Genomic DNA, 72,089 nt, shown 5'->3' on the forward strand with positions numbered 1-72,089 from the left:
GTGACCCCAGAGGAGACAATCTGGCTATTTAATCTCATGTCGTAAATGAGATCTCTTCTGACCAAGCCACTTTTATCTTTCTTTGAAACTTTGAAGCAGAGTCATCTAGAGATTGGGTTATTTTCAGAGTTTATGGCCAAATTCTCTAGAGGTATCTGAAGTCAGCCTTTAGTTGTGTGCAGCTAGTGACATGATCTCAAAAAAAAACCAAACCAACCCTGTAAGATATCAGCATGGCTTTTCTATATTCTAGGCAGACAGGATGGAATATTTAAGTTTGAGGACTAGACTCCAAACTATCTGACTCCCATCCCTTATCCTCTGCTGCCCCCAAGGGCATTTAGGGAAGTATCATCCACTTTCTCTTCCCCCGACTCAAGAAAGAGCCAAGCCCTTGGAGCCTCACAGACCCAAATAAAGCAGCAGCCAAATTTCACTAGGTACATCCTACCCGGTGACCACAATCTACTTGGTGACTCACATGTTCAGTGCTCATTTCATGGGTGGAGTTCAGAAGAGTATCACCACTACTTTTTTCCCCAGATCTACCTAGGACCTCACCCACCCACTGTTTTTTTTCTGCCAGATGGTGGCACTACAGAGGAACCTGAGGCATGTCAACAGCAAGTGTCCCATGAACCACCAATGGATCATAGCCCATAGTTTGGTTAACTGTTGTATCAACCTATTTTTTGTTTGGTTTTCTGGTTGTTATTTGCAGCATTCAACCAGCTTCTGTCATGAGCACCAACCTAAGGAGCAATGAAACAGTTGCCTTGATTACAAACATGTGATCTTTCATAGCAGGAAAACCAAGATGTGGGCAGCTCAAAAAGGCACAATTAAGAGATGTTATGGTTATGGTGCTAATTGCACCTCCAACCACCGTGTGGTCTCTCCGAGTGCACTGGCTCACGTGTTGGTCTCTTGCCCATGGAATCTTATGATCCTTCTACTCTTGGACCAGGACCCGGGTACAACCCCTCATCTAATGCCAACCTCTTATTACTGAATAAGTTCAACTGGACACATGTGTTTCCTCCCTTTGGGGGCCTATGACCACTGATATGGTGATAAACAGTCTTCTGAAAACAAGTTCAGTTATTAGCAAACAGAACAAAGCTTTAGATGAAATCATTTCAAAACAACAACCAGACCACATGCATGTTTTGACTCCTCTAATCTTACATTTCACTAAAGCTAAGTCTAATGGTCTTTCCACTTAAGTTACAGGAATAGAACAGAACCAATTTACCTTCTCTTAGTAAGTCAAGGAGCTTTTGGTCCTATTTTGTCTTCCAGAGCATGACTCCCCTAGTCTGTCTTTCAGAAAAGCTCTGTTTTTTAAAAAGAAACCACCCTCACTACGTCTCTCTGGCCATCAATTACAATATTGTTCAGCAATCTGTGCTACAGGCCTGAGGTGTGAAATCTTCTTTCTTCTCTCTCAGACCTGTTTCTCACAGTCAGCCAGCCAACCATGCTAAGATGCTGCTCCCAGATGGTTGCTCAGTTGTTTGATGATTAGACTCATTCAGCCGTAATGGCTCACAATCATCGCTCTTGCAACTGGTGGGGGGAGATGTGCTGTAACTGTGTCCTCCCCCTTACATTTCAATATGACATCTGTGAAATCTAGTACATAAACCATATTTTGGGGTAGAGATCAAGGTTCACCACTGAGTGCCCCACTTTTGTCATAACAGGTTTTACGCATTTTGATTTATTTTCTATGTAAACCATGGTTTATTTTTTCATATTTGTCTGAAATACCAGATCATAGAATCAGAGAAATGTTGGGCTGGAAGGTACCTTGAGAAGTCATCAAGTCCAGCCCATGTGCTGAGGCCGAACTGAGTAAACATAGACCATCCCTGACAGGTGTTTGCCCAATCTGTTCTTAAAATCCTCCAATGATGGGGATTCCACAACCTCCCTTGGGAGCTTGTTCCAGAGCTCAGCTACCCTGAGACTTAAAAAGTTTTTCCTAATACCTAACCTAAATCTCCCTGGCTGCAGATTAAGCCCATTCTTGTCCTCCCTACAGTGGACATCGAGAACAATTGATCACCTTCCTCTTTATAACAACCGTTAACATATGTGTAGACTGTTATCAGGTCTCCCCTCAGTCTTATTTCCTCAATATTAAACATGCCCACTTGTTTTATCCTTTCCTTTCTAAACCTTTGATCTCTCCTCTAGACTTGCTCCAATTTGTCCAATCTGGCACACAGAACTGGATACAGCACTCCAACTGTTTATGTAGACATTGCTAAAGCTGCTTCTTTCAATGAAAATAGGAGGTCAGAATAAATGATCATAATGGTCCCTTCTGATCTTAAAGTCTAAAGTCTATGAGGTGATTGTGCTCTAATAATTTAGTGAATGCTTGGGGCTGGGGTAAATTTACCCTTGTAAAGATGACCAGAATCACACAAAGCCCATGTACTTAAGTCCCTCTTAAATCTTCAAAATATGAAACTGCAGAAAAACCTGAGAGTCTCTGGATAAAGTTGAGAAGTGTGAGCAACAAGGGTGATGTCGTGGTTGGAGTCTGCTATAGACCACCAGGGAGATGAGGTGGACGAGGCTTTCTTCTGGCAACTAGCAGAAGTTGCTAGATCGCAGGCCCTGGTTCTCATGGGAGACTTTAATCACCCTGATATCTGCTGGGAGAGCAATACAGTGGTGCACAGACAATCCAGGAAGTTTTTGGAACGTGTAGGGGACAATTTCCTGGTGCAAGTGCTGGAGGAACCAACTAGGGGCAGAGCTTTTCTTGACCTGCTGCTCACAAATAGGGAAGAATTAGTAGGGGAAGCAAAAGTGGATGGGAACCTGGGAGGCAGTGACCATGAGATGGTCGAGTTCAGGATCCTGACACAAGGAAGAAAGGAGAGCAGCAGAATACGGACCCTGGACTTCAGAAAAGCAGACTTTTACTCCCTCAGGGAACAGATGGGCAGGATCCCCTGGGAGAAGAACATGAAGGGCAAAGGGGTCCAGGAGAGCTGTCTGTATTTTAAAGAATCCTTATTGAGGTTGCAGGAACAAACCATCCCGATGTGTAGAAAGAATAGTAAATATGACAGGCGACCAGCTTGGCTAAATAGTGAAATCCTTGCTGATCTTAAACGCAAAAAAGAAGCTTACAAGAAGTGGAAGATTGGACAAATGACGAGGGAGGAGTATAAAAATATTGCTCAGGCATGCAAGAGTAAAATCAGGAAGGCCAAATCACACTTGGAGTTACAGTTAGCAAGAGATGTTAAGAGTAACAAGAAGGGTTTTTTCAGGTATGTTAGCAAGAAGAAGAAAATCAAGGAAAGTGTGGGCCCCTTACTGAATGAGGGAGGCAACCTAGTGACCGAGGATGTGGAAAAAGTTAATGTACTCAATGATTTTTTTGCCTCTGTCTTCACGAACAAGGTCAGCTCCCAGATTGCTGCACTGGGCAATACAGTATGGGGAGAAGGTGGCCAGCCCTCTGTGGAGAAAGAAGTGGTTTGGGACTATTTAGAAAAACTGGACGTGCATAAGTCCATGGGGCCGCATGCGCTGCATCCGAGGGTGCTAAAGGAGTTGGCGGGTGAGATTGCAGAGCCATTAGCCATTGTTTTTGAAAACTCATGGTGATCGGGGGAGGTCCCAGATGACTGGAAAAAGGCTAATGTAGTGCCCATCTTTAAAAAAGGGAAGAAGGAGGATCCGGGGAACTACAAGCCAGTCAGCCTCACCTCAGTCCCTGGAAAAATCATGGAGCATGTCCTCAAGGAATCAATTATGAAACATTTAGAGGAGAGGAAAGTGATCAGGAACAGTCAGCATGGATTCACGAAGGGGAAGTCGTGCCTGAATAACCTAATTGCCTTCTATGAGGAGATAACTGGCTCTGTGGATGAGGGGAAAGCAGTGGATGTGTTATTCCTTGACTTTAGCAAAGCTTTTGATACGGTCTCCCACAGTATTCTTGCTGCCAAGTTAAAGAAGTATGGGCTGGATGAATGGACTGTAAGGTGGATAGAAAGCTGGCTAGATCGTCGGGCTCAACGGGTAGTGATCAATGGCTCCATGTCTAGTTGTCAGCCGGTTTCAAGCGGAGTGCCCCAAGGGTCGGTCCTGGGGCCGGTTTTGTTTAATATCTTTATTAATGATCTGGAGGATGGTGTGGACTGCACTCTCAGCAAGTTTGCAGATGACACTAAACTGGGAGGAGTGGTAGATACACTAGAGGGTAGGGATCGGATACAGAGGGACCTAGACAAATTGGAGGATTGGGCCAAAAAAAACCTGATGAGGTTCAACAAGGACAAGTGCAGAGTCCTGCACTTAGGACGGAAGAATCGCATGCACTGCTACAGACTAGGGACCGAATGGCTAGGTAGCAGTTCTGCAGAAAAGGACCTAGGGGTCACAGTGGACAAGAAGCTGGATATGAGTCAACAGTATGCTCTTGTTGCCAAGAAGGCTAATGGCATTTTGGGCTGTATAAGTAGGGGCATTGCCAGCAGATCGAGGAACGTGATCGTTCCCCTTTATTCGACATTGGTGAGGCCTCATCTGGAATACTGTGTCCAGTTTTGGGCCCCACACTACAAGAAGGATGTGGAAAAATTGGAAAGAGTCCAACGGAGGGCAACAAAAATGATTAGGGGTCTGGAGCACATGACTTATGAGGAGAGGCTGAGGGAACTGGGATTGTTTAGTCTCCAGAAGAGAAGAATGAGGGGGGATTTGATAGCAGCCTTCAACTACCTGAAGGGGGGTTCCAAAGAGGATGGAGCTCGGCTGTTCTCAGTGGTGGCAGATGACAGAACAAGGAGCAATGGTCTCAAGTTGCAGTGGGGGAGGTCCAGGTTGGATATTAGGAAAAACTATTTCACTAGGAGGGTGGTGAAACACTGGAATGCATTACCTAGGGAGGTGGTGGAGTCTCCTTCCTTGGAGGTTTTTAAGGCCCGGCTTGACAAAGCCCTGGCTGGGATGATTTAGTTGGGAATTGGTCCAGCTTTGAGCAGGGTGTTGGACTAGATGACCTCTTGAGGTCCCTTCCAACCCTGATATTCTATGATTCTATGATTCTATGATTCTGAAAATCGCATAATTCAGGGAATCTGTCTATGCACGGCTTATGAATTCTGGTGGATGTTATGAAATTGTTGAATCATGGAATGCCTCAGCGAGAGCAGATGGTTGACAGGACTGTAGCATATCCCTTTTGGACAGGGTACAAGGGTGGGTCATTAAATCGTAATGTTCACCTATTCAGAAGGAACTGGGAAACCAGTTCAGCCAAAGCTGTCTAGACTACATCCTATGTTGGCAAAACTTATGTTGCTTAGGGGTGTGAATATTCCACCCATCCCCTGAGCGACATAAGTTACACCAACATAAGTGCTCGTGTGCACAGCACTATGTCAGAGGGAGAGCTTCTCCTGCCGACACAGCTTATGCCGCTCGCAGAGGTGGGGTTTTATGCCGACCGAAGAGCTCTCTCCCGTCGGCACAGAGCATCTTCACCACATGTGCCCTGCAGTGGGGCAGCTGTACTGGTGCAGTCCTGTACGTATAGACATGGTCCAAGTTTCTCTGCAGGGTTCTCTAGTGTGGAAAATGTCCTGTAGCAGAACAAAGAAACCCAGGCAGAGGTGCGAGCCTTTAGAAACCACGGAGGTTCAGTGAGTCAGTAGGAGACACACAGAAAACATTGGGCAGGAGAGAGGGCAGGCTTGCTTCCCTAGCAGGGGGTTCTTGTTTAACTCTGGGACCACTGAGGGAGAAGGAAGCTAGCTGACTTAGAGAGAGAAAGAAAGACTCCATGATTCAGAGATGCAGACATGTGGACGTGCGGTGGATCCTGGACACCCCAGAGGATTCTGTCATAAGCCCAGAGAATGCTCCAGAATAATGAGGAAATTGAGGCAAGGAAATGCATGTTGGTGTGTTTATTATTTCTGCCTGGATCTACATATTTTCTGTGATACATAAAGAGTTCAAGAACCCTAGGCAGAGCCTGCCTGTGTGTCTGTTTGTGTCACTGTCACATGCTTAATAAGAGCTGTTGTGTGAGAATGATACACTCTTGGTCCAAGATGCTCAGGTTTCTTCATTCAAATTTTTATTTGAACCAAAAGCACACCTTGTGATGACAGTTCCTATTAGAGTGAGAAATAACAGATGTACAGAAAAAGATAGGCATCGGTCACCTTCTCCTGGGGTGTAGGTGGGTCGTAATGACATTCTCCTAACACATGCTCCCAACCCCCTTACATTCTAATACAGATATACCCATCCATGACGTCATGGGGAATCACTCAGACCCATAAGAGGTTCTACCACCACCTGCCATGTAACTTTTCAGAAGTCACATCTTCTAATTTACATATTCATTACTCTTTTCCAATCAACATGAAGTATTGTGTGTCTTGTCCAACTCATACGATGTGCATGCATATGTTTCAGCTTGCATAATGTTTGCTGTCCTCGCTATTTTTGTGTTGTTATTTCTCTTTTCTAATTGGTTTATTGCCACTTTTCGCACTCCAGTCAAATGTACTTGACCAGGCCATTTTACCCTTTACTCCATATAGGGATTTTCCTATTTTTCCTCAGGCAGGTTTTGGCAGTTTGTTCTGGCATCTTCTCTATAGTCTCTTCTCTGTACATATCACCCTTGTCCTACACAGTGGCTTATAAATGTCATTTAAGTAAGTTTACATAAAAACAAGTCAGAAAAGCAACACCTATGCCAAACAAAGGCTCGGCCAAAAGGCAGCCAAGGCAGAATAAGTATCATTGTTGTCTGTCCTAACTTATATAATTAGATATGACCATCAAGGCACTTTCCAGCGGAGTTAAACCATAAACCCAGGATGCCTATACCATGGGGAGTTCTGGAAGAGGATGTACTTAGGCTACTGGGGAGGCTGAAGGGGTTATTTTTGCTCCTGGTGGGGGTCTAGGGCAGTTGGGATATGGATTCCCATTTCTGTAAAGCGGTAACAGCCGGACCACCTATGCCTAGGACATGTGCTTGAGGTCCCCTGGAAGAGACAGTTCTGCAGCCTGCTCAGATTTCAGGAAATGTAAAGCACAGAGGTCCAGTGGATTTGGACCCAACACAGCAGCCTGGAAAATTTCTCCTGGAGGGAGTTTTACTGGGGCTGTATGTACTAGGCATTCTCAGTTAACCAGGTTGTAATTCCTTTGTGTCTCTGAAATCATAAACCTCCATCTGTAGAAACATCCAAGTTACCCTAGATGTGAATTTCGGATAGCTATATCATAGAAGAAAAAAAATAATGAACAAAATATCTCATCATCTCTCTTTTTCTTTCATACCCACCCACATTCACACACTTGCACACTTTTATAACCTTTGAGTTATAAAACCATTTATGAAGCAGAATCATTTGCATTCAAGAACCTAGGACATTGTTGGAGTGTTTGACATTAGAATTTCTCTGCTGAATTTCTTCCCTTGTGATTTCACTTGAAAATACGGGCATGGAACTTTGCTACATCTTGGGAGAAAGCAACATTTTACGGATGACCCTTCCCAAGGCATCTTTCACCTCTTTGTTCCTCAGACTGTAGACAATGGGGTTGAACATGGGAGTCACCACTGTGTAGAGCAGGGAGAACACCTTGTTGAAATCCAGAGACTGGTTTCCTGAGGGCACCACATACATGATGATCAGAGCCCCGTAGAAAGTTGACACAACAATGAGGTGAGAGGAACAGGTGGAAAAGGCCTTTTTCCTCCCAGCAGTGGATGGGATTCCCAGGATGGTTAGGATGACATAGACGTAGGATGTGATGGTCAGGACAAATGGGGCCAAGGTAATGATGGAAGCTAAGATCAGGGATGTTACCTTAATGATGCTTGTGTCTTCACAGGAAAGTCTCAACACTGCTGTTAAATCACAAAAGAAGTGGTTAATTTCACCCTGGCTGAAAAATGCCAGCTTAGACGTCGTAATTACTGTGAAGGAAGGAGCGACAAATCCACATGTCCAAGAAGCAACTGCCAACAGAAGGCAAGTCCTGGGGTTCATCAGAGTTACATAATGTAATGGTCTGCATATTGCCAAGTACCGGTCGTAGGACATCCCAGTCAGGAGGAAACATTCAGTAGTGCCCAAGAAGCTAAAAACATACAATTGGAGGCAACAACCTGGCAGAGAGATGGTCTTGTCCTGCGTCAGAAAACTCACCAACAGTCTGGGGATGACATTGGAAACATAGCCGGTTTCCAGGAAGGACAAGTTGCTGAGGAAGAAGTACATGGGAGTGTGGAGATGATGGTCAGTCCAAACTGTGAGAATGAGGAGAATGTTCCCAGCAACGGTTGACAGGTAGATAATGAAGAACATCACAAAGAGGGTTATCTGCAGCTCGGGACGGGTCTCAAATCCAGCCAGCAGAAATTCTGTGACAGTGGTTTGGTTCACCTTCTCTAGCCCAGCCATTTGTTGTCTAGAGAAAAACAATGTTGTGTTGTAAAAAAATAATGTACTATGGAAAACAGACACAATAACACACACACTGCAGAGAGTAGGATTAGAATCCTGGCCCTTTAGCTCCAAGATTACAGATTTCTACCAATTATACTAAAAGCAACCGTCACTAGTTAGTAATCAGGTAATCCCCCGCCCCAACTCAGTTCTCTTCCCAACATACTACCCCCAATCACCTGTGAAGCGGCTGTCCAACTGGACTTTTAATCTCCATCCATAAAAGATGCCCCCACAATTTTTCTACTATCTCACCTGCTCTTAAACCTTTTTCATTCCAACTTTTCCATAATCGTATGAACACATTGGAAAGCTCAGAAATGCTTTACTGCTTGTGATGCCAATATGATCTAGTGGTTCTGTCTACCTAGGTACTTACATGAAACAACAGTGTAATGAGTGCTTCACAAACACTAATTCCTTTATCTTCACAACACCAACATGAAGTAAGGAAATATTGTCACCTTAATTTCATAAATCAGGAACTGCGGTCCAGAGAGATCAGCAGTCTTACACCTTGTGTCATCATTTACACCTTTGTAAAAGACTACCAGATCAGAACAATCAGGTTAGCTTCTCAGCTGGCAAAACCAGGATATGTCACCTTACCCCAGATAGGAGGATGGGTTGTAATGTTTTGTACAGATGTAAATCAATTACAGAAAGGCAGACGGGGAATTGTTGAGAACTATTTTTGATATTGGGAGAGCCAGGAATTGAACACATATATCCAATGATTAAGCGCTGGGTTATCCTTTCTGAGCAGTGAAAGGCATAAATTTCTGTTGCATTCCTGGCAGTGCTACTGATGCCTTGGCTGAGGAATGCCATACATGAAGCAGAATGGGCACACAAGACACAGCAATATAACTCCCATGAAGCACCATGGTAGCACTTCCAAATCAGATTTCTTCAGTTTTGGACCACAAATGGCTGAAAAATCAAAAGCTTTTCCACTTTCACAGGTTTGTTTTTTGGACAAAGAAGTTGAAATTGGTCATTTTTTGTGGGAGAGAAAAAAGTTTAATAGAAAATCCAACTTTCCATCAAAAACCAGTTTTGGTGGGAAATTTTCAACCTGCCCTCCTCTTAGCCTTGAAGACGTTAGTGCCTGTTTCTTATCTCCCTTATATCAGTGTAAAGTATGACTGACTATTAAATGCAATGGGCCTGATTATCAACTCCCCCGGGTGTAAATGAAAGTCAATGGGGTTGATTATTGCACTGGTATAAATCAGAAGTCAACATTAATGAGAGTAGGATCTTTTAACTCAAGTAAAGTGATCACCAATCAGTCTAGCTACCCCACAAATGTTTGTTACAAGGCATCAATGTTGTCCTAGCCCAAATGTTTGTGAGTGTCTAGACATTTACAACTGTGCATGTTCATCTAGGTTAATTGTTGTTAAAAGTAACACAAACTCTTGTCTTGACAAATCACCTTTGTGTGACGGTGAACCATGTGTCGTTGAATCATTGTCATTGGATATACAATAAATCCATTCCTAATTTTCTCTTGCTTGACTTTTTGAGTGCAGATTGAAAACAGGTGAAAAACAATCAACTTACACTAACAAAAAGAATGAAAATGTTACCTGATGTAAAAGTTTGTATGATATTCCTTCTGACATGAAACCTTCTGTTAGCATCTATCTATCTATCTATCTATCTATCTATCTAGATACATATCTTTTGAGTGGCTGTGCACTCTCATATCCGTTGGGTCTTTTAGGACATTGTCCCAACAGTAATGAGAGAAGCTCATTAATACCATTTATTTATCTTTGGTTTGAGACCAGAAAGGCACAGGCTATTTCTCAGTGTCTCCCAATCTCCTCTCACTTCCCAGTCACCCACTGAATAATGTCTTTTATAGTTTTGTGGATTATAATTTCAAAGGGATCTATTAATGTGTTTGCCTTGTTGAGCTCAAAGTCAATTGGACTATTTTAAATCTGCTCCCTGATGGGATTTTTACTAACTTCCTACCCTGACAAATGGAATAGAAATAATAGGAAATCGACCTCCCCCTGTCCCAAATAGCTTTGAAAATTCCACACTCTATCTTTCCACATAGTTGAACAGATAGGCAGTCAGGGACAGATTTGTAAAGGGGTTTAAGAGCCTATTGTGATTTCCAAAAGCACACAGGAGCCAATGCCCATTGAAATCAATGGGAGTTAGGTGTCTAGATACTTTTGAAAGCTCCACAAGGTCTCTAAGTACCTTTAAAATGTGTCCCCAGGTGACTAACTCCCATTGATTTCAAAATCTGGCCCACGGTTGTTACGTAATATAACTGCCCCTTCTCCACACCTCATCATCTTCTACCCCTAGTGCCCATTAGCTGATCCTTTCGTATCCTTTTCCGTGGGTGGCTATCTTATCTCATTATACCACATCTTTCACATGAGTTATAGTACTCTTTTCATAGGACACATCTACTGCTGTCATTTAAACAAACAACACTTTAAAGACTATTTTCCCCATAGTTCCCAGTTCTCTTTTCTTTCATGTCTTATTAGATAGCTCAGTGGTTTTAATATTAGCTGCTAAGCCCAGGGTTGGGAGTTCAAACCTTGAGGGGGTCATTTAGGGACCTTGGGCAAAAATCTGTTAGGGATGGTACTTGGTCCTGCTGTGAAGGCAGGGGACTGGATTTGATGACCTTTCAAGGTCCCTTCCAGCTCTATAAGATAGGTATATCTCCATATTACATGGAATCTATCTATCTAATGGAACATGGCCATAAATGTCTCATCAGTTGCCCTGGTGATGTAATGGAGACCAGACAGCAGATCTTCAACTGGTGTAAACGGGCACAGCCATTGAACTCAATTAATCTAAACTGATTACCACCAGCTGAGGATCTGGCCCCAGGTTTCTAATGCATCTTGCAGGAAATGGTAGCTGCCATGGAGGACAGAGTGAGTCTCTATGGGATGACAGCAATTTGGTATCTTTCCTTACCCCCAACTCATCCTGCTTCTCCTTTCAAAGACAATACAAAGCCACTAAGTGGCAGCAGAGTATATGAGATTAATGGAAAGTAGGAGGGATGGGTGTGGGATCTCTCATGTCTTTGGTGGAGTTGCTGTAACTGCAATGCCTTTGCTTTTGTGTTCTATGTTATTAGACCTGGAAGTACTTTGCTTTCTCCAGAGATACAAGGATCCATTGCTCAATATGTATTCAGTCTTTGCTCAGCCAAAATACAGGACCCAGCCAAACCCAACTGCCCTTCCTCTGCCTAAACAATAAATATGACCAGGTGGCATTGGTAAACCCTGATCCCCCAAACTGGATCCCTTCCCAATATACTGACTCCAACCACACCAGCCGAGGTTCACGTTCTCTGTGTTTATCTAGGTGTTTTCAAGACACCAGTCACCACAAGACCTAGGTTTAAATCTAAATAACATCCAAAAGAGGGGTATGTTTTGTCCTTGCTATCTATGGTGAAGTGCAGGTATTGTACCAGCATTCACCCATTTTTCATGGAATCTGGAGCCCCTAGTGTAACCCATGCCTGCTGGGTGTAGTGCTCTGTCCCTGTCTAGTGGCAGCTGGATCACATACAGATTGCTAACTCTGCTACAGCCTTGGGTAAGAGCCTTGTGGTTTTTAGCTCATGCAGTAGAGGCTCATGCACTAAATTTAAGAGGTCCCAGGTTCTATCCTGCCCATCGACAACCAGGATCTGTCAGTGTTACACAAGCACACCATATGAGGAGACCAGTGCCATGGGCCCACCCATACTTGCATGGCAGTCTTCGGCTATCCCTCAATGTGAGGATGATGTCTGCCAAGGGGATCATTGGTGAGTTTTTAAGTGGCTGAGGAGCCCAATTTGTGTCCTACAGATTTTACAACAGAAGTGACAGGTGTGATCTTGGAGGAGACATAGTTATTGGCTGGAGTGTTGTGCCCCTTCTTTCCTCCTTTGTTGCTTCTCTGTCTCATGAGCACATCTGTTCTCCTCAAAGTGAGTTGTGGTTTGGTATATGGTGTGGCACCACTGTGTTCTGTTCCACGCCAAGTCCTCACAGTTTGTTGGGTTGATGCCTCCATTTTTAAGGTGTACTTTCAGTATGACTTTGAAGCGCTTTCACTGCCCTCCGTGAGCCCTTCCCTGACTTAACTGAGAGAAAAGTACTTGCTTCTTCCCTGACTTAACTGAGAGCAGAGTACTTGCTTCGGGAGGCAAGTGTCAGGCATACATACACAGTGTCCAGCCCAGTGGAGTTGGTGTTTCATGATCTGTGCTTCTATACTGGTGATGTTGGCTGCACAGGAACGCTGATGTTAATGCATCAGTCTCCCCAGCTGATCCTGAGAATCCTCCTGAGACAGCACTGCTGGAACTACTCCAGCCACTTGAGATGTCATCTGTAGATTACCCAGGTCTCACACCCATAGAGAAGGGTGGGGATGACAACTTCCTTGTAAACCAAGATCTTGGTTCCTGTTTGCAGATGCCTATCATTGAAGACTCGTTTGAGTAGTCTTCCAAAGGATCTGAAGTAACTTGCACTAGGTTACACAGAAAGGCAATGTTAGCACTGGACTAGAACTAGATATCCAAGCTACCAATTCAGAGCCCTAACAATTAGATTATATTACTGCCCCATTGACAAAACCAAAGATTTCACCTTAAAGGGACACATCTGTTAACCTAAAGGATGATCAAAATGAAAGAAAAGTACAGTCTGGATAATCATTAAATACCTGCATTCAGCCCAACTTAAGAGTCTGACTGTGCTGTTGTTAGTCCCACTTTGCACTGGTATAAATGACCACACAAGATGGAAAAGAATAAGGCCCACAACACTGCACATGTGCAATATGAAAATGCAGTTAAGAGTTCCCTGAGACACAGTACAGAGGTTAAAACACACATACTTTATGTCTACACTGCAATGAAACATCCGTGGCTGACCCATGCCAGCTGACTTGGGCTCGTGGGGATCCAGCTATGGGGCTGTTTCATGGTGGTATAGATATTCTGTCTTGGGCTGCAGCCCGAGTTCTGGAGTGCTCCCACCTTGCAGGGTCTTAGAGTCTGGGCTCCAACTTGATTTCAGAAGTATACACTGCAATTAAACAGCCCCACAGCCCGAGTCCTGTTAGCCTGAGTCAGCTGGCATGGGCCAGCTGCAGGTTTTTACTTGCAGTGTAGACATACTCATAAAACTCTTATCCTTAGTCACTTAGGGCCTGATACTAATTTACACTGAGCCACCTTTTCCAATACTCCGGCAGGTTTAAGGAACCTTAAAGTGCTTGTAAATGTAACTGTAGTTAACACGCTCCCACTTTGAGGCCCCCTTCCAATACCATATCAGTCTTAAAGTAGCAGTAAAGCTTATTGAGATCTACCAATGAAAAATGTTATGTAAGAACTAAGTGTTAGCATTAAGGGACCTTAGTGCAAATGAGAATCATGCTCTAAAATTTTATTTCATAGTGTGGAAAAAATATTAGGGATTAAAGTTCCCGCACATTCAACCAAGGTAGATGAGGAAGAATAGATGAATAGATTCCCAGGCCAGAAGGGACTGTTGTGATCATCTAGTCTGATCTCCTGTACAACACAGGCCAGAGAACTTCCCACGAGATGAGCAAAAGTTTATTAAGGGCCCAATTCAGCAGTGTATTTACGCATGTGTCTGACTTTAACCATAGGATTTGTTCAGTAATCTTCAAGTATGGCCTCACTTAAAATGTGCTCATTATCCTAGTCACATCATTTGACCCTGCTCTCAATAGCCCCATGTACTTCTTCCTCCGGAACTTGGCCTCATTAGAGATCTGCTTCAATTTGGTCATCGTCCCGAAGATGCTGGTCAATCTCTTGGTGGAAAATAAAGCCATCTCCTTTGCCGGATGTGCAGCTCAGATGTATTTCTTCTTCTTCTTTGGGGCAGCTGAGTGCTGCCTTTTGGCCGCCATGGCCTACGACCGCTATGTGGCCATATGCAACCTGCTGCACTACCCGGATATTATCACTCGAAGGGCTTGTTTCCAGTTGGCTGGTGCCTCATGGTTCTCTGGATTTCCGGTGGCCACTGTGCAGACGACATGGATATTCAGTCTGCCATTCTGTGGGCCAAATCAAGTCAACCACTTCTTCTGTGACAGCCCCCCTGTGCTGGAGCTGTCCTGTGCCAACACCTCTCTCTTCGAAATCGAGGCCCTCACAGCGACTGTGCTTTTCATCATGTTCCCATTCCTGCTGATTCTGGTCTCCTATGTGCGGATCATCACCACCATCGTGAGGATGCCCTCAGAAGAGGGCAGACACAAAGCCTTTTCCACCTGCTCCTCTCACCTGGTGGTAGTGACTCTCTTCTATGGCACGGCCAGCTCGACCTACTTCCGACCCAAATCCAGCTACTCCCCAGACACCAAGAAGCTCATCTCTCTCTCCTACACGGTGATCACCCCCATGTTAAACCCCATCATGTACAGCCTGAGGAACAAAGAGGTGAAAAGCGCCTTGAGGAGAACATTGGGCAGGAAACTCTTTTCAGAGAAAATGTAATTTCTTCAGGCCTAGAACTCCATTCTGTTCATGGGGCTGGTTCTCCTCTTATTTACCCAAGTGTAAATCAGCAGTAACTGCCGTGGAGTCAACGGGCCGAATCCCTTCTCTGTCATACTGGTAAAAATCAGAACTGGCACCTCCCAAAATAAATTCATCTTTTCTGAAACTAGTGTAGGGCAGAAGAGAATCAGCTTTTGATTCAGGAGGGGTGATTATTACCTGAAATTCTGATGGGCTTGAATGAATCCTGTAAACTGTACGCGGTTTAAGTTCATTAAAATGCAAAGAATATTATTTTGTTCTATTCCTTTTTATGTGTGCTTATTTTGTTTGCTTAGACTCTTCTCTTAAGAGCTTCTCTTCACCAGCAAATTTTACCAGAGCGCAGTACTAGGTCTGCTGTAATTAAGTCTGAGAAGACTTATCTGTTTAATCATTATTCTAAGTACTATAAATCTGTGTGTTCACTTGCATTGATTTTGAGTTGGGTTTGTCTCATGATGATTAAGGTTATTTTTACCTGTAACTCTGATGTATTTTAATGAATCCTGCAGACTGTACCTGGTTTACGTTCAGTAAAATACTGAGAGTATAATTTTGTTCTGTTCATTTTTGTTTTGACTCTCTTCTTGTTTCTTCACTAGAATGTTCTTTTTTTGGGGGGGAGTAAAAAAATGAAGATATAAAATTTCAGATAATAATCAACAAATTAAAATATTTGGAAATGCTGCTAAGGTACCTCATGGGAATATTTAACAGAAACAAATATCTGATAGAATGGACAGCTGCTTCTATAGGCAGTTATTCCAATCATAGAAGGGGTCTGACCCAAAGCTCAAGGGGGTCATTTAATTGACTTCTTTGGACTTTGGAATAGGCCAAGGAAGAAAAATCCCTATTAGTGACACCAAATCAATGTAGTGCTTGTTTCTTCTGAAGTCTTGACCATTCAGAACTGCCATAGGATTCAAGGGGCATGAGGTGATTTGGGACTGTCACTCTTGGATCCCGAACAAATTAGTGATAATTAAAGTCAACATAAAGATTCTAGTCCTGATACTACTTTATTCCGCTGTCGCTCCATTAACTTTAGTAAAGCAATGTTTTGTTCAGATGGGTATGAGTGAGAAAAAAGTCATGGCTCATATGGGGAGTAATGAAAATGAAGGAAATTTATCCTAAATTACCTTAATTTTTCAAGTAAAACTATTAGAAAGGGAAATTCACTACCACATTCACTACCACTATCAGAAACACAGATTTTAAACTCAGATAAGCTGATTATTCTTCTTCTTCCTCCTACCTGGACCTTATGATATCTTTATCGCAGCCTTATAATAGCATTTCCAACTATTTGAATCCCTATATGCAACCCCCAGAGCAAGTGACTACTCCAACTCCTCTTTCCCCAGCATTTAAAATACAACTAGCAAATATGTAGCATTTAAGAGCATTTGAACAAGGACATTTCTCAAGACATAGCTTTCCTGCTCTGCCAGTGGAAACCCTGGTAATTCATGATAGCCAGCTTGAGAGGCTGTTAGGACTTTATTTCAGAATATTTTTTTAATTGCACATATACATGGTTATATAAAAGTTCTATAAATAGGATTGCATCCCTCGCCCTGTACTTATTGTATGTCACTTATCTTCTGAGATTGTAATCTGTGTGGGGAATGGTTTGTACAGCACGTAGGACAAAGAAACTGGTCTCCGGGCACCATAGTAATATAAAACATGATGTAATATTCATGAATTAATATTAAACATCAGATCATTTCTCCTTCCTATTATTTTACTGCTGTTTAGATTTTCTTTCTTTCACAAAAGTATGTGAAGTGATTTAAGTAAACTGAATGTCATGCAGTTGGCATGAAGTGTCAAACAGTGTAGTGTACTTAGACCTAACCCTGCATTTGTATCATTATGAAAAGCATGCCAATGTCCTTATATTTCATAACTCAGGATTTCAACTGGTATCATCATGACAACTGCACAACCAGACATAGGAAAGTAATTCCCACTTCCTTTGTATATCAGTGTATATCACACAACTGTTCTTTTTCCGGCTGGCCTGAAAAGAATCTGAGTGACTGGAACTCTTCCAATGGAAATTAAATATGTAAATGTGATTTTAATCAATACAACTCACCTTACATTAAAATGGGAATGATATTTATTTATCTAGTATTTATTTGTAAATATATTACATATCTAGTTTTGTACTGGTGCACCTACTTATAGGGGTTTGTGGATGAAGATAGATAGATAGATAGATAGATAGATAGATAGATAGATAGATAGATTTGTTGCCTGACCAGAAAGTGTCCAGGAGACTTTCTTCAATAAATTCCATCAATTATAAGTAATGCAGGGAGCCCTGCTTGCTAACGACCCTTATTCTCTCTTATGAAATAGTTCAGTAAAAGTGAGTAGCCCCATAATTTCTTCTTGCACCACATATTGAACCTCACCAAGTTCTGTGAAGTTAAAGAGCATGTCCCTTCCATCAAGAGAAGCTGGTCCAATAAAACATATTACCTCACCCACCTTTGTCTCTCTCAGTTGGACAGACAGACAGAAAAGGAAAATCAGGCACACAGTCGTTTAGAAAAATATAAGAATCTATTGTCAGGAATTCTGAATAATGTAAAAGGCTGAACCTGCTGCATGATTGAGTGCCCACAACCCCATGCAATAACATCTGAAACCAAACCCCAGGTAAGGTGCTGATTCACTATATGGTCTTGGAAAGTCAATGAGGGCTGGAACTTCAGTTAGTGAAAAATTGGCATTTCATATTTTTGGGACTCAGAACTCGTTGGCAACCAAATGGGTCTCTAGACACAATGGCTTCCATTGAGACACCATCTGGGGTCTGCCCTATGGATATCAATGGAGCTGTAGCTTATTTACACAAACTGGGGTCTGGGCCACGGGTATCACTGCAGCTATTGCTGATTTACATCATCTGGGGGTCTGCCCTATGGATATCAATGGAACGTAGACCTACGTGGAGCAAATTTAGATGCTAACTTCCACCCAACAATTATAGAAAACAATATGGGAAAATTGATCTTACGTTCATTTGGTGTGGTACAAGGAATATTAGGCAATAATGGGGAACTGGGCTTCCAAGCTCTTAGAGTAGCTTTGTAAATTGGAGCTTCCATTGGTAAGAAAACTCAATGCTTTTCTGAACCCCATCAACAATCCAACAGAATGTAGAACAGTTTCTTTGTTCACTGACTCATTAAAGAGTTTGTGCCTGAAAGGCAGAGGGAATACATTAATTGCTGGCCATTGACAGGGCCTCAGGCATCGGTACATCTTGGGACCCCTATTCTTTGCCTGTGGCACATAATAGTCTAACCTCTTGGTGGCTGTAATACATTGGTCTAATTTGAGTTGTTGGGTTTACAGTGTGGTTTCTGGGTGGTGTTGGAGGACTAGCACCAGTACCATCACTAGCAGCGCTAGCACATCAGACTAGATGATCTGGTTGTCCCTTCTAGCCTTATACGCTATGACTCTGACATTATGTAACTGAAGTAGTCCTTTTCCTTCAGGGCTGAAAACTATTCAACACGGCAGTAGGACTGAAGCTAGCACGTATTCAAACAAACCAGAATGAACAAGAAAAAAAAAAGACAGATTCTCTGTTTCTTTATTTAACATGTGAGAGAGAAAGTAAGTAAGAAAGGTAAAGAACACTGCAAAAATATTGGGTTAGATATCTTGGAGGTTATTTCATGAGCAGTGAGTAATTTGATGAGCAATGAGCAATTTTTTCTGCAACAAATTTTGGGTGCCCAAATACTAGAATTTTAAAGAGGCTTGTTTTTCAAAGGGTATGTGGGGCCGGAGGGGACGGGGGTAATGAAAATCAGGGGCTTTCAATGGCACCTCAAGTGGGACATTCAAACTTTCGGGCCTCCAAAAGTTAGTTATTTTTTGAAACATAGGCTTATTTTCTAAAATCCACTTATTTCATCACCAAACCAATCTTCTTCACTCTCACTCCAATAGATCCTGATAATACTGTGAAATAAAGAGAGGTGAATGAAAAATGAATTATTCAAAATGGAATTAAAAATAAAAGAAAACACAGACAGATTTTGTTCATCAACTTTCTTTCAAAACATTTTTTAAAATAAATTTACAAGGTAATGCTATTATTGTAAAGGTAATAAGTTTTGGTAAGATATAAAACATTTTCTGGGGTGCTGCACTTTAAGAAATATGTGGACAAATTGGAGATACTCCAGAGGAAAGCAAGAAAAATGAACAAAGGCTTAGAAAACATGACCTCTTTGCCAGAGGATGTTGTGAAGGCCAAGACTATAACTGGGTTGAAAAAAAGGACTAGATAATTTCATGGGCAGGGATGGTGTCCCTAGGCTCTGTTTGCCAGAAGCTGGGAATGGGAAGCAGGGGATGGATCACTTGAGGATTACCTGTTCTGCTCGTTCCCTCTGGCATTGACCACCGTTGAAAGGCAGGAAACTGGACTACATGGACCTTTGTTAGGGCCCAATATGTTGATTCTTATGTTCTTATGTTTTAGGAACAAGATTCACTTCATTTTTGGAAAGCGTAGGGGACAATTTCCTGGTGCAAGTGCTGGAGGAACCAACTAGGGGCAAAGCTTTTCTTGACCTGCTGCTCACAAACAGGGAAGAACTAGTAGGGGAAGCAAAAGTGGATGGGAACCTGGGAGTCAGTGACCATGAGATGGTCGAGTTCAGGATCCTGACACAAGGAAGAAAGGAGAGCAGCAGAATATGGACCCTGGACTTCAGAAAAGCAGACTTTGACTCCCTCAGGGAACAGATGGGCAGGATCCCCTGGGAGAATAACATGAAGGGCAAAGGGGTCCAGGAGAGCTGGCTGTATTTTAAAGAATCCTTATTGAGGTTGCAGGAACAAACCATCCCGATGTGTAGAAAGAATAGTAAATATGGCAGGCGACCAGCTTGGCTAAACAGTGAAATCCTTGCTGATCTTAAACGCAAAAAAGAGGCTTATAAGAAGTGGAAGATTGGACAAATGACCAGGGAGGAGTATAAAAATATTGCTCAGGCGTGCAGGAGTGAAATCAGGAAGGCCAAATCACACTTGGAGTTGCAGTTAGCAAGAGATGTTAAGAGTAACAAGAAGGGTTTCTTCAGGTATGTTAGCAACAAGAAGAAAATCAAGGAAAGTGTGGGCCCCTTACTGAATGAGCGAGGCAACCTAGTGACCGAGGATGTGGAAAAAGCTAATGTACTCAATGATTTTTTTGCCTCTGTCTTCACGCACAAGGTCAGCTCCCAGATTGCTGCACTGGGCAGTACTGCATGGGGAGAAGGTGACCAGCCCTCTGTGGAGAAAGAAGTGGTTCGGGACTATTTAGAAAAACTGGACGTGCACAAGTCCATGGGGCTGGATGCGCTGCATCCGAGGGTGCTAAAGGAGTTGGCGGGTGAGATTGCAGAGCCATTAGCCATTATTTTTGAAAACTCATGGCGATCGGGGGAGGTCCCAGATGACTGGAAAAAGGCTAATGTAGTGCCCATCTTTAAAAAAGGGAAGAAGGAGGATCCGGGGAACTACAGGCCAGTCAGCCTCACCTCAGTCCCTGGAAAAATTATGGAGCAGGTCCTCAAGGAATCAATTATGAAACATTTAGAGGAAAGGAAAGTGATCAGGAACAGTCAGCATGGATTCACGAAGGGGAAGTCGTGCCTGACTAACCTAATTGCCTTCTATGAGGAGATAACTGGCTCTGTGGATGAGGGGAAAGCAGTGGATGTGTTATTTCTTGACTTTAGCAAAGCTTTTGATACTGTCTCCCACAGTATTCTTGCCACCAAGTTAAAGAAGTATGGGCTGGATGAATGGACTGTAAGGTGGATAGAAAGCTGGCTAGATCGTTGGGCTCAACGGGTAGTGATCAATGGCTCCATGTCTAGTTGGCAGCCGGTTTCAAGTGGAGTGCCCCAAGGGTCGGTCCTGGGGCCGGTTTTGTTTAATATCTTTATTAATGATCTGGAGGATGGTGTGGACTGCACTCTCAGCAAGTTTGCAGATGACACTAAACTAGGAGGCGTGGTAGATACACTAGAGGGTAGGGATCGGATACAGAGGGACCTAGACAAATTAGAGGATTGGGCCGAAAAAAGCCTGATGAGGTTCAACAAGGACAAGTGCAGAGTCCTGCACTTAGGACGGAAGAATCCCATGCACTGCTACAGACTAGGGACCGAATGGCTAGGTAGCAGTTCTGCTGAAAAGGACCTAGGGGTCACAGTGGACGAGAAGCTGGATATGAGTCAACAGTGTGCTCTTGTTGACAAGAAGGCTAACGGCATTTTGGGCTGTATAAGTAGGGGCATTGCCAGCAGATCGAGGAACGTGATAGTTCCCCTTTATTCGACATTGGTGAGGCCTCATCTGGAATACTGTGTCCAGTTTTGGGCCCCACACTACAAGAAGGATGTGGAAAAATTGGAAAGAGTCCAGCGGAGGGCAACAAAAATGATTAGGGGTCTGGAGCACATGACTTATGAGGAGAGGCTGAGAGAACTGGGATTGTTTAGTCTCCAGAAGAGAAGAATGAGGGGGGATTTGATAGCAGCCTTCAACTACCTGAAGGGGGGTTCCAAAGAGGATGGAGCTCGGCTGTTCTCAGTGGTGGCAGATGACAGAACAAGGAGCAATGGTCTCAAGTTGCGGTGGGGGAAGTCCAGGTTGGATATTAGGAAAAACTATTTCACTAGGAGGGTGGTGAAACACTGGAATGCATTACCTAGGGAGGTGGTGGAATCTCCTTCCTTGGAGGTTTTTAAGGCCCGGCTTGACAAAGCCCTGGCTGGGATGATTTAGCTGGGAATTGGTCCTGCTTTGAGCAGGGGGTTGGACTAGATGACCTCTTGAGGTCCCTTCCAACTCTGATATTCTATGATTCTATGACTCTTGGGATCCCAAAAGGTAAACATTGTTTTAATGAGTTTGTGTGTCATTTCCACTAATTAACCCCAAAGGTGGCTAGGAGCCAAGTCCCATTGGTCATTAAAGTAAGTTCATATACTCATGTAGAATCCATCCATGAATCCTTTGGAGTCAGCTTCTCTTGGAGGTAAGTGAAGAACTTACTGAGCTCAGATGACCAATATGAGAATTGATATTTCTCTTACACTTATTCTCTTATGCTTCTTGGTCACAACTCTCCTCTGACCTATACTAGTAACTCCTTGGGTTTCAGTGGATTTATTCCTGATTAACACCACTGTACATGAGAGGTGTCTTGGGCCCTTCTTCTGTATATTTCTCTTAATGATACTGAAAATCACTTAGACATATAAGACATATTGCACAGAAACCCAGAGAGAGCATGATTCAGATAGTCTTATTCAAGTACATTAGAAATTGCAAGTAGTCCCCCATGATTTCAAGGAGAGTAAAAATGGAGTAGGTTTCTATTCAGTCTGAGTAATGATGAGGAACCAGAGACAGAATTCAGAATACAGCCATGTGCTGTTCAGTCAGTAGAAGAAGGCTATAGAATTGGATGTTTAAAGGATTTAGACACTTGTAAAGGCATTTATTGGAACTTTCACAATGATCTCAGTGCCTAAAAATCATTAATTTCAACATATGTTAGGCACCTAGATGGTTTTGAAAATCCTAGTAGGCACTTAAATATATTTAAGTACCTGGTCCAAAGTAACTCCCCAAGGCCAGATTCTGGTATCAGTTGCTGTGTGGTATCAGTACGCAGTAACTCAGTAGAAGTCAATGGAGTTTTGAGGATTGATGTGAGCACAACTAAGGGCAGACACTGATTCTAAATTGACTGAGATTTAGGTGAAGTCACTCTCTGAAGTGGGAACAGCAGACAGAGTGTCCTGGGGTATCCAGTCTACAGGTCCAGAATGAATTTGAAAGGCTCACACTGAGGGGGCAAAAACAACTACAACCCCCCCCCCATATTTTACATGTAAACTGATCAAATGTTATCTGAAGTCACTAGATTGGATTCAGATTTCAGTGAGAATGAGAAAAATCAAGAGTGTGGACTCACATGGTCAGTCTTTTCGGTATTGTCTCTATAAATACTGGATCATTTGAAAACCTTTTTTATAAACTACAGGCTGGCAAAAAAGTGCTAGAGAGGTAATTCCATTCTCACTCACCCTGGTGTAAATCATGACGAACTCCACTTCAGGTAATGGGGCTCCTTCTCCTCTCCTTCACACTGGTAGAAATCAGGGATAATTCCAGTGCAGTGAGTGAAGTCACAACAGTCTAAAATTGGCATAAATAAGAGAGAAGGGTAAGGCTGACTATTTTCAAAGAAAACTAAAGTTTATTTAAGTGACTTTGACAAAAAGAAAATAATTCTTAATTTGCCAAGTGATTAATTGAATGGGCATAATTTTTTTATCTATAATTTTATTTACTACCTTTTCTTTTTATTATTATTTTTCCATTGTAATGATTACAAACAATATTACTTAGTGATAAATATCCTGATAACCGACTCTCCAGGTAATAGTGTCAATTTGACTGTAATATACGTTGTGAATGACGTGGCATATGAACCATTGGAAATTAATTTTTAATAAGAATGAAGATAGCGTATGAACAAATAGGGTTTGATCCAAAGCCTATTGTCATCAAAGGACTTTCTATTTGGCCAACAGAGGCAAAAGAATAATTCTACACGGGGGATGATCTTTTAATAGCTATTTCAATTCCAAATTCCTGAGGCAGGATCAAAATCAAGGCCCATCTTTTCGACCTTTGTGACACATAAACCAAGGACTTCATTTTGCTTTTCCAAGTACGTTACTCAAAGCATAAGAACTTCTACTAATGTAATACAATGTCATGTCCTCTCTCTCTCTGTCTCTCTTTATTTATCTAGCTATGTTAGGTAGAATATTGTTCTATGTATGCCTGTAGATTCACCCACTTATTAATTTATCACTAATCTATCTTTCAATTAGGATTGTCAAGTGATTAAAAAAAATAATCGTGATCGATCGTGCAATTTAAACAAAATTATCATGATTAATCGTACTGTTAAACAACAATAGAATACCATTTACTTAAATATTTTTGGATGTAATCTACATTTTCTAATATACTGATTTCAAGTACAATACAGAATACAAAATGTACAGTGCTCACTTTATATTTATTTTATTACAAATATTTGTGCTGTAAAAAGCAAAAGAAATAATAATTTTCAATTCACCTCATTCAAGTACTGTAGTGCAATCTCTTTATCATGGAAGTTTAAATTACAAATGTTGAATTATGTACAAAAAATAACTGTATTCAAAAATAAAACAATGTAAAACTTTACAGCCTACAAGTCCATTCAGTCCTACTTCTTGTTCAGGCAATCGTTCTGAAGAACAAGTTTGTTTACATTTGCAGGAGATAATGCTGCCAGCTTCTTATTACAAAGTCACCTAAAAATGAGAACAGGCATTCTCAAGACACAGTGGTAGCTGGCATCACAAGATATTTATATGACAGATGCGCTAAAGATTCATATGTTACCTCATGCTTCAACCACCATTCCAGAGGCCATGCGTTCAGGCTGATGACAGGTTCTGCTCAATAACGAGCCAAAGCAGTGCGGACCAACATTATTCATTTTCATCATCTGAGTCAGATGCCACCAACAGAAGGTTGATATTCTTTTTTGGTGGTTCAGGTCCTGTAGTTTTTGCATCAGAGTGTTGTTCTTTTAAGATTTCTGAAAGCACGCTCTATACCTTGTCCCTCCCAGATTTTGGAAGGTGCTTCAGATTCTTAAACCTTGGGTCAAGTGCTGTAGCTATCTTTAGAAATCTCATATTTGTACCTTTTTTTGCGTTTTGTCAAAGCTGCAGTGGAAGTGTTCTTCAAACAAACAACATGTGCTGGGTCATCATCTGAGACTTCTGTAACATGAAATATATGGCAGAATGCGGGTTCAACAGAGCAGGAGACATACAATTCTCACCCAAGGAGTTCAGTCACAAATTTAATTCATGCATTATTTTTTTAACTAGCGTCATCAGCATCTCCTCTGGAACAATGGTCAAAGCATGAAGGGACATACGAATGTTTAGCATATCAGGCACGTAAATACCTTGCAATGGCAGCTACAAAAGTGCCATACAAACACCTGTTCTCACTTTCGGGTGACACGGTAAATAAGAAGCAGGCAGCATTATCTCCTGTAAATGTAAAGAAATTTGTTTGTCTTAGCAATTGACTGAACAAGAATTAGGACTGGGTGGACTTGTAGGCTCCAAAGTTTTACTTTGGTTTGTTTTTCAGTGCAATTATTTTACAAAAAAGTCACCATTTGTAAGATTCACTTTAATGATAGAGATTCTACTACAGTACGTGTATGAAGTGAACTGAAATATACTATTTCTTTTTCCATTTTTACAGTGCAAATATTTATAATCAAAATAATAATATAAAGTGAGCAGTGTACACTTTGTATTCTGTGTTGCAATTGAAATCAATGCATTTGAAATTGTACAAAACATCCAAAAATATTTAATAAATTTCAATTGGTATTCTATTGTTTAACAGTGCAATTAAAACTGTGATTAATCGCGACTATTTTTTTTAAATGAGATTACTTTTTTGAATTAATTGTGTGAGTTAACTGTGATTAATCAACAGCCCTACTTTCAATATAATACATCTATAATATCTCTCTCGGCAGATAGATGGATAGATAAATTACAATGATGGTATAATATTTTGTTAAACTTGGGAAGAATATTATCTTTTTATTTATTATTACTGTTACTGATTCATTTCCTTCTTCCTTATTGTATAGCTGGGTGGGGATTGCTTAGAACTATCAGATCCAGACGCAAAAAAACTAGGAAATACTGGATTAAAAGCCACCCCTATGTGCAGAACGAATAGCAAATATGGCAGGCGACCAGCTTGGCTTAACAGTGAAATCTTCGGTGAGCTTAAACGCATAAAGGAAGCCTACAAGAAGTGTAAATTTGGACAGATGACTAGGGAGGAGTATAAAAATATTGCTAGAGCATGCAGGGGTGTAATCAGGAAAGCCAAGGCACAATTGGAGTTGCATCTAGCAAGGGATGTGAAGGGTAACAAGAAGGGTTTCTACAGATATGTTAGCAACAAGAAGAAGGTCAAGGAAAGTGTGGGACCTTTACTGAATGGGGGAGGCAACGTAGTGACAGATGATGTGGAAAAAGCTGAAGTACTCAATATTTTTTTGCCTTGGTCTTCACAGACAAGGTCAGCTCCCAGAGTGCTGCACTGGGTAACACAGTATGGGGAGGAGGTGAGCAGCCCTCAGTGGTGAAAGAACAGATTAAGGACTATTTAGAAAAGCTGAACATGCTCAAGTCCAAGGGTCCAGATCTAATTCATCCAAGGGTGCTAAGGGAGTTGCCTGATGTGATTGCAAAGCCATTGGCCATTATCTTTGAAAATTCATGGTGATCAGGGGAGGCCCTGGATGATTGGAAAAAGGCAAATATAGTGCCCATCTTTTAGAAAAATGGAAGAAAGAGAACCCGGGGAACTAGAAACGGGCCAGCCTCACTTCAGTCCCCAGCAAAATCATGGAGCAAGTCCTCAAGGAATCCATTTTGAGGAGAGGAAGGTGATCAGGAACAGTCAATACACCCCTGATTACACCCCTGCATGCTCTAGCAATATTTTTATACTCCTCCCTAGTCATCTGTCCAGATACACTAGAGGGTAGGGATCGGATACAGAGGGACCTAGACAAATTAGAGGATTGGGCCAAAAAAAACCTGATGAGGTTCAACAAGGACAAGTGCAGAGTCCTGCACTTAGGACGGAAGAATCCCATGCACTGCTACAGACTAGGGACCGAATGGCTAGGTAGCAGTTCTGCAGAAAAGGACCTAGGGGTCACAGTGGATGAGAAGCTGGATGTGAGTCAACAGTGTGCTCTTGTTGACAAGAAGGCTAACGGCATTTTGGGCTGTATAAGTAGGGGCATTGCCAGCAGATCGAGGAACGTGATCGTTCCCCTTTATTCAACATTGGTGAGGCCTCATCTGGAATACTGTGTTCAGTTTTGGTCCCCACACTACAAGAAGGATGTGGAAAAATTGGAAAGAGTCCAGCGGAGGGCAACAAAAATGATTAGGGGTCTGGAGCACATGACTTATGAGGAGAGGCTGAGGGAACTGGGATTGTTTAGTCTCCAGAAGAGAAGAATGAGGGGGATTTGATAGCAGCCTTCAACTACCTGAAGGGGGGTTCCAAATAGGATGGAGCTCGGCTGTTCTCAGTGGTGGCAGATGACAGAACAAGGAGCAATGGTCTCAAGTTGCAGTGGGGGAGGTCCAGGTTGGATATCAGGAAAAACTATTTCACTAGGAGGGTGGTGAAACACTGGAATGCGTTACCTAGGGAGGTGGTGGAGTCTCCTTCCTTGGAGGTTTTTAAGGCCCGGCTTGACAAAGCCCTGGCTGGGATGATTTAGCTGGGAATTGGTCCTGCTTTGAGCAGGGAGTTGGACTAGATGACCTCTTGAGGTCCCTTCCAACTCTGATATTCTATGATTCTATTCTATGATTCTATGAATAATGGATTCACCAAGGGCAAGTCATGCCTGACCAACCTGATTGCCTTCTACGATGAGATAAATGGCTCTGTGGATATGAGGAAAGTGGTGGTTGTGATATATCATGACTTTAGCAAAGCTTTTGATACGTTCTCCCAGAGTATTCTTGCCAGCAAGTTAAAGAAGTATGGATTGGATGAACGGACTATAAGGTGGATAGAAAGCTGGCTAGATTGTCAGGCTCAACAGGTAGTGTTCAACAGCTTGACGTCTAGTTGGCAGACGGTATCAAGTGGAGCACCCCAGGAGTCGGTCCTGGCACCGGCTTGGTTCAACATCTTTATTAATTATCTGGATGACGGGATTTATTGCACCCTCAGCGAGTTCACAGATGACACTAAGCTGGAGGGAGAGATAGATACGCTGGAGGGTAGATAGGGTCCAGAGTGACCTAGACAAATTGGACGATTGGTTCAAAAGAATTTTGATGAGGTTCAACACGAACAAGTGCAGAGTCCTGCACTTAGGCAGGAAGAATCCCATGTACAGCTACAGACTAGGGACCGAGTGACTAGGTAGCAGTTCTGCAGAAAAGGACCTGCGGATTACAGTGGATGAGAAGCTGGATATGAGTCAGCACTGTGCCCTTGTTACCAAGAAGGCCAATGGCATATTGGGATGTATTAGTAGGAGCATTGCCAGCAGATTGAGGGAAGTGATTATTCCGCTCTATTCGGCACTGGTGGGGCCACACCTAGAGTATTGTGTCCAGTTTTGGTACTCCCCCACTACAGAAGGGAAGTGGACAAATTGGAGAGAATCCAGTGGAGGGCAACTAAAATTATTAGGGGGCTGGAGCATATGACTTACGAGGGGAGGCTGAGGGAACTGGGGTTATTTAGTCTGCAGAAGAGGAGAGTGAGATAGCAGTCTTCAACTACCTGAAAGGGGGTTTCAAAGAGGATGAAGTTAGGCTGTTTTCAGTGGTGGCAGATGACAGAAGAAGGAGCAATGGTCTCAATTTGCAGTTGGGGAGGTCTAGCTTGGATATTAGGAAACACTATTTCACTAGGAAGGTGGTGAAGCACTGGAATGGGTTACCTCGGGAGGTGGTGGAAGCTCCATCCTTAGAGGTTTCTAAGGCCTGTCTTGAAAAAGCCCTGGTTGGGATAATTTAGTTGGTATTGGTCCTGCTTTGAGCAGGGGGTTGGACTAGATGACCTCCTGGGGTCTTTTCCAACCCTAATAGTCTATGATTCTATGAAAAGCCAGTAGGGTGGATAGAGAAAAATAGATTCCTGAGGTAACATAAATCCACGTCCATGCAGTTTACTCTCTTTCTGAGGTGCATAGTCTTAATCTGTCACATAAAAGAGTGGGGCTACAGTACTTCTTCATGGGCATTAAAGAATGCAGAGCAATATTTGTAAATGGGCTAGTAGGTGTTTACCATGATATGTCTCACAAAAATTCCCAAAGCACTGCACAGTTGTGCACTGTTCTGTGTGAGATTCTGACAGATCATAGAATCATAGAATCATAGAATCATAGAATATCAGAGTTGGAAGGGACCTCAAGAGGTCATCTAGTCCAACCCCCTGCTCAAAGCAGGACTAATTCCCAGCTAAATCATCCCAGCCAGGGCTTTGTCAAGCCGGGCCTTAAAAACCTCCAAGGAAGGAGATTCCACCACCTCCCTAGGTAATGCATTCCAGTGTTTCACCACCCTCCTAGTGAAATAGTTTTTCCTGATATCCAACCTGGACTTCCCCCACCGCAACTTGAGACCATTGCTCCTTGTTCTGTCATCTGCCACCACTGAGAACAGCCGAGCTCCATCCTCTTTGGAACCCCCCTTCAGGTAGTTGAAGGCTGCTATCAAATCCCCCCTCATTCTTCTCTTCTGGAGACTAAACAATCCCAGTTCTCTCAGCCTCTCCTCATAAGTCATATGCTCCAGACCCCTAATCATTTTTGTTGCCCTCCACTGGACTCTTTCCAATTTTTCCACATCCTTCTTGTAGTGTGGGGCCCAAAACTGGACACAGTATTCCAGATGAGGCCTCACCAATGTCGAATAAAGGGGAACGATCACGTTCCTCGATCTGCTGGCAATGCCCCTACTTATACAGCCCAAAATGCCGTTAACCTTCTTGGCAACAAGAGCACACTGTTGACTCATATCCAGCTTCTCGTCCACTGTGACCCCTAGGTCCTTTTCAGCAGAACTGCTACCTAGCCATTCGGTCCCTAGTCTGTAGCAGTGCATGCGATTCTTCCGTCCTAAGTGCAGGACTCTGCACTTGTCCTTGTTGAACCTCATCAGGTTTTTTTCGGCCCAATCCTCTAATTTGTCTAGGTCCCTCTGTATCCGATCCCTACCCTCTAGTGTATCTACCACGCCTCCTAGTTTAGTGTCATCTGCAAACTTGCTGAGAGTGCAGTCCACACCATCCTCCAGATCATTAATAAAGATATTAAACAAAACCGGCCCCAGGACCGACCCTTGGGGCACTCCACTTGAAACCGGCTGCCAACTAGACATGGAGCCATTGATCACTACCCGTTGAGCCCGACGATCTAGCCAGCTTTCTGTCCACCTTACAGTCCACTCATCCAGCCCATACTTCTTTAACTTTGTGGCAAGAATACTGTGGGAGACAGTATCAAAAGCTTTGCTAAAGTCAAGAAATAACACATCCACTGCTTTCCCCTCATCCACAGAGCCAGTTATCTCCTCATAGAAGGCAATTAGGTTAGTCAGGCACGACTTCCCCTTCGTGAATCCATGCTGACTGTTCCTGATCACTTTCCTTTCCTCTAAATGTTTCATAATTGATTCCTTGAGGACCTGCTCCATAATTTTTCCAGGGACTGAGGTGAGGCTGACTGGCCTGTAGTTCCCCGGATCCTCCTTCTTCCCTTTTTTAAAGATGGGCACTACATTAGCCTTTTTCCAGTCATCTGGGACCTCCCCCGATCGCCATGAGTTTTCAAAAATAATGGCTAATGGCTCTGCAATCTCACCCGCCAACTCCTTTAGCACCCTCGGATGCAGCGCATCCGGCCCCATGGACTTGTGCACGTCCAGTTTTTCTAAATAGTCCCGAACCACTTCTTTCTCCACAGAGGGCTGGTCACCTTCTCCCCATGCTGTACTGCCCAGTGCAGCAATCTGGGAGCTGACCTTGTGCGTGAAGACAGAGGCAAAAAAATCATTGAGTACATTAGCTTTTTCCACATCCTCGGTCACTAGGTTGCCTCGCTCATTCAGTAAGGGGCCCACACTTTCCTTGATTTTCTTCTTGTTGCTAACATACCTGAAGAAACCCTTCTTGTTACTCTTAACATCTCTTGCTAACTGCAACTCCAAGTGTGATTTGGCCTTCCTGATTTCACTCCTGCACGCCTGAGCAATATTTTTATACTCCTCCCTGGTCATTTGTCCAATCTTCCACTTCTTATAAGCCTCTTTTTTGCGTTTAAGATCAGCAAGGATTTCACTGTTTAGCCAAGCTGGTCGCCTGCCATATTTACTATTCTTTCTACACATCGGGATGGTTTGTTCCTGCAACCTCAATAAGGATTCTTTAAAATACAGCCAGCTCTCCTGGACCCCTTTGCCCTTCATGTTATTCTCCCAGGGGATCCTGCCCATCTGTTCCCTGAGGGAGTCAAAGTCTGCTTTTCTGAAGTCCAGGGTCCATATTCTGCTGCTCTCCTTTCTTCCTTGTGTCAGGATCCTGAACTCGACCATCTCATGGTCACTGCCTCCCAGGTTCCCATCCACTTTTGCTTCCCCTACTAGTTCTTCCCTGTCACCTTCTATCCCAAATATCCTCTTCTGGTTGATCACATGTACAGTCCATTTTGTGTCTGACCCTGTTCCTGTGGAAGTCAATGGGAGTTCAGACATTGACTTCAATTTGTGGTAGTTTGTGAAGCCCAGCTGACCACGGCACAATAGAACCATGGAGGAGCCTGCCGAGCCCAGCTGCCCCGGCACTGCCTGGTCAATAGCAATTAGATCCAGAGGCAGGAGACTGGCTATACTGTGCTTGGGAGATGATGTGCATGGGACAGAGCTCTAGCCTGCTGATCAGAATTTTCTCTGGCTCCAGTATGAGTGCCCAGAACTGCTCTTTTCCTCCTTTTCACAGCCACACAGAACAAGCCAGAATCCAGTTTTGTCTCACCCAAAGGTTGACTGCTCAGACCCTCAACTGACATAATGACATCAATAGTGAGGTACCCATTTTCACAAGCTGAGGACCTGGCCCATGGCTCCCATATTTACACTGGCATGCAGGGAACAGTGTCATAACATCCGAAGGGCTATTTACATGAGTAAGGACTACAAAGCTGAAGGGAGGATTTGCAGAATAAGGCACCTAGAGAGTTTTTAAAGAATTAGATGCCCAGTTCCCTTTGTGATATGTACCTCACACTCTTGGGCTCTTTGAAAAGCCCAATCTCAGGGCTAATCTACACTAGGAATGCTGCAGCGATGCAGCTCCACCAATGCAGCTGCACTGCTGTAGCGCATCTGGTGAAGATGCTCTACACCAACGTGAGCGAGTTTTCCCATTGGCATAATATCTGCACCTCTGCAAGAGGCGGTAGCTAAGTTGGCTGGAGAAGCTTTCCCACCAACATAACGCTGTCCACACCTGCACTTAAGTCAGTGTAATTACATCGCTTGGGAATGGTCGCTTATCTGCACTCCTGAGCTATGTAAGATATACTAATATAAGTGGTAGTGCATACAAGCCCCCAGTCTGTAACAGCCGTGGTCATATTAGGTGTAGTTTGGCCCTCAAAATCTAACCAATATCAATAGGAACTTAGGGTTCCAAGTAGCTAATGGATTAAGCCCTAAATAAGGGTGCAGGTCTACCTGTGTTTGTTCTAGATAGAGAAATAAGATTATTAGAGAGAGAGATTCAAATAGTAATATAAAGATATAGATCTAACTATCTATCTATCTATGATCAATTAGAAATATATATTCCCAAATAAATGTGTAGTTGATGGATAAAAATGATCACACACACTCTTTGACAAAAACAACAAGGTGTCTGGGGTCACCTTAAAGACTAACAGATTTATTTGAGCATAAGCTTTCATGGGTAAAAAACCACACTTCAAAAATCCACAAAAGCTTATGCCCAAATAAATCTGTTAGTCTTTAAGGTGCCACCAGACTCCTTATTGTTTTTGTGGATACAGACTAACACGGCTACCCCCTGATACTTGACTCTTTGACAAGACTGGTTTATAAAAATCTCTTCCAGATGAAACACACTGAGGAAATATAATGAGCATGTGGAATCACACGACTGTCACAGAATTCATCCTTGTGGGGTTTTCCAATCACCCCAACTTGCAGGTTCCGTTGTTCCTGATCTTCCTTGGTGTTTATACCATAACCCTGACAGGAAACATGCTCATTATCCTGGTGACATCAATTGACCCCTCTCTCCATAGCCCCATGTACTTCTTCCTCCGGAACTTGGCCACCTTAGAGATCGGCTTCACTTTGGTCATCGTCCCGAAGATGCTTGTCAATCTCTTGGTGGAAAATAAAATCATTTCCTTTGCCGGCTGTGCATCTCAGCTCTATTTCTTTTCCTTCTTTGGGACAGCTGAGTGCTGCCTTTTGACCGATATGGCCTATGACCGCTATGTGGCCATATGCAACCCGCTTCACTACCCAGACATCATGAATAGAAGGGCTTGTTTCCAGTTGGCTGGACTCTCATGCTTCTCTGGATTTCCAGTGGCCACTGTGCAAATGATGTGGATATTCAGTCTGCCATTCTGTGGGCCAAATCAAGTCAACCACTTCTTCTGTGATGCCCCTCCCATACTGGAGCTGGCCTGTTCCAACACCTATCTCTTTGAAATCAAGGCCCTCATAGCTACTGTGCTTTTCATCATCGTCCCATTCCTGCTGATCCTGGTTTCCTACATGCGGATCATCACCACCATCCTGAGGATGCCCTCAGAAGAGGGCAGACACAAAGCCTTCTCCACCTGCTCCTCCCACCTGGTGGTAGTGACTCTCTTCTATGGCACGGCCAGCTCGACCTACTTCCGACCCAAATCCAACTACTCCCCAGACACCAAGAAGCTCATCTCTCTCTCCTACACGGTGATCACTCCCATGTTAAACCCCATCATCTACAGCCTGAGGAACAAAGAGGTGAAAAGCGCCTTGAGGAGAACATTGGGCAGGAAACTCTTTTCAGAGAAAATGTAATTACTTCAGGCCTAGAACTCCATTCTGTTCATGGGGCTGGTTCTCCTCTTATTTACCCAAGTAACTGCCTTGGAGTCAACGGGCCGAATCCCTTCTCTGTCGTACTGGTAAAAATCAGAACTGGCACCTCCCAAAATAAATTCATCTTTTCTGAAACTAGTGTAGGGGAGAAGAGAATCAGCTTTTGATTCAGGAGGGGTGATTGTTACCTGAAATTCTGATGGGCTTGAATGAATCCTGTAAACTGTACGTGGTTTAAGTTCATTAAAATGCCAAGAATATTATTTTGTTCTATTCCTTTTTATGTGTGCTTATTTTGTTTGCTTAGACTCTTCTCTTAAGAGCTTCTCTTCACCAGCAAATTTTACCAGAGCGGAGTACTAGGTCTGCTGTAATTAAGTCTGAGAAGACTTATCTGTTTAATCATTATTCTAAGTACTATAAATCTGTGTTCACTTACATTGATTTTGAGTTAGGTTTGTCTCATGATGATTAAGGTTATTTTTACCTGTAACTCTGATGTATTTTAATGAATCCTGCAGACTGTACCTGGTTTATGTTCAGTAAAATACTGAGAGTATAATTTTGTTCTGTTCATTTTTGTTTTGACTCTCTTCTTCTTGTTTCTTCAATAGAATGTTCTCTTTTTGGAGTAAAAAATTGAAGATATGAAATGTCAGCTAATAATCAATAAATTAAAATATTTGGAAATGCTGCCAAGACGCCTCATGGGAATATTTAACAGAAACAAATATCTGATAGAATGGACAGCTGCTTCTATAGGCTGTTATTCGAATCATAGAAGGGGTCTGACCCAAAGCTCAAGGGGGTCATTTAATTGACTTCTTTGGGGTTTGGAATAAGCCAAGGAAGAAAAATCCCTATTAGTGACACCAAATCAATGTAGTGCTTGTTTCTTCTGAGGTCTTGATCATTCAGAACTGCCATAGGATTCAAGGGGCATGAGGTGATTTGGGACTGTCACTCTTGATCCCAAATAATTAGTGATGATTAAAGTTAACATAAAGATTCTAGTCCTGATACTACTTTATACCGCTGTCACTCCATTAACTTTAATAAAGCAATGCTTCGTTCACATGGGTATGACTGAGAAAAAAGTCATGGCTCATATGGGGAGTAATTAAAATTTATCCTAAATTACCTTTTTTCCCCCGGTAAAACTGTAACAAAGGGAAATTCACTTCCACATAGAAACACAGATTTTAAACTCAGATAAGCCGATTCTCATTTCTTCTTCTTCTTCTTCTTCTTCCCTCCTGGACCTTATGATATCTTTACCTTAAATCATCATTTCCAACCCTTTGCATCCCTATATGCAACCCCCACAGCAAGTGACTACTACAACTCCCCACCCCTCAGCATTTAAAATACAACTGGAAAAATGTAGCATTTAAGAGCATTTGAACCCCTTTCTCAAGAAATAGCTTTTCTGCTGTGCCATTGGAAACCCCGGTAATTCATGATAGCCAGCTTGAGAGGCTGTTAGGACTTTATTTCAGAATATTTTTTTAATTGCACATATACATGGTTATATAAAAGTTCTATAAATAGGATTGCATCCCTCTCCCTGTACTTATTGTATGTCACCTATCTTCTGAGATTGTAACCTGTGTGGGGAATGGTTTGTACAGCATGTAGCACAAAGAACCTGGTCTCTGGGCACCATAGTAATATTCATGAATTAATATTAAACGTCAGATCATTTCTCCTTCCTATTATTTCACTGCGGTTTAGATTTTCTTTCTTTATTTATTTCTTTCACAAAAATATGTGAAGTGATTTAAGTAAACTGAATGTCATGCAGTTGGCATGAAGTGTCAAACAGTGTAGTGCACTTAGACCTAACCCTGTATTTGTATCATTATGAAAAGCATTCCAATGTCCTTATATTTCATAACTCAGGATTTCAGCTGGTATCATCAAGACAGACATGGGAAAGTAATTCCAACTTCCTTTGGACATCAGTGTGTATCACCCAACTCTTCTTTTTCTGGGTGGACTGAAGAGAATCTGAGTGATTGGAACTCTTCCAATGGAGATTAAACTCTCCCAAGAGAGATTAAAGCTGGAAATGTAATTTTAATCAATACCAATCACCTTACATTAAAATGGGAATGATATTTATTTATCTAGTATTTATTTGTAATTATATTACATATCTAAGTTTGTACTGGTGCACCTACCTACAGGGGTTTGTGGATAGATAGATAGATAGATAGATAGATAGATAGATAGATAGATAGATAGATAGATAGATAGATAGATAGATAGATAGATAGATAGATAGATAGATTTGTAGCCTGTCCAGAAAGTGTCCGGGTGACTTTCTTCAATAAATGCCATCAATTAGAAATAATGCAGAGAGCCCTGCTTGGTAACAATGCTTATTCTCTCTGATGACATAGACTCATAAACTTTAAGGTCAGAATGAACCAATATGATCATCTAGTCTGACCTCCTGCACAATGCAGGACGCAGAATCTCATCCATGCACTCCCGCAACAAACCCCTTTCCTATGTCTGAACCATTGAAGTCCTCTAATCATTGTTTAAAGACTTCAAGGTGCAGAGAATCCTCCAGCAAGTGACCTGTGCCCCATGCTACAGAGGAAAGCAAAAAAAAAAAAAAAAACAACCCAGGGCCTCTGCTAATCTGTCCTGGATGAAAATTCCTTCCCGACCCCAAATATGGCAATCAGCTAAACCCTGATCATGTGGACAAGACTCACCATCAGAACACCCAGGAGAGAATTCTCTGTAGTAACTCAGATACCACCCCATCTAACATCCCATCACAGGCCATTGGGCATATTTTCTGCTAATAGTCAAAGATCTATTAATTGCCAAAATTAGGCTATCCCATCATACCATCCCCTCCATAAACTTATCAAGCTTAGTCTTGAAGCCAGATATGTCTTTTGCCCCCATTGCTCCCCTTGGAAGGCTTTTCCAGAACTTCACTCCTCTGATGCTTAGAAACCTTTGTCTAATTTCAAGTTTAAACTTCCTGATGGCCAGTTTATATCCATTTGTTCTTGTGTCCACATTGGTACTGAGCTTAAATAATTCCTCTCCCTCCCTCGTATTTATCCCTCTGATATATTTATAGAGAGCAATTATATCTCCCCTCAGCCTTCTTTTGGTTAGGCTAAACAAGCCGAGCTCTTTGAGTCTCCTTTCATAAGACAGGTTTTCCATTCCTCAGATCATCCTAGTAGCCCTTCTCTGTACCTGTTCCAGTTTGAATTCATCCTTCTTAAACATGGGAGACCAGAACTGCACACAGTATAGTTCAGTAAAAGTGAGTAATGAACAATTTTTGCTGCATCAAGTTTTGGGTGCCCAATTTCTGGCATTTTGAAGAGGCTTGTTTTTCAGAGGGTATGCAGGTGCTTAGCCCTTACTGAAAATCAGGGACTTTCTGTGGCACCTCAAGTGAGACATTCAATCTTTGGGGGCTCCAAAAACTAGTTATTTTTGGAAACATAGGCCTATCTTACCAAATCCATTTATTTAATCACCAAACCATTATTCCCTCTCACTCCAATAGGAGATAAAGAGAGGTGGATGAAAAATGAAAAATAAAACACTTTTTACAATCCAAGTTATTTTCATTTTGAATTATTCAAAATGGAATTAAAAATAAAATAAACCAAAAACAGATTTTCTTCATTACGTTTTTTTTTCAAAACTTTTCTTTAAAATTAATTTACAAGGCAATGCTATTATTGTGAAGGTAATAAGGTAAGGATTTGGTAAGATACATTTTTGAGGGTGCTACACTTTAAGAAATACGTGGACAAATTGGAGATACTCCAGAGGAAAGCAACAAAAATGAACAAAGGTTTAGAAAACCTGACCTCTTTGCCAGAGGATATTGTGAAGGCCAAGACTATAACTGGGTTGAAAAAAAGGACTAGATAATTTCATGGGCAGGGATGGTGTCCCTAGGCTCTGTTTGCCAGAAGCTGGGAATGGGCAATAGGGGATGGATCACTTGAGGATTACCTATTCTGCTCGTTCTCTCTGGCATTAACCACTGTTGGAAGACATGATACTGGGCTAGATGGACCTTTGGTCACGCCCGGTATGTCCGTTCTTATGTTCTTATGTTTTATGACCTAGGAGGAGAGGTGAAAAAAACTGGTCATGTTTACTCATGAGTAAAGAAGATTGATGGGGTTCTGTAACAGTCATCAAATATATAAAGGGTTGTAATAAAGAGAACAATGATCAATTGTTATCCATGTCCACTGAAGATAGCAGAAGTAATTGACTTAATCCACAGCAAAGGAAATTTAGATTAGCTATTAGGAAAAACTGATAAAAACTGATGATCTTGCCCCAGAATCCTTAGGAACATTATTCACTTCATGGACTCTTCACTGGGAGGGTGGTGAAGCACTGGAATGAGTTACCTAGGGAGGTGGTGGAGTCTCCTTCCAAGGAGGTTTTTAAGGCCTGGCTTGACAAAGCCCTGGCTGGGATGATTTAGTTGGGAATTGGTCCTGCTTTGAGCACGGGGTTGGGCTAGATGACCTCCTGAGGTCCCTTCCAACCCTGATATTCTATGATTCTATGACTCTTGGGATCCCAAAAGGTAAACATCGTTTTAATGAGTTTGTGTGTTATTTCCATGAATTAGCCCCAAAGGTGGCTAGGAGCCAAGTCCCATTGGTCATTAAAGCATGTTCATATACTCATGTAGAATCCATCCATGAATCCTTTGGAGTCAGCTTCCCTTGGAGGTAAGTGAAGAACTTACTGAGCTCAGATGACCAATATGAGAATTGATATTTCTTACACTTATTCTCTTATGCTTCTTGGTCACAACTCTCCTCTGACCTATACTAGTAACTCCTTGGGTTTCAGTGGATTTATTCCTGATTAACACCACTGTACGTGAGAGGTGTCTTGGGTCCTTCTTCTGTATATTTCTCTTAATGATACTGAAAATCACTTAGACATATAAGACATATTGCACAGAAACCCAGAGAGAGCATGATTCAGATAGTCTTATTCAAGTACATTAGAAATTGCAAGTAGTCCCCCATGATTTCAAGGAGAGTAAAAATGGAGTAGGTTTCTATTCAGTCTGAGTAATGATGAGGAACCAGAGACAGAATTCAGAATACAGCCATGTGCTGTTCAGTCAGTAGAAAAAGGCTATAGAATTGGATGTTTAAAGGATTTAGACACCTGTAAAGGCATTTATTGGAACTTTCACAATGATCTCAGTGCCTAAAAATCATTAATTTCAACATATGTTAGGCACCTAGATGGTTTTGAAAATCCCAGTAGGCACTTAAATATATTTAAGTACCTGGTCCAAAGTAACTCCCCAAGGCCAGATTCTGGTATCAGTTGCTGTGTGGTATTAATACGCAGTAACGCAGTAGAAGTCAATGGAGTTTTGAGGATTGATGTGAGCACAACTAGGGGCAGACACTGATTCTAAATTGACGGAGATTTAGGTGAAGTCATTCTCTGAAGTGGGAACAGCAGACAGAGTGTCCTGGGGTATCCAGTCTTCAGGTCCCAGAATGAATTTGAAAGGCTCACACTGAGGGGGCAAAAACAACTACAACCCCCCCCCCCCATATTTTACATGTAAACTGATCAAATGTTATCTGAAGTCACTAGATTGGATTCAGATTTCAGTGAGAATGAGAAAAATCAGGAGTGTGGACTCACATGGTCAGTCTTTTCGGTATTGTCTCTATAAATACTGGATCATTTGAAAACCTTTTTCATATACTCCAGGCTGGCAAAGAAGTGCTAGAGAGGTAATTCCATTCTCACTCACCCTGGTGTAAATCATGACGAACTCCACTTCAGGTAATGGGGCTCCTTCTCCTCTCCTTCACACTAGTGGAAATCAGGGATAATTCCAGTGGAGTGAGTGAAGTCACAACAGTCTAAAACTTTCATAAATAAGAGAGATGGGTAAGGTTGACTATTTTCAAAGAAAATTAAAGTTTATTTAAGTGACTTTGACAAAAAAAATTATTATTTTGCCAAGTGATTAATTGAATGGGCATAATTTTTTTTATCTATAATTTTATTTACTACCTTTTCTTTTTATTACTATTTTTCCATTGTAATGATGACAAACAATACTACTTAGGGATAAATATCCGGATAACTTATTCTCCAGGTAATAACATCAATTTGAATGTAATATACATTGTGAAGGAAGTGGCATATATGCCATTGGAAATTAATTTTTAATTAGAATGAAGATAACATATGAACAAATAGGGTTTGATCCAAAGCCTATTGACATCAAAGGACTTTCTATTTGGCCAACAGAGGCAAAAGAATAATTCTACACGGGGGATGATCTTTTAATAGCTATTTCAATTCCAAATTCCTGAGGCTGGATCAAAAACAAAGGCTCATCTTTTCAACCTTTGTGACACTAACGTAGGACTTCATTTTACTTTTCTAAGAAAGTTACTCAAACCATAAGAACTTCTACTAATGTAACACAATGTCATGTCCTCTGTCTTTCTCTCTGTCTCTATCTATCTAGCTATGTTAGGTAGAATATTGTCCTGTGTATGTCTGTAGATTCAGTGACTTACTAATTTATCAATTAATCTATCTTCCAATTAGGACTGTCAAGCGATTAAAAAAAATATTTGTGATCAATGGCACAATTAAAAAATTAATCACGATTAATTGTACTGTTAAACATTTACACCTCTACCCTGATATAACGCGGTCCTGGGGAGCCAAAAATCCCTACCGCATTATAGCTGAAACTCCTTTATATTGGAGTAGGGGCGGCTGGGTTCCAGCAGTGATTTCAAGGGCCCTGGGCTCCCCACAGCAGCCGGAGCCCCGGCCCCTTTAAATCGCCGGCGTTATAACGGAATAGAGGTGTACTTAAATATTTTTGGATGTGATCTACATTTTCAAATATATTGATTTGAAATACAATACAGAATATAAAATGGACAGTGCTCACTTTATTTTTGATTACAAATATTTGTGCTGTAAAAAGCAAAAGAAATCATAATTTTCAATTCACCTCATTCAAGTACTGTAGTGCAATCTCTTTATCATGGAAGTTTAACTTACAAATGTTGAATTATGTACAAAAAATAACTGCATTCAAAAATAAAACAATGTAAAACTTTAGAGCCTACAAGTCCATTCAGTCCTACTTCTTGTTCAGGCAATCATTCTGAAGAACAAGTTTGTTTACATTTGCAGGAGATAATGCTGCCAGCTTCTTATTTGCAAAGTCACCTAAAAGTGAGAACAGGCATTCTCAAGGCACAGTTGTAGCTGGCATCACAAGATATTTATATGACAGATGCGCTAAAGATTCATATGTCACTTCATGCTTCAACCACCATTCCAGAGGCCATGCATCCAGGCTGATGACAGGTTCTGCTCAATAACGAGCCAAAGCAGTGTGGACCAACATTATTCATTTTCATCATCTGAGTCAGATGCCACCAGCAGAAGGTTGATATTCTTTTTTGGTGTTTCAGGTCCTGTAGTTTCTGCATCAGAGTGTTGTTCTTTTAAGACTTCTGAAAGCACGCTCTACACCTTGTCCCTCACAGATTTTGGAAGGTGCTTCAGATTCTTAAACCTTGGGTCGAGTGCTGTAGCTATCTTTAGAAATCTCACATTGGTACCTTCTTTGCGTTTTGTTAGATCTATAGTGAAAGTGTTCTTCAAACAAACAACATGTGTTGGGTCATCTTCTGAGACTGCTTATAACATAAAATACATGGCAGAATGCAGGTAAAACAGATCAGGAAACATACAATTCTCCCCCAAGGAGTTCAGTCAAAAATTTAATTCACGCATTATTATTTTTAACGAGCGTCATCAGGATGTCCTCTGGAATGGTGGTCAAATCATGATGGAGCATACAAATGTTTAGCGTATCTGGCACGTAAATACCTTGCAATGGCGGCTACAAAAGTGCCATACGAACACCTGTTCTCACGTTCGGGTGACACTGTAAATAAGAAACAGGCAGCATTATCTCCTGTAAATGTAAAGAAACGTGTTTGTCTTAGCAATTGACTGAAGAAGTAGGACTGGGTGGACTTGTAGGCGCCAAAGTTTTACATTGTTTTGTTTTTGAGTGCAATTATTTTACAAAAAAAATCAACATTTGTAAGTTGCACTTTCGAGAAAGAGATTGCACTACAGTACTTGTATGAGGTTAACTGAAAAATACTATTTCTTTTTTCATTTTTATAGTGCAAATATGTGTAATCAAAATAATAATATAAAGTGAGCAGTGTACATTTTGTATTCTGTGTTCCAACAGAAATAAATTTATTTGAAAATGTACAAAACATCCAAAAATATTTAATAAAATTCAATTGGCATTCTATTGTTTAACAGTGCAATTAAAACTGCAATTAATCACGACTAATTTTTTAAATGTGATTACTTTTTTTGAGTTAATTGCGTGAGTTAACTGTGATTAAACAACAGCCCCACATTCAGTATAATATATCTATAATATCTCTCTGGGCAGATAGACGGATAGATAAACTGCTATGATGGTATAATATTTTGTTAAACTTTTAGTTATTATTACTGTTACTGATTTATTTCCTTCTTCCTTATTGTATAGCTGGATCAGGATGGCTTAGAACTATCAGATCGAGATGCAAAAAAACAGGAACTACTGGATCAAAAGCCAATAGGGTGGACAGAGAAAAACAGATTCCTGAGGTAACATAAATACATCTCCAGGCAGTTTACTCTCAGTGTGTGGTGCATGGTCTTTAATCTGGCATGTAAGAGAATGGGGCCCAGTACTTCTTCATGAGCATTAACGAATGCAGAGCAATATTTGTAAATAGGCTAGTAGGTGTTTACCATGATATCTCTCACAAAAAATTCCCAATCACTGCACAGTTGTGCACTGTTCTGTGTGAATTTCTCACAGATATCACCTTCTATCCCAAATGTCCTCTTCTGGTTGATCACGTGTACAGTCCATTTTGTGTCTGACGCTTACAATTATAGCACCTCTTGGACTCCTCTGCTTTACAGGAGATTTGGGATGAATAAAAGGGGAATGGGGAGGTGAATGACCAGCCTCCTTTTTCCCAGGGGTAAAACAGTGATTCTGCTTTCCACCAACCCTATACCCCTCTGCCAGTGGTTTATGTTTAATTTCAGCTTGTGACTGCCGTAAGAGTCTGCAAACTCAGCCAATCCACCCACTGCATCCACCTTTTTGACCCACAAATACTGTTTTACCTCATCACTGCACATATTCAGGAATTGTTCGTGAGTAACCAAATCACACACTCATTCAAAGCTTGTAATGCCTTTTCCCCTCACCCACTTATCTAATAAATCTCTCATTTCATTTACAGAAGCCACATTACTCAACCCAGATCCCCTATTAAGACTCCTGAATTTAACCCTGTAGGTTTCAGGTGTAATCCTTTAATTTACCATAGTTTGAAACATCATCAATAGGCATCTTATTGAATATGTCCAGAACTCTTCCAGTCAATATTGCCATCAACGTAGTCAATTTTTGATCATCAGGAATTGCATGGAGGGTGCACAGTCTCTCAAAGGTGATGAAATATTCCGCAATATCACTGGATTCAGCATTCTGTAGACATAGTCACTCCCATTTGTGGATTTTTGGGGAAGTGGAGCCAGCTGCTGGAGGGTTTTGTCTTTTCTACTCCATAACAGTCAGTTCATGCTTCTGGGCCTCAATCTGGGCCTGTATTTCTCTGTCTTTTAACTCCAAGGCTAGCCACCTCTCGTCTTGAGCACTTTGTTGGACTAACCTCTGGGCTTCATGGCTCTGTTGCGAGCAGCTTCTTCCCTAGCTGCCTCTGCCTCCATAGCCCTTCTGTGTGCAGTCTCTTCCCTGGCTGCCTCTGCTTCTTTGAGCCTCAGTTGAAACTCACAGTCCTTTGCCTTCTCTTCTGCTTCCAGTCTAGCCAGCTCTAGTTTAGTAGCTGCCTCACTGATAGTCATTTTCCTGCTTTCTCATGCTTATTTCCCTTACCTGAAATAAACAAACAGAAAATAACAAACCAGTAACCACTTTGTTCTCCAGCCAGCATAATTAAAACTCACTTAAAATCACTACCAGTATCTCAAAGCAATCAGCTGTGCACCGATCCTGCTTGACTATGCCACTGTGACAAGTTGGGTCACAGAGACCTCCTTGGGACTGCTACCAGATGTGCTGGGACTACCGCTGAGCCCATTTTCCCTGGGAGCTTGGAACTTCAGTACCCTGCCTTGTTGAGCCAGACATGCTAGCCTGCTACAAACACAGACCCAGGCCTGACCACATCCCCCAAAAGCTGCAGGCTCAACTGAAAACAGATTAAGAAGTGCTCCTGTCTCTAGCTCCCATATACTAGTTCCCAATGGGATCCAAACCCCAAATAAATCCATTTTACTCTCTATAAAGCTTATACAGGGTAAACTCATAAATTGTTCACCCTCTATGACACTGATAGAGAGATATGTACAGCTGTTTGCTCCCCCAGGAATTAATTATTTGCTCTGGGTTAATTAATAAGTAAAAAGCGATTTTATTAAATATAAAAAAAGTAGGATTTAAGTGGTTCCAAGTAATAAAAGACAGAACAATGTAAGTTACCAAGCAAAAAATAAAATAAAACACGCAAGTCTAAGCCAAGTACAGTAGGAAAATAAATGCAGGAAAATCTCATCCTCAGAGTTGTTCTAATAAGCTTCTTTGACAGACTAGACTCCTTCCTAGTCTGGGTCCAGCAAATACTCACACCCCCGTAGTTACTGAACTTTCTTCCGGTTTCTTTCAGGCATCTCTTTAGGATGGAGAGCTATCTTTTGAGCCAGCTGAAGATAAAATGGAGGCGTTTTCAGGGTCTTTTATATTCTCTCTCTTGTGGGTGGAAATCCCTTTCTTCTCCTGTGCAAAACCACAACCACAAGATGGAGTCTCTAGTCATCTGAGCAAGTCTCATGTCTATGACTGATTCAGTTTTTGGCAGGCCAGTGCCTGAATGTTTGAATGTTCCCAGAACAGCTCAGATGTGAATTTGCATCTCCCAAAATCCATTGTTAGTTAAGGACTCCCAATTACTTGAATAACCCCTTCACATTATGTTGACAAAATCTGCCTTATGTGCTTCCTACAGCAAATACTTTAAATACAAGCATAGAGCCAACGCTTATAACTTCAGATATAAAAATGATACATGCATACAAATAGGATGAATATATTCAGTAGATCATAACCTTTGCAAAGATATGTTACATGGCATATCTAGCATAAAACATATTCCAGTTACGTCATATTTATACTCATAAGCATATTTCTATAAAGCATTATGGAGTGCAATGTCACAGTACCCATTTTCACAACCTGGCCCCTGGCTCCTATATTTACACTGGCATGACAGAGAACAGTGTCATAGCATCAGCAAGGCTATTTACATGAGTAAGGACTACAAAGCTGAAGAGAGGATTTGCAGAATATGGTACCTAGAGAGATTTTAAATAATTCGATGCCCAGTTCCCTTTGTGATATGTACCTCACACTCTTGGGCTCTTTTGAAAAGCCCAATCTCAGGGCTAGTCTACACTAGGAGCGCTGCAGCGACGCAGCTCCACCGATGCAGCTGCACTGCTGTAGCACATCTGGTGAAGACGCTCTACGACGACGTGAGCGAGTTTTCCCATTGGCATAATAACTGCATCTGTGCAAGAGGCGGTAGCTAAGTTGGCTGGAGAATCTGTCCCACCAACATAGCACTGTCCACCCCTGCACTTAAGTCAGTGTAATTACGTTGCTTGGTGGGGGATGGCTTATTCACACTCATGAGCGACGTAAGTGATACCGACATAAGTGGTAGTAACAACCATGGTTGTATTAGGTGTAGTTTTGCCCTCAACTTCTAACCAATATCAATAGGAACTGGGGGTTCCAAGTAGCTAAAGGATTAAGCCCTAAATAAGGGTGCAGGACACTCCTGGACTCTGAGTCAAACATCATTGAATCACTGATTGAATGTCCTCACAATATCCCAGAACATTCCTATCACATCACATCTGCCACAGAAACAGAGCTGGTGCTAGCCCTTTCGGGGCCCTGAGCAGGAATATTTTGTGCCCCCCCCCATGCTAAAACAGGCAAGTTCTTATAATAAAAAGCAAATGGGGACCCCCTTGAGGTGCTCAGGGCCCTAAGCAATTGTTTAGTCTGCTTATGCCTAGTGCCAGCTCTGCACAGAAGAGCTAATGACTGTTCTTCCATATACCACACCCCAAAAATATTAATACAAGCAGCACCGTGTAGCTGTCCCCCAACAGGCAATTTGAAAGAGAGTATGCTACAAGGAGACAAAGTTAGATTGTGGATAGTTCTGATCACATAGTCTGTCAGTCAGACAGCCGCTACATATTTCAGCTGGTGCAATAGCATAAAATATGATTCATGAAAGGATTAAAAAATGGGAACAATTTTGAGTGGCCATCTACAGATTCAGAGAGTCATGATGAAGGTGAGATAGAGAAAGAGAGAGAGAAGGAAAGAGACAGAGAGAGATGAACATATGTCACTATTTGACCACAGAAAGAAAGTCAAATAGTAATATATATTCATGATATAGATATAAAAGATACTAGATATAAATATTTTACTCTTAATGCTATATTAAAATACGTTCTGCCTATCTGTCTTTGTTCTAGATTTAGGAATAATATTATCAGAGAGAGAGATTCAAATAGTAATATAAAGATATAGATATATTATTCTATGTATCTATCTATGATCAATTAGAAATATATATTCCCATATAAATGAGTAGTTGATGGATAAAAATTATCACACACACTCTTCACCAAGACTGCTTTATAAAATTCTCTTCCAGATGAAACACACTGAAGAAACATAATGAGCATACGGAATCACACAACTGTCTCAGATTTCATCCTTGTGGGGTTTTCCAATCACCCCAACTTGCAAGTTCCGTTGTTCCTGATCTTCCTTGGTGTTTATACAATTACCCTGACAGGAAACGTGCTCATTATCCTGGTGACATCAGTTGACCCCTTTCTCCGTAGCCCCATGTAGTTCTTCCTCCGGAACTTGGCCTCCTTAGAGATCGGCTTCACTTTGGTCATCGTCCCGAAGATGCTGGTCAATCTCTTGGTGGAAAATAAAATTATTTCCTTTGCCGGCTGTGCATCTCAGCTCTATTTCTTTTTCTTCTTTGGGACAGCTGAGTGCTGCCTTTTGACCGATATGGCCTATGACCGCTATGTGGCCATATGCAACCCGCTTCGCTACCCAGACATCATGAATAGAAGGGCTTGTTTCCAGTTGGCTGGAGTCTCATGGTTCTCTGGATTTCCAGTGGCCACTGTGCAGATGATGTGGATATTCAGTCTGCCATTCTGCGGGCCAAATCAAGTCAAACACTTCTTCTGCGATACCCCTCCCATGCTGGAACTGGCATGTGCTGACACCTCTCTCTTCGAAATTGAGGCCCTCACAGCAACTGTGCTTTTCATCATGTTCCCATTCCTGCTGATCCCGGTCTCCTACATGCGGATCATCACCACCATCCTGAGGATGCCCTCAGAAGAGGGCAGACTCAAAGCTTTCTCCACCTGCTCCTCTCACCTGGTGGTGGTGACTCACTTCTATGGCACAGCCAGCTCGACCTACTTCCAACCCAAATCCAGCTACTCCCCAGACACCAAGAAGCTCATCTCTCTCTCCTACACAGTGATCACCCCCATGTTAAACCCCATCATCTACAGCCTGAGGAACAAAGAGGTGAAAGGCGCCTTGAGGAGAACATTGGGCAGGAAACTCTTTTCAGAGAAAATGTAATTTCTTCAGGCCTATGATTCCATTCAGTTCTGTTGGGCCTGTTCTCCTCTTAGTTACCCAAGAGTAAATCAGGAATTATGCCCTTGGAGTTGTTAGACTGAATCTCTTCTTTCTCACACTGGTATAAATCAGGAGTGGCACCTCCCAAAATAAATTCACCATTTCTGAGACTAATGTAGGACCGAGGAGAATCAGCTTTTGATTCAGGAGGGGTGATTGTTACCCGAAATTCTGATGGACTTGAATGAATCCTGAAGACTGTACCTGGTTTATGTTCAGTAAAATGCCAAGAATATTATTTTGTTCTCTTTCTTTTGATGTGTGTTTCTTTTGTTTGCTTAGCCACTCTCCTTTAAGAACGTCTCTTCTCCAGCAAATTATAAGATCGTGGAGTGCTAGCTCTGTTGCAATAAAGGCTGATAAGACTAATCTGTTTAATCATTATTCTAAGTACTCTAAATCTTTGTGTTTAGTTGCATTGACTTTGCGTTGAGTTTGTCTCATGATGAAGGCTAGAGTTAATAATCTAAATTTGGTATCATTTGAGCAAGGGATATACAAGATATAGACCCCACCCTCCAAACAAAACAGCATTTCAAATGGTTGGCAGATATTACCAAGGTTTTTATGTGCACATCTGGGGGTCAAAACATAACTCTGATCATGCCCGAAATGGTCTCAACCAATCAATTTTTACCGCATCTAGCACGTCACCTACAGTCTCTTTGGTAAAGCAATACTGAAAACATTATTTGAAAAAGAATTAAGCTCTCAGGATAGGCTTGAACCTAAGGTCTATGCAACCAATTGACTAGACTATGCACGTGCAGAAAGATTAGCCAAGGGGTTTGCTAGCTGTCCAGTTCTCATAGGCTAGCTCAAGAGGGCACACTTTTGATGTTGACCTGTGCTGCACACAAGTGGCCTAAGTTCAGAAACTACCCTTGGCAGTGAGCTGAAATTAAACAAGGTATGTTGCTACAATCTGCCTCTCTCAAAGATGTTTGGTTTATTTTTATTTTTGGGGAAACATATTCTGAATACAGCAGAAAATTCAGTTGTCAAACTGTGGTCATAAAGAATATAAATGATATGTGAATGCTTGCAGGCAAAGGAGGATGGGGGAAGTGGAAGGGAAGGCTTTGGAACTGTGGTGAGGACAGGAATCGTAGTCAGTTGATAAATGGGATGGGTGCTAGGGGGTTGATGTCAGAGGAAGAGAGTGGGGGAATAGTAAATAAGTGTGGGGAGGTGTTTCTGGGTTTTTCAAACTTTTTTACCCTTCTCGTCTGCATTAGCAAACTGGAAAGGACTTCTTCATCTTATCCATCTTGGAGATTCCAGGCAATGCAGTACATACAAGTGAGAGCCTTTAGGCATGTGATTCTGGGTAACCATTAGGTGGGGGATCTGTGCCAAGGCAATAAAAAATATTTTTGACAAAGACCTGGAAGTGCTGGGCTCCCACACTCTATCTGTCTAGTTTTTTGGGAGATGAGAGCACTCAGCACCATACAGGATCAGGACATATAAGGTAACTAGATAAATTCATACACATTCTGCTCAGATAACAAGAGAAATATCCACATACAGAGCTTTACTCTGAACAATCAAACTCTCATTGAGCTCAAAGCAACAAATCACCGCTTTGCACATAAAAACTCCAACCTCCGGGAACTCCCACCTTGGAGGGTCCTGGAGTCTGGGCTCCAACTTGAGTTCAGAAATATACACTGCAATTAAACAGCCCCACAGCCCAAACCCTGTGAGCCTGAGTCAGCGGGCATGGGCAAGCTGTAGGTTTTTACTTGCAGTGTAGACCTACCCATAAAGTTTTATCCCTTAGGCACATAGGCCCAGATACTGAGCCACCCTTTCCACTACTCCATCAGGGTGAAGGAACTTTAAAGTGATTGTAAATGTAACTGTAGTTAACATGCTCCCAATTCAAGGCCTTTACAATATCATCAGTCATAAAGTAGTAGGAAAGCGCATTGAGATCAACTGATGAAAACTGTTGTTTAAGAACTAAGTATTATTATTCAGGGAACTGAGTGCAAATGAAAATCAGGCTCTAAAATATTATTTCGCAGTGTGGAAAAATTTAGGGTTTAATCTTCCCTCATGTTCAGCTGAGGTAGATGAGGAAGAGTAGATTAATAGACTCCAAGGCCAGAGGGGACTGTTGTGATCATCTTTTCTGACCTCCTGTAGAACACAGAACAGACAACTGCCCTGTAGATGAGCAAAAGTTGATTAAGGACCCAATTCAATAGCACAGTTAAGCATGTGTCTGACCTTAACTATTCGATTAGTTCAGTAATCTTCAAGTATGACATGCTTAAAATTAGGCACATGTTTATTTGCCTCCCTGAATTGGGTCCTAAATCTCTGTGTAGTTTTGTGTTCCTAAAATAACAATGGATTAATGATTTGTTCCAATATTCTCAATTCTTAATATTTGAATGCTCTTACTAAATTGACAGACAGTTCCTTTGAAGGTACTCAGAGTACACTGTTTGTTGACAAGGTAAGTGAAGATGAGTTGAGCTAGAGAAACAAGAAGTCTTATCAAGTGCTACCAGTTCTCATCTTCAGTGATTTGAGATTTACCCTTTCAAGGCCTGATTTGGTGACAATCAAGTCAGTGGGGCCTTTGCCTTTGGATCAAATTTCAGATGATAATTAGAGGAGATTGGAAACTGGGAAAAATGTATCTGGTTCTTTTACTGATATTTTTTATCCAGCTTTGGAAGGTTTTGACTAGCAAAGTGTATCATGAAACCTAGATTTGAACTTTAATGATACCTAGATAGAATTCAAAATCTGAAGTGTTTTTGTTAGACACATTAGTAAAAGGAATCAACAGATCCCTCTTTAGTTATCTATCTATTGATCTATGTATTGATCTATAAATCTATATATGAAACTGAGGTGCTCAATTTATGATGAATTTCAATAAGATTGGGTGCCTATCTCTCTCATCTCCTACTGGAAATCCTAGTCTAGAGTCTTATCATGAACACTACTTACTTTCTGAAAACATTCTGTAGTATTAATTTAAATGTGCCAATAGAAAGTGTTTGCTAGAATGTCGGTTGAACATGAAGACAAAATCAGCACATTCCTAGTTCCTGTATTGACTCAAAGCCCTGATCCAAAGCCTGTTGACATCTATGAGAATCTTTCCACTGACTTTGGAGGGCTCTGGATGAGCCCCAAATACATAAAAACAACAGAGCATCTGAACAATGACGTAAATTTAAAAAAAAAAAGACATTGAAATTGATGGGTCCAAGCCAAAGTAAGTGAGAAGAGAATCAGAACCGATAATATTTATGGAAATTGTTTAGCCTCCCTCTACCTATGAATCTCAGTGGGTTAAATTCTCCTCTCAGTTACACTGCTGTAAATCCAGAGTAATTTCAATGTATTCAACTGTATTCCAGCTGGCAACAGTGTGTGACAAAGTTCCTCCTCTGCCTTGGTGGGTCCTGCACTTTTTGGCAGAATTGCTCATCTCAGAGGTTCACGGCAGCCCTCAGTTTGGCCACTTCTGATAGAGGCTCAAACCTGCCATTCACTCAGCTAACCTCATCACTGGCCAGCATGGGGGAAAGGGAGAACAATCCTTGCAGTCTCTGTGTCCCACCTAGTGGGTCAGGGACAGGCCAGATCCCTTTCCAAATTAGACCTTTCCTTCTGGAGTTTCTCACAGACCAGGTCAACTCCTCCTGTGTCCGATCAGGGGTTGGGGGAATGGGGGGAACCTGGGCCCACCCTCTACACCGGGTTCCAGCCCAGGTCCTGTGGATGGTAGCTGTCTACAATGTCCCCTGTATCAGCTGGGTGACAGCAACAACTGCCTGGGCTACTTCCCCATGGCCTTCCCCCAGCACCTTCTCTATCCTCACTGCAGGATCTTCCTCCTGAAGCCTGATCACGCTTGTACTCTTCAGTCCTCCAGCAGCACACCTTCTCACTCTGTCCTCCTTCTGTGCCCCCTCACTAACTGATGGGAGATCCTTTTTAAACAAGGTGTCCTGAGTAGCCTGCCTGTCATAATTGATTCTAGTAAGTTCTTAATTGGCTCCAGGTGTCTTAATTAGCTTGTCTGTCTTAATTGGTTCCTGATTGCTCTAGGGCAGCACTCTGCTCTGGTCACTCAGGGAATAGAAAACTATTCATCCAGTGGCCAGTATATCTGCCTTCTACCAGACTCCTGTACCCCAGTGGTCTGGGTCTGTCACAAGTGTAAATGGGAAATCCTATTAGGTGCCTTTAACCGTCTGCCCAAATGACTTGCTTGGGCTCAAACAGGAAGTCAGTGGTAGAACTAAAGTCGTCTTCAGTTTTCCAGAGCTAAATTTTCAAAAGCTATAAGCAATTTTTGCCGCATTAAGTTTTGGGTGCCCAAATTCTGGCACTTTAAAGAGGCTTGATTTTCAGTGTGTGGGTGTTCAGCACTCTCTGAAAATCAGGGACTTTCTCTGGCACCTCAAGTGGGACATTCAACCATTGGGCCTCCACCTCTTTGATCATCAAACTGTTTTTCTTCCCTTTCACTCCAATAGGATCCTTGCAATATTGTGAAAATAATTAGAGGTGGATGAAGAATGAAAAAACAATACTTTTAACAATCCATGTTAATTTATTTTGAATGGAATTAAAAACAAAACAAAACCAGGTTTTTTTCTATTAACTTTTTATTCAAAACATTTTTCAAACATTTTAATTTACTAGCAATGCTATTATTATTAATGCAAATTTAAATATGGTAAGGTTTTGGTAAGGTTGACAATATTATTATTAAAGTTTGATATAAAACAGCATGGTATGTTTCATGACAAACCAAGAGAAACAAATCAGTAAGGTCAATAACTATTTTGTTGAAAAATATTCCAAACACTTCTAGAGATAACATCAGAGCTCTGCTTGGCACTCATGAGGCTCGGTGGAGTAGTATGTTCCGTTGTGGATGCTACATTTTAAGAAAGATGTGGCCAAATTGGAAGGAGTCTAGAGGAGAGCAACAAAAATATCAAAGGTTTAGAAAAAGTGACCTAGGAGAAAAGGTTAAAAAAACTGGGCATGTTTCATCATGAGAAAAGAAGACTGAGGGGGAACCTGATAAAAGTTTACAAATATGTTAATGGCTGATATAAGGAAGACATGGATCAATTGTTCACCATGTCCACAGAAGATAGGAGAAGTGATGGGATTAATCTGCAGCAAAGGAAATTCAGGTTTGATATTAGTAAAAGCTTTCTAACTCTCAGGGTAGTTAAACTCTGGAATAGGCTTGATAAGGAGGTTATGGAATGCCTGTCAGTGGAGGTTTTTGAGAACAGGTTGGACAAACACCTGTCAAGGATGGTCAAGGTTTACTTGGTCCTGCCTCAGTGCAGGGGAGCTGGATCTGATGACTTTCTGAGGTGCCTTCCAGCCCAGAAGTAGATTTTTCTGCATGATTTCCTTAGGGCTCCCTTCAGCTTCTCATTTCTCAAGCCATAGACAATGGGGTTCAACATCGGTGTCACAACAGTGTAGAGCAGGGAGAGCAGCTTGTTGCTTTCCACATAAGAGCTGGACTTGGGCTGCAGGTAAACAACACTCCCTGTGCCGAGGAAGAGGGTCACCATGATAAGGTGAGAGGAGCAGGTGGAGAAGGCTTTGTGCTTCCCTTCAGTCGAGGGCATCTTCAGGATGGTGGAGATGATCTGACTGTAGGATACCAGGATCAGGAATGAGGGGACTATGGCCAGTAGAACAATGAGGATGAACAATTCAGTCTCACTCCTGTAGGTATCTGCACAGGCCAGCTTCAGCACAGGAGGGATATCGCAGAAGAAATGGTCAATTTCATTTGGCCCGCAGTAGGGTAAAGTAAACACTGAAGAGACATGCCCTGAGGACACCAGGGAACCTGCAGCCCAGGACACAGCTACCATCTGCAGGCAAAGGCTTCTGCTCATAATAAGCGTGTAGCGCAGGGGGCAGCAAATGGCAATGCATCGGTCATATGCCATGGCTAGAAGAAGGAAACACTCAGATATACCGAAGGAATGGAAGAAATACACCTGTGCAGCACAGCCCAGAATGGAAATGGCTTTGCTCCCCACCAGTAGGTTGAACAGCATCCTCGGAATGGTGACCGAAGCATAGCAGATCTCCAGGAAGGAGAGGTTTCTCAGGAAGAAATACATGGGGGTGTGGAGGGCAGCATCCACCAGTGTGATGAAAATAATTAGGCTGTTACCCAGTAGGATCACCATGTAAGCAGCACCCACCCCTACAAAAAGCAAGCCCTGCAGCACGTCAGGAACATGAGAAAACCCGAGCAGAATGAACTCCATTACAGAGGTCTGATTTTTGACTGACATGGAATTTCTTGTGCCTGGCTTTCCTCTCACATACATGAAGGCCTAGAAGGATTCAAATTCATTGGTAAATATTGGTAAATGTTAATTTCACCAGACACACATAAACCAACAAAAACATATTTCCATTGATAATAACTGAAATTTACAGATAGTCAGACAAAGAAAAATGTTGCTTGAGAACTTATTAGAGTTTGACTGAAGGATATTTACCTTATATATTTTGGCATGTGATGTTGACAATTTGTGTTTTAACAGTTATCATGCTTTAAATTGTTTGAATCTCAACATCGACTGTAATTAAATAATTATTGTCTGATCCCTATCTCCCTAATTTCCCACAACTGTAAAAATTTCAATTGAAAAAAATTATTACAAATAAACCTTGATATTATCTGTTGAAATTATAAAAAAATAAAAATCAAATCCTGCCACTACGTTGGGATTTGAACTTGCTGAAGTGAAAGCAGAGTCAGGCTCATTATTTATCAGTTGTATTCCATCAGTGCCCACAATTTGCTAGATACCTTCCACAAGACATTTTATGAGTTTCAAGATAAGGTCATATTTTGGGTCTGAATGATTCTTAGGGATCTACTGTTCAAACACCCACATCTAAAAGGGAAATGAGAAGAGAAAAGACAAGTGAAGGGGTCAAAGCATGACATAGAGTAACATGCAGGAAAATATTCACGACGGCTGCAAAAGAGCACATCTCCTGGATTCTGCATTCTTCTGCCGTGTTCCCTAGATACTGAACCCAATTTCCTTCTTATTACCCAGGTGTAAATGCAGAATAGTGCCTTTAAAGTAAACTATCTTGATCCACGTCTCAGGATTCACACTAGCATAACTTCCTGGACCTCAATGAATTCAGAAGGGAAATAAGGTTCAAATATTTAACAGTGAGGGTAATTAAGCATTGGAACAAATTACTGAGGGATGTGGTGGATTCTCCCATGCAAAATCTTTAAATCAAGACTAGACGCCTTTCTAAAATATATGTTCTAGCTAAGCCAGAATGTGTGGACTCAGTACAGGGTGAAATTTAGGGCTCGTTGAAACATTTGGAATGGCACTGTGGAGAATGCGGGTTTTTTTCTAATACTTTTAATGAACAATATGTGTGATGGAGTTTATCCACCCATGTATTGCTATCCACTGTGCATGAAATGAAGGGGTCAATTTCTCCTAGGAGAGAAGGGAATAAGGCATGGCTGAGTGTCAGGTATGACATCTGGATTGGGGCTGTTTACATTAACAAGTACTGAATGGAATGGATACCTATGCCTGGAGTCTCCTGGAGAGACAATAGAAGACCCAATAGCCAGACATTAATGCTTAAGCCAAGGGGGGTTGAACTTGTGAACACAACAGAAGCAGCAACTGGCAACAAAGACACTGCAGGTGTCATTTGGCTGTATTAAGAACTCTCAGAGACAGAGAAAGACAAGGAGACAGAGGCTAAAAATGGACTCGAGAAATGTCTGGAAAGCTAGCCAAAGGATTCTGCTGCTCTGGACCTTGACTTAAACTTTACTTTACCACAGTAACCCAGTTTCTCAAGTGCAGTATTCCATTTGACTAATAAATACCACCTAGACTTGAAAAGTCTGTCTGGTATCACTGCAGATACTTCCTAGGTGCACTGCCCCTCTAAAGTCTCAAACCAGGAGTCTGAACTAAGTTGGACTTGCTATTGAGAGCACACAGGGAGAAATGGGAGTGGTAAAGCTAGCTGACCCAGTCTCAGAGTCATGAGAGCTCACTCTAGTAAAAAGTAAAGTCTTGGGACTGGTCAAAAGTAGAGGGACTTCAAGAGAGACTATTTAAAAGCTGGGGCATAACACACAGCCTCTAAATCATTGACAGAAATATTTTCCCATTTGAAAATAAGGTTTCACCAAAATCTAAAATCTCCAGGGGAAAAAATCTATTTCTGCAGAATTTTCCAAGAAAGAAAGAAAAAGAAAACATTTTATTTTGGTTCACAATGTCAAAATGTTTCATTTCAGAATCTTGTCATTCTGCAAACACTATTTGGCATATCAAATTTTTGTCCTGAATCAGGATGAAAACAAATGCTGAACTATTGGAATTTCCTATAGGATGGAAATTACATTTTTCATCAGCTCTATTGAAATTCACTGGCCTGTGCTGTACAGGAGGTTGAAGTAGATGATCACAATGGTCCCTTTTGACCTGAAACTCTATGAATCCATGAATTTACTCTGGATTTATTCCTGAGTAACCCAGTGCAGACTTTGGCTCCATTGGCCAACTATTTTATGGCTCTGATTTCTTTTCAATTGTTTAAAAAAAGCTCAGATTTTCCTCTCTGCTATATTAGAGTGAAATAAATCTGACTTAAGGCATATGATACTACTCAGCCCTAGACCTTGTCTATGCTAGAAAAATTATGTCAGCATGACTAGGTTGCCCAGGTGTTTGAAAAATCCACATCTCTGAGTGGGGCAGTTAAGCTGACCTAAGTCCCTCTGTACACAGTGCTGTGTTGATGGAAGAATTCTTCTGTTGGCCTAGCTACCACTTCTCGGGGAAGTGGATTACCTCCTCTGACAAGAGAACCCATCCTGTCAGAGTATGTAGTGTCTACACTGACACAGTACAGTGGCACAGATGAGGTGCTGCGGCTCTGTCGCGGTAGCGTTTCAAGTGTAGACAAGCCATTAGCAAGAGTAGCAGAAACAGGCTCAGAGTAATTCCACTGTAGTCAGTGAAGTGAATCTAGATTTATACTAGAGTAAACAGAGATTTGTTCTCGGTGAAATTTTCAAACCGAAGTGAATTAGAAACACAAATACCATTGGGAGTCAATAGGACTCATGCTTATAATTGCTTAGGTACATTTGATCACCCACCATCAATGTGTGAAACAACTGCATTGTTTGATTTCTGTAAATACACCCATCTTTTAACCCTAGTCCCTGTAGAACCAACAGTATAGCTAAATTCTTCTCTCAGACATATTGGTGTGAACCAGAAGTAACTCCACTGACGTCAATGAGGATGATTCTCTATCCTCTTTTATATCCTGCTGTAAATCAGGGATAACTCAACCGGAGTCAGTGGGGTTTGATTTTCCTCTCACTCACTCAAGAGTAAATCAGGAGTAACTCCACTGAAGTCACTAGACCTGATTCTGCTCTCATTGTCCTGAGTTCAATCAGAAATCAATTGATCTCATTCTATTCTCTTGCACTGCAGTGTAAATCATGAGTCCTATTTTACTGTCACTCACCGCAATTTAAATCAGGAGTTGCTCCATTGAATTCAGTGGGTACTAACTAATCTCCTCTCACTTACCAAAGCATAAATCAGGAGTATCTCTATAGTGGAATCAGGCTCAGTCATATATCATGTAACTTTCATTTTGTTTTCCCACTGAAATAGTTTTGCACCTTCTCATATCATCCCCAGTACATTTACATTTCTGGATAATGTATCAGAAAAATAACATCAAATACAAGTCTCACCTCCATCTGGAATGTGCTTTGTTCTCTTTGGTGGTTGCTAAATAATATCTGAAAGTGCTGAAGCTGCAAGAGCATTTATGTTTTGTTGATCTGCTTGAGATCTCTCCTTTTATAATCCCTTTAATCCCAGTGCTGATGTGCCATAACATTTAAAAGGTGTTTTTGTCTTTTTCTCACACAACAATAGAACACTGTACCTATGGTGCATGTGTAACCCACATATCTCCTGGGTGTGGTGCTCTGTCCCAACTAGTGGAACGGAGACTACTTAGAGAAATTAATGAGTCTGCTACAGCCTTAGCTAAGGTCCTTGTAGCTTTTAGCTCATGCAGTAGAGGTTCATACACTAAGCTCCAGAGGGCCCAGGTTTGATCCCACCAGTCGACGATCGGGGTCTGTTGGTGTTACACATGGGATCTGTGTAAAGATGGTCCATTTTTTTTCATCTAAACTTTTTGGGTTTTGTTTTGTTTACAGAAAATAGGTTTTCTTCCAAAATAATACATTTAAATAAAAACTTCTGTTAAAAAAATCAGGTTTGCATACATATATTTTTTTTATTTAAAACCAAAACTTTTAATGGATTTTCTGAACAGTATAAATGTTTGACCTTTTATGACATTTTTTTTATTGCAAACTGATTATTCTTTCATGAGATTTTTTTTTTTAAAAGCCATAAAATGAGCTGTTGACTACAGAAAGATGGATTTTAAAGGATTATAAGTGATATCAAACAGATCAAAGCAGATTACCTAGAAATAAACAAAACTGCAATCTCAGTATTATGCAGTATTATACAAACTGGATCGGATTTGAGTCAAGCTGTGCCTCACCCATTTAGATAGTACAAGCAGGTTTTAGCTTCCTTACTCAGCCATGGCTTTCTTCTCTCCTGCCTGGGACCCCCTTCCATAGTTCAATCTTTGTGCTTCCAGTGTTTCCAGGTGTTTTTTGTAGGAGAGTGAGGCCTCTCTTTTATAGCTTCTTCCACGTGGAGGAAACTCCTTTGTTTCATGCCAAGTCCCCCTGCAACACAGCCTGTGGAAAACCACAGATACCAAGATGGAGTTCAGTATCATGTGGTCTAGTTACATACCCTTGCATGATTCACTGAGTCATGGCAGGGGCCATTACCCATTGCTTACATGCTCCCTCTGGGAGGCTTTGTATACAAATCCTGAGATAGTCCTTGTGAGTGTGTATTCCCCTTGATGGGGCCTTTAACACTATTTAGCTTCCCCACTGTTGTAACTGAAAGGCTAGTTGTGGGTGTTTCCAACTCACAACATACTTCAGTGACACACACACACAGTAAAACTTCATATACAATGATAGCACATACATTCCAACAGGATATTAATGTTCAATAGATCAAGACTTTTAGAATGATACCTCACAAGGAAGACTTTGTACAAAACATAATAATTACATCACTGTGATAAATATAGGGTGCTTTGGAGTGCAGAGTGTCACACCATCATTAACTAAAGTATTTACCTTTGCATCTGTCAAGGCTGTATCTCCACTTTGAACTTTAGGGTACAAAGTCTATAGTATTATTACACAGGAGAGCTGTTACCTTTCCCTTTATAGTTATGACACGCCCCACAAATCACAGATAGTGTTGGACGTCTGGTTCCACACTGGCTGTGATTTCTTCCTGGAGCTCTAGGAGAAAACAGAGTTAATAAGACACATGTACCTTTAGACATACTACTGATTATATAAAAACGAACAATATGTTCCAGTCCAAGAACAATTTTTAACCAGTTGACTCCGGGAAACTTTCCCGGGAGACTGCAAAGCTTGTGCACAGCTCCTTGATCTGCAGTCACTGCAGACGTCCAAGGGTCGTGGAGAGGTTCACCTCTTCCACGCCACCATTCCTTTTTCCTTCGTAGTAGACACCTTCAGGCCACTCCGCGTCATCTGTTTCCTGGGCTGTAAACTGGCAAATGTTTAATTCTCTGGAATAAAAGGGCTTAAGAGAATTAACATGGTATACCTTAGGCTTTATGTTGGAGGTGGGGGAGGCTATGAGATAGTTAACAGCTCCTAGGCGCTCCTGGACCGTGAATGGTCCTTCCCACGACGCTTCCATTTTGTGGGCCTGGAGCGCCTTTAAGACCATGACTTGGTCTCCTACTTTGAAGGACCGTTCTCTGGAATGTTTATCATACCAGGCCTTTTGTTCTTCCTGGGCATCCTTTAGGTTTTCTTTAGCAAGGGCTAAAGAGTGTCGGAGGGTGCTTTGTAGGTTGCTTACAAAGTCTATAATATTAGTTCCTGGAGAAGGCGTAAACCCCTCCCATTGCTGCTTCACCAACTGTAATGGCCCCTTAACCTCGCGGCCATACACAAGTTTAAATGGTGAAAACCCTAAACTGGGATGTGGTACAGCCCTGTAGGCAAAAAGCACCTGCTGCAACACTAGGTCCCAATCATTGGAGTGTTCATTTACGAATTTATGTATCATGGCCCCCAAAGTTCCATTAAACCTCTCCACCAGACTATTGGTTTGATGGTGATGAGGGGTGGCAACCAAGTGATTCACCCCATGAGCTTCCCACAGGTTTTTCATGGTCCCTGCCAGGAAATTAGTTCCCGAATCTGTAAGGATGTCGGAGGGCCACCCTACCCTGGCAAAAATGTCTGCTAATGCCTGGCACACACTTTTAGCCCTGGTGTTGCTTAAGGGTACAGCTTCCGGCCATCGGGTAGCAAAATCCATGAAAGTCAGTACGTACTGCTTTCCTCTGGGTGTCTTCTTTGGGAAAGGACCCAGAATATCCACAGCTACTCGCTGAAATGAGACCTCAATTATGGGTAGTGGCTGGAGAGGGGCTTTAATCTGGTATTGGGGATTTCCCGCTTGTTGGCACACCTCACAAGACCGGACATAATTATCAACGTCCTTGCCCATTCCCTCCCAGTGGAAAGACTTCCCCACTTCCCCAACCGGTCTTTGGTTCTGTTCACCCCAGAATGGCCACTGGGATGATCATGGGCTAAGCTCAAGAGCTTTACCTGATACTTAGTGGGAACTACCAACTGTCTTTATACAAGGATACTCTTTCTGGTGGGCACCAGGAAGAATGGCATCCTCAAAAGTCCTTGTTCTACAACAAACCGGGATCGGTTAGAAGAGCTCAGAGGCGGTGGGGTGCTCCATGCCGCCACCCAAGCTTTCTGAAGGCTGTCATCTGCTTCCTGCTTGGCCTGCAACTGTTCCCTTGATGCTGGAGACATCAGTTCCTCCTTGCACTGTGGACTGGGGATTGGCCCCTCTGGAAGCGATGCAGGTGCTGGGGCTGTTTCCATTGACTGTGAACCGCTGTCCGCTGGTGCACTATGTGGTATTTCAGGCTCTGGCTGAGCCTCTTGGGTAGGGTTATCTGCTGCTTCCATCAGGTCAGGCTCGCTGATGCCCTCTGGCGTCGGAGTTGTAGACGGGTTTGCAAGCGCTGGACTCAGGGCTGGCAATGGTTCTGGTGCTGGTTGCGTTGCCAGTTCCGGTTCTGGGACTGGCTTTGGCTGGGTCTCTGGGATTGGATCCACTACGGCTGTTGCAGTCATTGGCAGGGGATCCAGTTCCACCACCTTTGTCTGCGTCTCTGGTAACACAGACGGGGCCCTGGTGGATGGCTCAAGAACAGGGATGGGGGTGAAAGCTTGCTTAGCCTGGCTGCGGGTGACTATTCCCACCCTCTTGGCTAGCTTCACATGGTTGGCCAAGTCTTCCCCCAGCAGCATGGGGATGGGATAATTGTCATAGACTGCAAAAGTCCACATTCCTGACCAGCCCTTGTACTGGACATGCAACTTGGCTGTAGGCAAGGTTACCAACTGTGACACGAAGGGTTGAATTGTCACTGGATCCTCCGTGTTGATGAATTTGGGGTCCACCAGGGATTGGTGGATAGTTGACACTTGTGCCCCAGTGTCCCTCCAAGCAATAACCTTTTTTCCGCCCACTCTCAAGGTTTCCCTTTGCTCCGAGGGTATGAGAGAGGCATCTGGGTCTGGGGATCTTTGGTGTGATTGTGGTGTAATGAACTGTAATCGGTTGGGGTTCTTTGGGCAGTGAGCCTTTATATGTCCCAGTTCATTACATTTAAAACATCGCCCTGCTAAGGTATCACCGGGGCAATGTTGGTTGGTGGAGACTGGTGTGGTGGGGTGAGAAGGTGTCTGGGGTTTCCCTTGAGATGTGGGTGGGGCCCTGGGTTGTCCCCAGTGGTAAGGTTTGTTTCAGCTTGCCCCTTCTGGTATTCGCTCCAACTGCTACTAGTTTTTTTCTTTTCTGTCACCTCCATCCATTTGGCTCCAATCTCCCCCGCCTCGGTTACAGTTTTGGGCTTCCTATCTAGGATGTACCTTTCTATTTCCTCAGGAACACCCTCTAAAAACTACTCCATTTTTACTAGGGAAACCAGACCTTCCAGAGATTTAACATTTGTTCCTGATATCCAGCCATCACAATTTCTGTCAATGTGACATGCCGGGTAAATGCCATGTCTGGTTTCCACCTTAGGGCTCTGAACCGCCGACGGGCATGCTCGGGTGTTAGCCCCATTCTTAGTCTGGCCTTGTTTTTAAAAAGTTCATAACTGTTCATGTGTTCCTTAGGCATTTCAGCTGCCACCTCAGCTAAGAGTCCACTGAGCTGCGGCCTCAGCTCTACCATGTACTGGTTTGGAGTGATGCTGTATCCAAGGCAGGCCCTTTCAAAATTTTCTAAGAAGGCCTCAGTATCATCGCCTGCCTTGTAGGTGGGGAATTTTCTTGGATGGGAAGTGGTACCTGGAGAGGAGTTGCTAGGATGGGCTGGTGCATCCTGCCTAGCCCTTGCTACTTCCAGTTCATGCTTCCTTTCTTTTTCTCTCTCCTCCATCTCTTTTTCTCTCGCCTCCTCTTTGGCTTTTTCCAGCTCCATAGTTCTCTTGTGAGCCTCCTCTTTGGCTTTTTCCAGCTCCATAGTTCTCTTGTGGGCCTCCTCTTTGGCTTTCTCCAGCTCCATATTTCTCTTGTGGGCCTCCTCTTTGGCTTTCTCTTCTCTTTCTTTTAGCTCCATCTCTCTCTTGTGGGCCTCCTCTTTGGCCTTCTCTTCTCTTTCTCTCAGCTCCATAGCTCTCTTGTGGGCCTCCTCTTTGGCTTTTTCTTCTTTTGTAGTCATTTTCCTGTTTTCTTGTGCTGGGTCACACCCCTCTGCAGTTGACTGAAACTGGGATGCACTTAGCTCAGGCTGCTGCTGAGTTAACAGAGACTTTCTAACTAGCTACTCCTGAGGATGTAAAAAGAAAAAAAAAACAATTCAGCTTGTAAATTCCTTTTACCAGTTTGCTCAATGATTGAACCCTTCTCTTAACAAAGGCCCTTGTTAAAAAAAATTAACACCTCTGTCTTCAGGCAAGGAGAGATAAGATATGCATCTACCTTCAGCTCTGCTTTCCAAGCAGCTAGAAGGAAAAAAAAATCTTACTGGCTTTTGGGTTTAAAATGATCCCACCGCTCTGCCACCATGTCAAGGCTGTATCCCCACTTTGAACTTTAGGGTACAAGTGTGGGGGCCTGCATGAGGACTTCTAAGCTTAACTACCAGCTTAGATCTGGTCCGCTGCCACCATTCCCTTCCCTGGGAAGCTTTGAGAAACCTTTCACCAATTCCCTTGTGAATACAGATCCAAACCCCTTGGATCTTAAAACAAGGAGAAATTGACCCTTCCCCCCTCCTTCCTTCCACCAACTCCTGGTGAATACAGATCCAAACCCCTTGGATCTTAAAACAAGGAGAAATTGACCCTTCCCCCCTCCTTCCTTTCACCAACTCCTGGTGAATACAGATCCAACATCCTTGGATCTAAAAACAAGGAAAAATCAATCAGGTTCTTAAAAAGAAGGCTTTTCATTAAAGAAAAAGGTAAAAATCATCTCTGTAAAGTCAGTATGGAAAATAACTTTACAGGGTAATCAAACTTAAAGAGCTCAGAGGACCCCCCTCTAGCCCAGGTTCAAAGTATAGCAAACAAAGATAAACACTCTAGTAAAAGGTACATTTACAAGTTGAGAAAACAAAGTAAAACTAAGACGCCTTGCCTGGCTTTTTACTTACAAGTTTGAAATATGAGAGACTTGTTTAGAAAAATTGGGAGAACCTGGATTGATGTCTGGTCCCAAGAGTGAACAACCCCTCAAAAAAAGAGCACAAACAAAAGCCTTCCCCCCCTCAAGATTTGAAAGTATCTTGTCCCCTTATTGGTCCTTTGGGTCAGGTGTCAGCCAGGTTACCCGAGCTTCTTAACCCTTTACAGGTAAAAGGATTTTGGAGTCTCTGGCCAGGAGGGATTTTATAATACTGTACACAGGAGAGCTGTTACCCTTCCCTTTATAGTTATGACAGCATCTGTGTGGCGTGTTTGTGCTACAGACCCTGTCATTAATGGTGGGTCCACATACATATAGGCTAGGCATTCATAATATAGCATTAGGGTTGTCAACTTTGTAATATTTAAAAACCAGATGCTCCAGCAGGAATGCTTGAACCTCCTCCACCCCCCGAAGCATTGCCACTTCCCCACAGGCACTGTCCTTGCCCCACCCCTTCCCCAAGGCCCCATCCCCCGTTCGCTCCTTTTCCATCCTTTCCCGATTGCTCACTGCTCTTCCCCTTCCCCCCACCACCGCGCTCCCCAGGTTGGGAGGGATTCGCCTGTGGAGCCGGGTCTGGGAGCTTCAGCCACCCAGTGCAGGTAGGAGGTGGCTCAGGCTGAGTAAGGGTTGGAATGGGTGATGACCAGGCACCTCCCTGCCTCCCCTGCCTGCAGTAACCAGACTTTGGGTGTCTGGTCAGTAGATCTGACTGGACACTATCAGGTCCCCTTAAAGTCCAGTCGAAAACCAGGCACCTGGCCACCCTAAGAAGTTTTCATACTGTAACTTCACAGTTTCAACCAGAATTCATAAGTTATATAGACTGTGACAGACCCAGACCAGTGGGGTACAGGAGTCTGGTAGAGGGCAAATATACTGGTCACTGGATGAGTAGTTTTCTGTTCCCTGAGTGACCAGAGAAGGGGTTGCACTAGAGTAATCAGGAACCTGCTAGAACCAGTTAAGGCAGGCAGGCTAATTAGCTCCTTGCGCCTCTTGCTCCCAGCTCCTCACACTCACACCACAAACTGAAGTGAGCTCCTTTTAAAACCCAGGTGCCCTGATTATCCTGCCTTAATTGATTCTAGCAGCTTCTTCTTCATTGGCTCCAAGTGTCCTGAGAGTGAGAGGGTGTGCTGCTGGAGGACTGAGGAGCACAAGCGTTATCAGACACCAGGAGGAAGGTCCTGTGGTGAGAATAAGGAAGATGTTTGGAGGAGTCCATGGGGAAATAGCCCAGGGAGTTGTAGCTGTCATGCAGCTGTTACAGGAGGCACTATAGACAGCTGCAGTCCACAGGGCCCTGGGCTGGAACCCGGAGTAGAGGGCGGGCCCGGGTTCCCCCCAAACCTCCCAATTGACCTGAACTGTGGGTTCTTCCAGAGGGGAAGGTCTCTGGGCTGTTCCCCAACCCACATGGTGAATCTCTGAGGCAAGAAAATCCGTCAATAAGCGCCGGACCCACCAAGATAGAAGAGGAACTTTGTCACAAGACATACTGCCTTTTCATCACAGGGCTATCTTTAATTAGTTTGGCTTGGGCAAGCTGATGTGTGATGGTTGGGTAACAAAACAACATGAGTCAAAATCCATCTCTGAGTTAAACTCTCAGAAGTCAGTGGACTTTTCTTCTACACTGAAACAGAGGACTAGTTACATGCCATGAAGGGGATTTTCAAAGGAAGCTAAAAGTTGAATTTCTTAGATATTAGAAATTAATTCTGCATTACAGGAGAAATATCTTCTTGAATAACATTATCAATATTTATTAATGAGATTATTTATGGTTCCCATCAGCATTTCATATGTATGAATCAGTTTATCCTCAAAAAAACAGGTGAGGTTGGGAGTTGTTTTTATCCCCATTTTACAGGTTGGGAATTGAGGCACACCCACATTAGGGGCCAGATTTGGAAAGGTATTTAGGTGCTCAGTGGGATTTTCCAAAGAATCTAGGAGCCTAAAACTCATCCATTTCAATGGATATTAGGTACGTCTGAAAATCGCACCCGGTACTTAAATACCTTTAAAAATATGGCCCTAAGTGACTTTCCTAAGATCATAAGAAGTCCATGGCAGAGACAGGAACAAACTCTAGAGCTACTGAATCCCCATCCACTGACTGAATCACAAATTTATTCTTTTCTCTCTAGATTACAGCTGGCTGAAACGTGGAATTTCTGGTTCTCAAGAAATTTAGTTATTTCTAAATTTGTGTTTGCTTGGAATTGGGAGGAAAACAAATGGGGTTCCTGGCACATGATCAGACCACATGGCAAGGATGCCTTGCAGCTGCAGACTCTAGACCCCAGGAGGGCCCCCTGGCCTGGAGCAGACCACATTGCAGAGCTGCCCTGGAGCCGCACACCCTACAATACTAGGTTCCCTGACCCTGAGGCATATCACTGTGTTTCATCAGACAATTTCTGACTAGCTTAGGCTTCCTTTCTACGCCACCTGGAAGTATTCCACAGATCACTAATGCATGGATGCAGATTGAGACTTGTGGGTTGATGGCAAAATTGTCCTTGTGCATGTAACCCACTCCCACTCAGTGTGATGCTCTGTCCCCCTTTTGTTGTGGCTGGGACACATACAGAAGTTGAAGAGTCTGCTCTAGCTTTGCTTAATAAAACTGGCTATTTTAGCTCCTGTAGAGGATGCTCATGCTTTAATACCGGAAGGTCCCAGGATCATTCTCAACTCAGGGGATCTGTGTTACATACATCTGAAATGTGGGCTGACACATTCTTTTTGAGGAGTTATCTGTCTCCAGGCAGAACCACTGTTCCAAAACATTGTCCTGTCTAGTTTTAATTGAGTGCAGAATCACCCTTCCTTCCCCTGGGGAAAACTGTCCTTCACCTCTACCAAACGGAATTACTTGGGCCACTTGAATTCTTTCCTGTGAGCTTGTCTTTTGAAGAATATTTTCCTCAATGCCCTTTTCATGTCCTGATTCCTTAGACTGTAGATCATTGGGTTCAATGTTGGAGTGATTACGCTATACACAACAGCTACAATTTTGTTCATGTTAAAGGAGGATTGGGGCGTTGGGCTCACATACATGAAAATCACAGTCCCGTAGTTCAGAGAGACCACAGTCAGGTGGGAGGTGGACGTAGAGAAAGTTTTATGCTGGCCTTCAGCAGAAGGGATCCTCAATATGGTGATGACAATGTACATATATGAGACCAGAGTGGACAGGAACGTGCTGAGAATCACTAAGGCAAAAAGCACGAATATGGCCTTCTATGTTCTGTATGTGTCCACGCAGGCCAATTTTAGCAGTGGTGGGATGTCACAAAAGAAATGGTTGACCGCGTTGGGGCCACAAAATGGTAAACTGATCACCAAAAAGGCAGCCAGACACCTGCCAATGGTGTCAGACACCCGCCGATCCAGGAACCAATAATCAGCAACATGCATACTCTTTTGCTCATGATGGTTGAGTACCTGAGCGGGTAACATATGGCCAAGTATCTGTCATAGGCCATCACTGCAAGGAGGAAGCACTCAGCCATGACAAGGAAGAAGAAGATGTAAGATTGCAGCAAGCAGCCAACAAAAGGAATAGTTTCACCTCTGTGAGCAGGATGCACAGTAGCTTGGGGACTGTGGTTGAGGTATATCCCATGTCCAGGAAAGACAGATTCCCCAGGAAGAGGTACATGGGGGTGTGGAGGCGGCTGTCCATCCTGAGGGTGATGATTATAGCAATGTTGCCTGTGATGGAGAGGAGACTAGGAAGAGGGTGAAGAGTGAGACTTGTACCTTTCGGGTGCCATGGAAACCCAGGATAATGAACACTTTCACTGAGCTACTGTTCCATGGATCTACATGCACGTGTTTTATCATCTACCAGAGAAAGCAGAACAAAAGGGTCAGAAAAATTTTGCAATGCTTTCTACAGATGAATAGAGCATGTCAGGAGATTTTCAACTAAACAGCTTGTGTCAGAAAATGTCAGTTCATCAAACTTTCTCCAATTCAGGATGGAATGTCTGTCCTTTCTGTGGGTCATCTACATCCCAGCTGAGTGCCCTGACCACTATATTGGAGTGTGTGTCTCTCAAGGACCTCTCCTGATGCTGTTTCACGCTGTATAAATAATTAACTAGTCAGTGTGAGAAAGGCAGCGGCTTTGATTCTATAGCGTGGTGGCCAGGGCTTTGTCTGCACTAGCACTTTTGTCAGTCAAACTTTTGTCGGTCAGGGGTATGAAAAAAACACACCTTTGACTAACATAAGTGTCACAGACAAAAGCACTGGTGTGGACAGTGCTATGTTGGTGAGAGACGCTCTCCCACCAACATAGCTACCGCTACTTGTTAAGGGTGGTTTAATTATGCCAGCGAGAGAGTTCTCTCCCATCACCATAGAGTAGCTAAATGGGAGAACTTACAGCTGTATCGCTGTGTGCTCCATAGTGTAGACATAGCCTCAGGCACTTGTCTGGATGTGGAAGACAGATAGCCAAACTTCTGCTCTGAATCAGGCGTACAGCAACATACGCACATGTTATACATGCTCCCGTAAGCCCTTCAAAACAATTTCAAAAGCAAAATTTTTAACTTTCTCTCTGTATAAATCTTGATTATTGACCTTTTTAAAATTAATGGAAAATAGAAATCCAAACACCCTAGGTGACTTTGAAAAAAAATCTGCCTTAATAGAAATAGGTTCATAGAATCTCCACAAGTACATTAGCTAGGATTGCAAATTATAAAGGAAGTCAACTCCCATGTTTCAAGGCACAAACCATCCAAAGCTGAGGGGGTCAGGGAGAAACATCTCCTCTGGGCAGGAAATATTATTGCTGCACCATCCTCTGAACTGTGTGGCACTGATCACTGTGAGTGGAAGGCTATTGAAGTGGAACACCGATTTGACTAGGCATTAAGAACGTAGGAATTACCATGACGGTTCTAATCAGAGTTGCAGTGGCCAGCACCTTGCAAGTTCAGAAGCTGATGGCAGGCAGGAATTTACAATAAAAATAAATTCTGCATTCCAGACACTTAATCCCAAAGAGTAGCTGCTAAAGTAAAATCTAACATGCGTACCATGCACATGAAAGCATCTCTGCTTTCTCTAAGTTCTCAAGATAAATGATCAGACAACCCAAAGATGTGGGCTATATAGCAAGGTAACAAGTGAGTCACAAGATGTAACTCTAACCAAAATGAGTTCAAATAAGAAAACAAAAATATTTATTCATCTCCTGGGTTCTTTTCACAATCCTCCCGATTGCTTCCTCTCAGCAGCAGGACTCTGGTTCTGACATACCATAAAGTTTAAGGGCCTATTTCAAGTGTACTTCATGTCTCGGGAGGCACAGTCAATAAGGCACCTCCTGGGATAGAAACGCTGCAGGAAGATCATTGATTTTATTTCTGTTGGCATGAGCAGGTTGATAAGGAAAAGTGATCCTTATGTTCTAGGGATACGGTCCTAGTGAAGGCACTTCAGAAAGGGATAGATAGATAGATATGAATGAAATTCAGAAATTCCATCCCAACTTGGGACAAAAAGTTGAAATTTCCTTACAATTATCTACACACAGTTTTTATATGGACATATTATGGACACAGTTGTAGTGTTATAAAGGGGTGGACATCAGCCTAAGGCAGTTTTGAAAACCCAAATTTATGAACCTAACTTTAGGCTCTTCTCTTTCCATGTTTAATCCATGATTATTATTTTAAATCATTTCAGTGGAAGAGAATAATATCACAGCAATGATAACCTGCAGGAAATATGGCATATTTTAATACAAAACAATATAATCTGTGTACACATGCACAGAAAAAAACCCCACATTGAGTGTGTTGCCTTATTCATGGATGGGTGTATGGATTAGAATCATAGAATATCAGAGTTGGAAGGGACCTCAAGAGGTCATCTAGTCCAACCCCCTGCTCAAAGCAGGACCAATTCCCAGCTAAATCATCCCAGCCAGGGCTTTGTCAAGCCGGGCCTTAAAAACCTCCAAGGAAGGAGACTCCACCACCTCCCTAGGTAACGCGTTCCAGTGCTTCACCACCCTCCTAGTGAAATAGTTTTTCCTGATATCCAACCTGGACCTCCCCCACTGCAACTTGAGACCATTGCTCCTTGTTCTGTCATCTGCCACCACTGAGAACAGCCGAGCTCCATCCTCTTTGGAACCCCCCTTCAGGTAGTTGAAGGCTGCTATCAAATCCCCCCTCATTCTTCTCTTCTGGAGACTAAACAATCCCAGTTCCCTCAGCCTCTCCTCATAAGTCATGTGCTCCAGACCCCTAATCATTTTTGTTGCCCTCCGCTGGACTCTTTCCAATTTTTCCACATCCTTCTTCTAGTGTGGGGACCAAAACTGGACACAGTATTCCAGATGAGGCCTCACCAATGTCGAATAAAGGGGAACGATCACGTTCCTCGATCTGCTGGCAATGCCCCTACTTATACAGCCCAAAATGCCGTTAGCCTTCTTGGCAACAAGAGCACACTGTTGACTCATATCCAGCTTCTCGTCCACTGTGACCCCTAGGTCCTTTTCTGCAGAACTGCTACCTAGCCATTCGGTCCCTAGTCTGTAGCAGTGCATGCGATTCTTCCGTCCTAAGTGCAGGACTCTGCACTTGTCCTTGTTGAACCTCATCAGGTTTTTTTCGGCCCAATCCTCTAATTTGTCTAGGTCCCTCTGTATCCGATCCCTACCCTCTAGTGTATCTACCACGCCTCCTAGTTTAGTGTCATCTGCAAACTTGCTGAGAGTGCAGTCCACACCATCCTCCAGATCATTAATAAAGATATTAAACAAAACCAGCCCCAGGACCGACCCTTGGGGCACTCCGCTTGAAACCAGCTGCCAACTAGACATGGAGCCATTGATCACTACCCCTTGAGCCCAACGATCTAGCCAGCTTTCTATCCACCTTACAGTCCATTCATCCAGCCCATACTTCTTTAACTTGGCGGAAAGAATACTGAGGGAGACCGTATCAAAAGCTTTGCTAAAGTCAAGGAATAACACATCCACTGCTTTCCCCTCATCCACAGAGCCAGTTATCTCATCATAGAAGGCAATTAGGTTAGTCAGGCACGACTTCCCCTTCGTGAATCCATGCTGACTGTTCCTGATCACTTTCCTCTCCTCTAAATGTTTCATAATTGATTCCTTGAGGACCTGCTCCATGATTTTTCCAGGGACTAAGGTGAGGCTGACTGGCCTGTAGTTCCCCGGATCCTCCTTCTTCCCTTTTTTAAAGATGGGCACTACATTAGCCTTTTTCCAGTCATCTGGGACCTCCCCCGATTGCCATGAGTTTTCAAAAATAATGGCTAATGGCTCTGCAATCTCACCCGCCAACTCCTTTAGCACCCTCGGATGCAGCGCATGCGGCCCCATGGACTTGTGCACGTCCAGTTTTTCTAAATAGTCTCGAACCACTTCTTTCTCCACAGAGGGTTGGTCACCTTCTCCCCATGCTGTACTGCCCAGTGCAGCAATCTGGGAGCTGACCTTGTGTGTGAAGACAGAGGCAAAAAAATCATTGAGTACATTAGCTTTTTCCACATCCTCGGTCACTAGGTTGCCTCCCTTATTCAGTAAGGGGCCCACACTTTCCTTGATTTTCTTCTTGTTGCTAACATACCTGAAGAAACCCTTCTTGTTACTCTTAACATCTCTTGCTAACTGCAACTCCAAGTGTGATTTGGCCTTCCTGATTTCACTCCTGCACGCCTGAGCAATATTTTTATACTCCTCCCTGGTCATTTGTCCAATCTTCCACTTCTTGTAAGCTTCTTTTTTGCGTTTAAGATCAGCAAGGATTTCACTGTTTAGCCAAGCTTGTCGCCTGCCATATTTACTATTCTTTCTACACATCGGGATGGTTTGTTCCTGCAACCTCAATAAGGATTCTTTAAAATACAGCCAGCTCTCCTGGACCCCTTTGCTCTTCATGTTCTTCTCCCAGGGGATCCTGCCCATCTGTTCCCTGAGGGAGTCAAAGTCTGCTTTTCTGAAGTCCAGGGTCCATATTCTGCTGCTCTCCTTTCTTCCTTGTGTCAGGATCCTGAACTCGACCATCTCATGGTCACTGCCTCCCAGGTTCCCATCCACTTTTGCTTCCCCTACTAGTTCTTCCCTGTTTGTGAGCAGCAGGTCAAGAAAAGCTTTGCCCCTAGTTGGTTCCTCCAGCACTTGCACCAGAAAATTGTCCCCTACACTTTCCAAAAATTTCCTGGATTGCCTGTGCACCGCTGTATTGCTCTCCCAGCAGATATC

The 72,089-nt window shown here is 42.5% G+C and overlaps 4 protein-coding genes and 2 pseudogenes across 4 annotated transcripts; 3 read left to right on the top strand and 3 right to left on the bottom strand.

Annotated features, from left to right (window-relative positions):
- Positions 1-7,517: 7,517 nt before the first annotated feature.
- Positions 7,518-8,471, bottom strand: LOC101940070 (olfactory receptor 6M1-like). The gene has a single exon (XM_005309027.1). The coding sequence runs from the start codon at positions 8,469-8,471 to the stop codon at positions 7,518-7,520; it is 954 nt and encodes a 317-aa protein (XP_005309084.1).
- Positions 8,472-14,244: 5,773 nt separating this feature from the next.
- LOC101939781 (olfactory receptor 10A4-like) lies at positions 14,245-16,043 on the top strand (the record flags this gene model as incomplete). The annotated part of the gene is made up of 2 exons (XM_005309026.2): positions 14,245-15,029; positions 15,995-16,043. Coding segments are annotated over 2 exons (834 nt in total), but the record flags the coding sequence as incomplete, so codon positions are not given.
- A 16,923-nt stretch (positions 16,044-32,966) lies between these two features.
- LOC101934568 (olfactory receptor 10A4-like) lies at positions 32,967-33,911 on the top strand. Its single transcript, XM_005309010.2, has one exon. The coding sequence runs from the start codon at positions 32,967-32,969 to the stop codon at positions 33,909-33,911; it is 945 nt and encodes a 314-aa protein (XP_005309067.2).
- Positions 33,912-46,818: 12,907 nt separating this feature from the next.
- On the top strand, positions 46,819-47,787 carry LOC101934290 (olfactory receptor 10A4-like; annotated as a pseudogene).
- A 5,399-nt stretch (positions 47,788-53,186) lies between these two features.
- On the bottom strand, positions 53,187-54,170 carry LOC101939500 (olfactory receptor 10A7-like). Its single transcript, XM_024110847.1, has one exon. It carries the CDS (start codon positions 54,168-54,170, stop codon positions 53,187-53,189), a length of 984 nt encoding a protein of 327 aa, XP_023966615.1.
- Positions 54,171-66,694: 12,524 nt separating this feature from the next.
- Positions 66,695-70,750, bottom strand: LOC112060451 (olfactory receptor 6M1-like; annotated as a pseudogene).
- Between the last annotated feature and the right edge of the window lie 1,339 nt (positions 70,751-72,089).

The sequence above is a fragment of the Chrysemys picta genome, chromosome 13 (genome assembly GCF_011386835.1).
Source record: "Chrysemys picta bellii isolate R12L10 chromosome 13, ASM1138683v2, whole genome shotgun sequence".
In the NCBI taxonomy this organism is placed as follows: domain Eukaryota; kingdom Metazoa; phylum Chordata; order Testudines; family Emydidae; genus Chrysemys; species Chrysemys picta.

Coding starts and splice junctions, on each gene's coding strand:
- LOC101940070 (XM_005309027.1), bottom strand. CDS start 8,471: ATGGCTGGGCTAGAGAAGGTGAACCAAACCACTGTCACAGAATTTCTG.
- LOC101934568 (XM_005309010.2), top strand. CDS start 32,967: ATGAGCATGTGGAATCACACGACTGTCACAGAATTCATCCTTGTGGGG.
- LOC101939500 (XM_024110847.1), bottom strand. CDS start 54,170: ATGTCAGTCAAAAATCAGACCTCTGTAATGGAGTTCATTCTGCTCGGG.